The 68,913-nt window shown below is 53.0% G+C and overlaps 3 protein-coding genes across 5 annotated transcripts in view; all 3 read left to right on the forward strand.

Moving 5' to 3' along the window:
• The window catches only part of NELFB (negative elongation factor complex member B), a 10,975-nt gene extending 61 nt beyond the window's left edge, over positions 1–10,914 (forward strand). Inside the window, exons 1-13 of the mRNA XM_041475173.1 lie at positions 1–149; positions 288–451; positions 638–737; positions 1,615–1,845; positions 2,772–2,957; positions 3,954–4,066; positions 4,881–4,983; positions 5,920–6,015; positions 7,263–7,405; positions 8,295–8,401; positions 9,274–9,415; positions 10,146–10,254; positions 10,501–10,914. The exon at positions 1–149 is cut by the window's left edge and continues 61 nt beyond it. Of these exons, the coding sequence (XP_041331107.1) occupies positions 48–149; positions 288–451; positions 638–737; positions 1,615–1,845; positions 2,772–2,957; positions 3,954–4,066; positions 4,881–4,983; positions 5,920–6,015; positions 7,263–7,405; positions 8,295–8,401; positions 9,274–9,415; positions 10,146–10,254; positions 10,501–10,638 (1,734 nt within the window). The 5' untranslated portion in view covers positions 1–47 and the 3' untranslated portion in view covers positions 10,639–10,914. The remainder of the gene's footprint in view (positions 150–287; positions 452–637; positions 738–1,614; positions 1,846–2,771; positions 2,958–3,953; positions 4,067–4,880; positions 4,984–5,919; positions 6,016–7,262; positions 7,406–8,294; positions 8,402–9,273; positions 9,416–10,145; positions 10,255–10,500) is intronic.
• A 19,066-nt stretch (positions 10,915–29,980) lies between these two features.
• On the forward strand, positions 29,981–49,741 carry LOC121357653 (glutamine synthetase). Of its 3 annotated transcripts, none has more exons than XM_041475171.1 (7): positions 29,981–30,234; positions 43,861–44,036; positions 44,617–44,778; positions 46,392–46,538; positions 47,385–47,512; positions 48,527–48,726; positions 48,999–49,741. In XM_041475171.1, the coding sequence occupies exons 2-7, from the start codon at positions 43,871–43,873 to the stop codon at positions 49,318–49,320; spliced, it is 1,125 nt and encodes a 374-aa protein (XP_041331105.1). In that variant the 5' UTR covers positions 29,981–30,234; positions 43,861–43,870; the 3' UTR covers positions 49,321–49,741. The 3 variants fall into 3 exon arrangements, with proteins under 3 accessions (XP_041331105.1, XP_041331106.1, XP_041331104.1); XM_041475172.1 differs by lacking the exon at positions 29,981–30,234 and adding an exon at positions 43,702–43,729; XM_041475170.1 differs by lacking the exon at positions 29,981–30,234 and having other exon boundaries at positions 43,832–44,036.
• Positions 49,742–66,330: 16,589 nt separating this feature from the next.
• Positions 66,331–68,913, forward strand: part of ARRDC1 (arrestin domain containing 1) — a 36,517-nt gene continuing 33,934 nt past the window's right edge. The window contains exon 1 of the mRNA XM_041475067.1: positions 66,331–66,538. Coding sequence (XP_041331001.1) covers positions 66,421–66,538 — 118 coding nt within the window. The 5' untranslated portion in view covers positions 66,331–66,420. The remainder of the gene's footprint in view (positions 66,539–68,913) is intronic.

A 68,913-nucleotide genomic window follows, 5' to 3' on the forward strand; every position in this document is an offset into this window, starting at 1 on the left:
AGCGGGAGCTGAGCTGGGAGCGGCCCCGCGGACCCGGCCAGGCCGACATGTACGCGGGGCTGCAGGAGCTGGGAGTGGCCAACGGCGAGGATCTCAAGGAGACCCTCACGAACTGCACGGAGCCGCTGAAGGCCATCGAGCAGTTCCAGGTGCGTTGGGTGCCGTGTGGGGCCGGGCTGTGCGGGGACAGGGAGCACAGGGACGGCCCCCAGTGCTGTCTGGGCTTTTCCTGGCTTTCTCTGTTATCCTGGGTGCCGTTGTGAGTTCCCTCTGCGGTTGTGTTGCAGACGGAGAACGGGGTGCTGCTGCCCTCGCTGCAGTATGCCCTGCCCTTCCTGGACCTGCACGGCACCCCCCGGCTCGAGTTCCACCAGTCCGTGTTCGATGAGCTGCGGGAGAAGCTGCTGGAGAGAGTCTCTGCCATCGCTTTGGAGGGGAAGGTCGAGGAGAGGTTTGTCAGCAGTGTCCTTGGTTCCTTGGAGTGGGCTGGGAGCTGTGTGTGAAAAAGCAGTGGATGGGTGACTTCTCTAAAGGAGAGTTGGCTTCCTCAGGGACTGAGTTCCAGAGGCTTTGAGGTGGCCACTTTGTTCCTTTGCTGCTGCATGGTACCTAGTCTCGCGTTTTTCCATGATTTCAGATACAAGAAGCTGGAAGATCTCCTAGAGAAGAGCTTTTCCCTGGTCAAGATGCCCTCGATACAGCCCGTGGTCATGTGTGTCATGAAGCACTTGCCCAAGGTGGGACACTGCACTGGTTGGCTGGTGTGACGTGGTGTGTCACTGGTGTGCCATCTCTGGTGTGCCTCTGGCAGGTGGGCTCTGCTCCCTCTGCACCTGCTGCAGGTGTTGCTCAGTGTCAGTGACTGACTGAGGATTCAATACATTCTTGTGTCTGCTAATAGCTCAGTGGACTAATTCAAAAAGCATTTTACCTTTTCATAGTCAGACAAGACTATTTCCCTATTTCCTTCAATCCGTGCAGCTTCCTAAAAAGCCAAGTTTGCTGATAGGTGAATTTTTCCACAGCTGATTTACAAATCTCTGACAAGTGGAAGGTAAGATTTGAAGAGTGCAATTAAAAGTAGTCAGGAGGGAGAATCAGATCTGTGAAACAAAAATCTCTAGGATTGTTCTTATTAAAAGCATCATATTGCATTCAAAGTAATGGACTCAAAACACTGCTGGAACTTCAGTAAATTACTGAGTTTGGAAATATCACCTCAAATCTCAGCACTGGAGATTTAAAGTAGATCTTTTTTCTTCCTTGAAAAAATTAAGGGTGTGTGATTTGGTTGTTGAAGTCTCTTAGGGCTGGTCTACTGCTACACCAGGTGGGTGAATGCCCAGACTGCCTGAGGTGGGGATCAGGGCATGGAGAGGATTGTCCTGCCCTGCTCTGTGCTGGGGCAGCCTCACCTTGAGTTCTGGGGCTGTTTGGGTACAAGATAAAAAACATCTAAAGCTGTTGGAAAATGTTGAAAGGATGGGGAAGGGTCTGGAGGGGCCCGTGAGGAGCAGCAGCTCAAGACATTCTGTGATTCCATGATTTAGATGGTTCCACGGACAGGCAGGCAGTGAGGTGCTGCTCACTGTGTAACTGCTCTGGGCATTGCAGGTCCCTGAGAAGAAGCTGAAGCTGGTGATGGCTGATAAGGACCTGTACAAGGCCTGTGCTGTCGAGGTGAAGAGGCAGATCTGGCAGGACAACCAGGCTCTCTTTGGGGATGAGGTGTCACCCCTGCTGAAGCAATACATCCTGGAGAAGGAGAACATTCTCTTCAGCAATGATATTTCCTTCTTGCAAAATTTCTTCAGTCCATCTCCCAAAACAAGACGTCAAGGAGAGGTAAGGAGAAGGAAACCCTCACAATGCTGGTGAGGGGAATTTATCAGCTTTCAGTCAGCCATCAGAAACCTGGATTGTTTTCTTCTGCCCACCTTCACTGCTGAAGTTTAGCTGAACAAACTCTCTGCAACAAACACCAGGCCATTTTCTCCTACACATCTTGATGAAAACAGCATGAATTATTTTAGTTGTTGTGTAATAAATGATGAATGTTCTAAGCTGTTTATGCACTTCAAAAAAAGAAAGGGCAGATTTTTTTCTCTGTTGTTCAGTCTGGTTTTAATGCACTTCAGCTGTTCTGAAGGCTGAACATCTCTTATCACATCAGTTTGAGTATGCTGATATGTTAAATTTAATTTGCTTTCTTGGGACCTTTTTTAGTGGACATAGCTTAACTGAAGTTGCTTTTTATTTTTTTAAGTATGTAAGTTGTAAGTTAATTAGCATCCAGAAAAGCTGAATTAAATTAAGGCAGTATAAAGCTTTAATTTCAGAGAAGGCAGCACGTCTGTTATGTGAAGGGTTGTTTTAGGCCTGTTTTACTTTCAATATCATTTGGTGTAAGTGCCCTGGTGCAATTTACTCCAGGTTTGCACTGCACAGTTGTGCTTTAACCTCAGCTGGACACTGAGCACCACACCTCCACTTGGTCACTCTCCTTGAGGGGATAGAGGGAGAATCAGAAGGGTAGAAGAAAGAAACTGGTGGGTTGAGACAAAAACAGGTTATGGCTGTTGAAGATTTGGTGAACGTCTCTTGAACAAACGCTCTTGGAAATCTTGGGGTAAACAGTTCCTCTTCAGGACCTCATGTCCCTGCAGATGCTTCAGTCTTGGTAAATCATGTAACATAATTAATTTACATTTGTGTGTGTGTGGAATGAGAGCACCTCTTGGTGCTGAGCCCCGGTTTCCCTCTGAGCCCAGGTGGTGCAGAAGCTGACGCAGATGATCGGCAAGAACGTGAAGCTCTATGACATGGTGCTGCAGTTCCTCAGGACCCTGTTCCTGCGCACCAGGAACGTCCATTACTGCACGCTCAGGGCAGAGCTCCTCATGTCACTGCATGACCTGGAGATCAGTGAGATCTGCACTGTTGATCCCTGCCACAAGGTACCAGTCATGTGGGGCAGGTGGGGTTTCTGTGGAGAATTTTCTGGAAGAAGCCCAGAGAAGATGAGTCCTTTCTGTAAAGAGAGTTCAGATCTTGAACCTGAATGTCATCTTACATTCCTTGGACCTTTGGGTGAAAACTTCATCTTGGTTAACCAGAAGTTTGCTTTCATTTCATAACCCATGCATCATTCAAATTTAGGGTACTTTGGCAGTGTTAAAAGCAATGTCTAATCTGACATCTGTTCTATGTAGATGCTGCAAAAATAATAAAAAACCATCAGCTGGCTCCAGGTTCTTACTCCAGGCTTCCCTCCCATTTGTGTATATGCTCCATCTGTCAGTAAACTGTAACAGTAAATTCTTTGAATATTGAATGAAAACATGAAAATGAAAACATGAAACTGTTCAAATATTGGGAAGTGACAGATGTGGTAATGTCACAGCAGGATCTTGTTACTGGCCCCTTGTTCATGGTAGCATCACTGACCTGGAGCAAGGCCTTTTCTCTGAAGTAGTTGTTAAGTTTTACATGTATTCTGCTTTAAAGATAGTTCAGTAATACAGCTCTAAAGCAGGAACACCTCCACTGTCAATTTTCCTTTATTTAGACAGTGGGAGTGCTATTGAAATGGCCAGAAAAACTACATTTTATTTCTAAGTGATGCTGCTTTCTCAGTCTCCTACTTGTGTAAATCCACAGGTGTGCAGGGCAGTGGTGGATTTAATAAATGCCTAATCCTTAATTGCTAGGGAACGTCTTCCCTGGAAGTGGAGAAAGTGACCTCAGGTTAACTTCCCAGAGCATTCCTAACCTCCTTTTGGGGTGTTGGCCTTTCTGACCTCTGTTTGTCACCAGTGTGGTACTATGCCTAGGTGCACTAATGAAGCATCTCAATTGCAGATATTTCGAGGTCATTCTGAGCCTGTTTTCTGACATCATGAGTTTTATTGCTGGTTTAATGAGTTCATAAAGCTCCCTCCATTTGCTGGCAGTTCACCTGGTGCCTGGACGCCTGCATTCGGGAGAAGTTCGTGGACAACAAGAGAGCTCGGGAATTGCAAGGATTCCTGGATGGAGTGAAGAAAGGACAAGAGCAAGTGTTGGGGTAAGGCACTGGGGCTGTTCATTGGGAAACTGAAAATGGCTTCCTAGCACTCACAACATCTGATAGGTGCTAATTCTTCCCTAAAGCCAGCAGACCTCCAGCAGCCCCTCTGTGCAGTCACATCCCAAACATCCCTCCGTGCACTGGGGCACAGCCAAGCACCCACTCTCCTGGTGGCAGAGCTTGCACTGCTTCACTTGCCACCCTTGAGTCTTACCTGTGGCCTCATAACAAAATTCAGGAGCCTTTCTTAAGGTGTCAGAATAACTTATTACGAATGACTTGTTTGGCTTTAAACCCAGAGAAAATGGACTGGAGATGTTTGTCAGTTAAAGTACTTCATTAGCTTCAAATGACAACCCTGCTGTGATCTGGTACATTTAGGTTTCTGGAAGGTTGCCTTCAGAGTATTTTATTTAGCTGGTACTTTCAGATTTTGTCCATTGGTATTTTAAACTATTTAAGAATTTACTTTTACATGTTGTTTTTCAAAAGCCTCTGGGACCTTTCTGTCCTCAGCACTCTGGAGATGCTTAAAACCTGCCAGATGGAAGAGCTGGGGCCACCAGGGCTCCACTGCCTGTGGGCTGTCTCCCAGCAGACCTTCAGCTGGCTGTGGGGGATTTTGTGCTTGATCTCAGTGCAGAAGATGTTCAGCAATTGTTATTTGTGCTCTTTCACATCAAAACCACCATGAATGTTATTTCTTTACAAGGCAGGACGAGGTTCATCAGGTGCACACAGCTGGGTTTGGAACTGTACAATGGGGTTGTTGGTTATGTATGATAAGTGTTGGGTTTTTACTTCTTCTCAGGGACTTATCAATGATCCTGTGTGATCCCTTTGCCATCAACACCTTAGCCTTGAGCACCATAAGGCACCTGCAAGACCTGGTTGGGCAGGACACCTTACCCAGGGTAAGCATTGTAGCTTTTGTAGCTAAACTGAACTGTGCTCTAGGCTGACTGGCAGCCATCAGGGAAGGAGTGGCACCATCCAAGTCTCATTAAGTTCCCAAATGTGGCAGTTGGAACAAGGGAAACATGATTCCTGTCCATTTGCAGCTCCTGCTGCAGAGCTCTGCAGGAGCTCTTTGGACATGGTGGGCATTTTGGAACTCTCCAAACTGACCATGAATTCTTTGCATGGCTCATTCTGGCTGGCAGCTGTGCAAATACAGAATAATATGTAGAATCTGTGCCTCCCTGCTTTGTCCCTCCATCAGTTTGTCTGACAGCAGCACCTTTCTCCTGCCACCTTGAATGCCATGGGTTTGTTTGCACAGTTCTGGTCTGGTGGCTGAGATGAAACACAGTTCCTGCAAGTGGAGTCTGCAGGAGGAGCTGAAGGGTTAAAGAAGGGCAACCTGACAGGTGTCTGAACAATGGCAGCCACTTGCTGTTTTATCCCTGAGTTGTTAAATGTTCTTGTTGCATGGAGCAACTTCCTTGTGACAGTTTAAGACTGAAAGTCATTTGGGTTTCAGGACACAAACAATCCATTCTTACACACCCTTTCTCCTCCTTTCTTCTGCTGAGATGACTTGGTTTGTCCTCTCACACATTATATTCTAGTGCACTAATTGGGCTGGACACATTTTAAAAATATGTGCTCAGGTGGCTGCAAACTTCCTGGTGCATTATAAATTTACAACTCCCCCCAAACCCTGAGGTGTGGCAGTTACTTGATGCCCATTTGAGGATCAGTTTTCAATTAACTTGAACTGAATGCCTTTAGCAGTCTTGGACAAAGCTGCTAATCCAGAACAGCTTTGAATATAAACCTCTGCTTCCAAATAAATATATCATGTGAAGATCAAAATAGCTGTTTTTCTTCTCCCCTTAACATTGGAGGAAAGCCCGGATCTGCTGCTGCTCCTTAGGATGCTCTCTTTGGGACAGGGGGCCTGGGACATGATTGACAGCCAAGTCTTCAAGGAACCAAAAATGGTGAGCCCTTTTGATGTTAAGAATTTAACACATTTAATCAAATTTAGACTTGTTTATTATTTTATTGCATTCCTGATTAAACATTTGTTCTCCAAATGTCTCATCAGAGCTTTCTTGGGAAAAAACAGTTGTCACAGAGCAGCTGTTTTGGACATGCTGAGAGCTTCCATTACCCACCTTTTTATTTTCATGGGTGCCTGGTCCTTACTGTTTTAAAACCAGCCTGTACCTCTGTTAAATACTCCACTGGTTGCTCATTGCTCTGTCATTTTTCCTGGAATCTTGCACACAACTGATAGGTTTGTAAAACACGTCTTGCATGAGGAAAGCAGGATTTCCAGGAGTGGTCTCAAACTCTGGTAGCAGTTCAGAAGCTTTTCATTGACAAGAAAAATGTTTTTTCCCTCCCAGCTCTCTGTTACAGCAGTTTAATGTGTACATTGAACTGTAATCTTTCCATGCTTTGAAAATCCTTTCTCAGTGTTCCAGGAATCCCTGCTGTAGTTCAGCTGAGGGCAGGAGGGCCAACCCTGGTGTTGCACAGCAGGGCTGTTCCTCAGGAGGAATTTGCTGTTTCTGTTCTCAACTATAAGGCAGTAAATGTTTTATAAATATCTAGGGGCACATTTGAAGTCTCCAAAACACATTCACTCCTGGCTGCTGGTATATTTAAATTCACCCAGTGAGGGTGTGCACAATGCTGGGACTGTAGCAGTGAGAGTGACCAGTAATTCTGAAGGTAGTGCTGTGATTTATGCTCTCTCATGAACCTATAAGGGAAAATGCTCAGTTTTTTTTCCAAAAGTCTCTTTTGGGAGTCTCTGAATCAGTCTTTAAAATCTGTTTTATTTGTGGTTGTGTTACCACAAATAAGCCTGGGTGGTGCTGGGAGTCAGTGATTGTTGATATCAGCAGTTTGAGGTCATCCTGAGCACATCCCATGCCTGGAGCCGTGCTGGGAAGGGCCTCTCAGAAGAAATGCAACACAATCGTCCAAGGAAGGGTTTGAGCAGGAGTGTTCCTATAGTGAGATGAAGTACAGTTTTCCTAATTACCGTGGAATGTGTGGAAGTGAATTATTCAGGAATTTTGACTGGAACTGGATGTCTATAAGCCAGTTTTCCTCAGTGTAGGATGAGGCTCCTCACACTGCCTTGCTTGTGTCACAGCACTTCAGGACCATCGGGTGGCATAATGTGACCGATGATGGCTTTGTTCTGTTCCCTCTGTCCTTCCCTCCCTCCAAGGAAGCCGAGCTGATCACCAGGTTCCTGCCCCTGCTGATGTCCTTTGTGGTGGATGACCACACCTTCACTGTGGATCAGAAGCTGCCCTCGGAGGAGAAGGGACCAATCCCGTACCCCAGCGCCATTCCCGAGGCTTTCACCAAGTAGGTGCCGGGCCCCACCCACTGCAGGGTCTGGCACCAAAGCAGCAGGGAGCCAGCCAGATGTGGCAGGGGAAAGCTGCCTGTGCTAAAGGCAAGGCTTCCTGGGATGAGATTCAGTGCTAATTCATCAAGTTTGATCTTTATTTTTAACAAAACAGGTTTCCCTTGTGCTCTCTCAAATAAAATTTATCTACATAAAGTAATATTTCCTATAATGGATCATTCTCTCATTGAATATGAGAGTATTTGGTGTTTCTGTTCAGCTTCCCAGGCAGTGAATGCTGAGTTTTGGGTGATATTTGGGTGCAGCTGGATGAGTGCCTATGTTGAAGAGCACTATTGTATCATAAAGTTGGCATTTTTGACACCCACCCTCTATCTGTTGACAACCTGTCACTCCAGGGACATCAGAAAGATAATTAGAACCTCTGTGTGCTCTGCTGTGTTCAGCTCTTCCACTGATTTCTAGCACAATTCTTGACTGTGTGCCAGAATCTGGGATATTGGGTCCTGGTAGTTGTACTCTCCTCTCCGGTGTTGATGTTTGACTTTTGGAAGACTAAAACATTATTGGATTTTGTATAATTTTTGAGTATTTGGGCTTCTTCTAAGGCCCATTTTGAACAGCACTGTTGTCAGGAATACATTATAAATGTTGGCAGTTGAATCCAGCTGTTTGCTGAATGTTCAGTTTTTCTGGAGTGTGGTAGTGAAAATAGGGATGATCCATCTGCTCACTCACTGAATAGCTGCTCTTCAGTGGGTTTGAGGTTAGCCACTGCTGTACCTGCTTGATAACTATCCCAAAAGTACTTTAAACCTCTTCAAATTAAAAAAAAAAAAAAAAAGAAGCTTTATTGATGAATAAACTTTGCTTGTGCCATAACAGGTTCCTGCAGGAGAACAGAATAGCTTGTGAGATTGGGCTGTATTACATCCTCCACATCACCAAACAGAGGAACAAGAATGCTTTTCTGAGGCTCCTGCCAGCACTAGGTAAGTTTTTGTCTTATCTTCTGTTTGCCTTGTATTGGACACCCAAGAGGCCACTAAACCTGGAGTGACAGGGATGTCAGACCAGGGACATGATGTTCTGCCTTTGGCTCTTCTGGTGACTTAGTTGTGAGTCCTTGCAGGAGTGTTTGAGTTCTGCAATTTTCTGCTGATGTGAGAGTTTAGGGACAGTGCTGAGGTCAGTGGTTCCTTACATCAAGGCCTCCATTAACAATGAGATCAGTTGAGAACCATTTGGAATGAATCTGAAGGATAACAGAGCAGGTGCCCCAATTCTGCTGCTGCCCACAGTGATTGCAGGTGGTCAGAAGTTGCTGGGACTTGGCTTTGTGTGGTGGAAAAACTGGTAGCAAAATAGGACTGAACACAGCCTTAATTTTTTCATCACTATTATCTTGTTCAATGTCTCCTCTGGGATGAATTGCAGCAGAGCTCTGGAGCAATCTGCTCCTAATCTTTTATGTCTGAAGGATCAAAGCCACCTGCCTGGGCTGCCTGTTACCAAAGGAAATGAGAAAAAAATGACTGAAAGGAAGTAGGCTTACATTAGATATTGGGAAGAAATTCTTCCCTGTGAGAGGGGAGAGGTCCTGGCACAGGGTGCCCAGAGCAGCTGTGGCTGCCCCTGGATCCCTGGCAGTGCCCAAGGCCAGGCTGGGCAGGGCTGGGAGCAGCCTGGGACAGTGGAAGGTGTCCCTGACAGTGCCAGGGGGTAGCACTGGATGAGTTTTAAGGTCCTTTCCAACCCAAACCATTCTATGATGAAACCTCACTGCAGGGTTTTCAGCAGCTCTGTGGACAGGTTTTGACACATCCTTGTCAGTCTCTGTCTCTTCCCTTTCCATGTTTCATAGTTGAGACATTCAGTGACTTGGCCTTCAGTGACATTTTCCTGCACCTGCTCACTGGTAACCTCACCCTGCTCAGTGATGAGTTTGCACTCGAGGAGTTCTGCACCAGTCTCTTTGATGGCTTCTTCCTCACTGCCTGCTCCAGGTAAAGCAGATTTTTCCACTGGAGAGAGGGAGTTTACAGAATGCCTGACTTTTACTGAGCTTTTACTGCTTTGAACAGTAGTTTAGTAGTTCACCAAATTCTTCACAAGCAGTGGAAATATCAGCCTGATGCTGTTTTCCTTTAAGGAAAGGTGTATGTTTTGGGATGAAGTTTTTATCACCAAAATGGTTATGTCTTGACTGTGAATTATTATCTAAACTGCTATTCATTATCCCTAAGGTGGAGTTGCAAAGGAGAATATCCTTCAGGCTTTGCAGTAGCTCTGGCTATGGAGAGTTAACTTCAGGTCTTTGCAGTATCAGCAGTGTGCAAAAATCTGTTGTTACCTCTGGTCACTCACTCTGGCTTAGCTGGTGGCCTGCAGACAAGTTCAGCCTCCAGAAAGCTTCCTGAAACGTGGCTGAAATTACTGCTGGAGCACAGCAGCCTCTGCTGCTGCTTCCTCCACACACTCTGTGCTTAAAAATCTCCCCCTCCCTCCTCACAGTTGTGTAGGTAATTCACTCCTGTTGAATAATTCCTTTAATCCTTGAAGGTCTAAGGCAGTGTTAGTGCTTATATTAAGTTAGCCCCTTACAGAAGCTCCAATTCTCAGGGGTTTTGGATAATTACAACAAAGTCTGTGGTGGGGTGAATTATTCTGTTGCTCTGGCTTCCTTGTTCTCAAGATACTTGTCTTGGTTACTGTGCTTTCAAATGGCTCTTGCAGGAAGGAGAACGTGCACAGACATGTGCTCAGGCTGCTGCTGCATCTGCATCACAAAGTGGCCCCAGCCAAACTGGAGTCTCTCCAGAAAGCTTTGGAGCCCACCAAGCAGGTAGGAAGGGAAGCAGGAGAAGGGGATTACTGGTTGCAAGTGAAAGCAGCTGCCTTTTCAGACATTGTTTAATGGAGCACAAGCTCTGCTTTCCAAGTGTTCCAGGCTGTGGCCATTTTAATTGCCTTGTCGCTTCCTCCTCCTGTGTTGGTTTGTGTTAAACACACAGGGTGAAGCTCACTTGGTGCTCTGGCTAGAATGGAGTGTGACTGTCCTGTTTCCCCATCCCTGATTCTTGTCCTGCAGAGTGGGGAAGCTGTGAAGGAGCTTTACAACCAGCTCAGTGAGAAACTGGAGCTCCGCAAGCCCAGCCCAGCTGAAGTGACTGAGACTCCCTCCATGGAGCTGCCCCTGCCCACCGTGCCCACTCCAGCCTCACGCTGAGCTGGGGCTGCAGGACAGGACTGAGGGGAGAGGAGCTGAGCCTGTGCTGCCTTCTGAGTGTCTCTGCCCACGTGGTGGAAACAAAAACAAAGCCACTGAAGCTCCTTCAGGAAACGCTGCAGTTCCCCCAACTCACTGGCTCTGGCTGGTTAGAAAACTGTATGCAGTGCGTTGCAAGGTTGACTTTTCTTAAAGATAGCTGAGTGTCTTCTTGTAGGTCCACTTGAAATCTGACTGTACATTTTTAAAAGAAAAAAAGAACATGCATATTTTTAAGCTTAGCATCCTATGTTTTTAAACTCTGCTCAGTGAGTGTGGAGCCCTGGTGTGGCTGAGCAGGTGGCGTGGGCTCTTGAGGCTGATCATGGCTTCCTTTGGCCTTGGTCTGCCCCTTGGGGTCTCTGGACAAGGTGCTCAAGAGGAGGAAGAGTCAGAGGAGATGAGCTCCACTGAAACCAGTTCCTGTTTGAGGTTCCAGCTCTTGTGGCACATGGTAAGATGTGCTGCACTGTCAGAGGTGTCCAGTGCTGCCACCAACCCGGGCAGCAGTCAACAGCCTCTTCTCAGATGGACTTTCACAAAGAGAGCCAGAAATTGAACCAGTCTCTCCCCTTTCCTCCCAACTTTTCTTCAAAGGAGTAGCATGAAGTGAGTCGTGGAGCCAGTTACAAAGAGCAAGGCTCTGATGTTCCTCAGTGACAGTAGGTCTTGAGTGTAGGTGGAGTGAGATTCAGTTTGTGAAAAAATAGAATCATAGACATTTCCTGGGTTGGAAGGGACCTTTCATATCATCCAGTCCCACCCCTGCCATGGACACCTCCCACTGTCCCAGGCTGCTCCAAGCCCCAATGTCCAGCCTGGCCTTGGACACTGCCAGGGATCCAGCAGGAACCCTGTGCCAGGGCCTGCCCACCCTGCCAGGGAACAATTCCTGCCCAATATCCCACCCATCCCTGCCCTCTGGCAGTGGAAGCCATTCCCTGTGTCCTCTCACTCCAAGCCCTTGTAAAGAGTCTCTCCACCTTCCCTGAAGGCTCCTTTCAGGCACTGGAAGGTTGCAGTTGGGTCACCCAAAGCTTCTCTTCTCCAGGCTGGCAGGCCTGTTCTTCATGGCTCACTTGTGTCACTGTTTCTGTTCCACTTCTGCTTTTGCTTCTGCCTCAGCTGGAGTGTGCAGGGACCTGTTCAGTGCCCAACCACCCTCTGAGGAAAGAACCTTGTCCTGATACCCAGCCTAAACCTCCTTTTTTTCCCCCATCAGCTTTTGTTTCCTGGGACTTGAGCACTCTGAATGCCAGGTCATGCTCAGGAGACTCTTCTGTTTCCTGAAGCTGTGTCCAAAAAAGCCAAACAAACACAGTAGTTAAATAGAGGGGTGGAACTCCCTCCCCAGTGCTGCTCCCTCCCCCTCTGTGTGGTTTTCTTCCTCCTGAGCTCAGAAATGCTGTGTGAGGGCAGTGACACCCTCCCTTCACCACACTGGTGCTTTTTTTCTCCTTTGGTGAACTCATGATACCCTGGGGGGAACAGGAAAGGTGGGAGATGTTTGTGTTTGACAGGTGCACTGTCCTGTATCCCACATTTCCCATGCTCCTCTTGGAGCTCTCCACTGCAGCTCCCGGGGTTCAGGCTGGCTTTGGGAGCCTCTCAGCACTTCTGATACTGGATTTGTTGGAAACAGGATCTGGGTGTAACAACTGGGTCTTTCCTGCAGAGTTTTGGTTTCAAACCGTTTAAACTGTCCTGGTAACTTAGACCAAAAAACATCCCACACTGCTGCCAAACCTTGGCCATGAACCTGCTCAGGCCCATGCTCTGCTCAGACTTGGAGGTTATTTTAGGATTGTGTTGGGGATTCTCTTGGTCACTTGAGGTTCCTCATATCCCAAGGCTGATGTGGTGGTGCTCTCCTGCAGCAGGAATTTGTCATCCAACATGGTTATTTTTTTACTGCTTGGTACAAAGGTCTGTACCTGCAGAACTGTCACACACAATGGTGATTTTTCCCAGTGTTGTACATCCATGAAGAAACTGAATCCCAGAATATGAACTGGCCATTCCCAGTGCTGGTGGCAAGTTTGGCTGAGAAGGGGAGAGCTGGGCAGCTGAGAGGGAGTGGCTGCCAGTCCATGCTCTCCTGGCCTGCTGCTGCTCAAGAGTGTGAGTAGAGAGACAATTTCCAGAAAACAATTTTAGTAATGAACATCTGCTTGCACATTTTGGTAGTGAAAATCTTCCATGTTTTGAGATTCCTGTGCCAGGAATCACACAGACTCCTGTTGTGTAGGTAAACCCAGCATGGCAGGGTTTACCTACACTGGGCTGCAGGGGCTGGGATTCCAGGGATCCAGGGGTGTGGATGTGCAGGATCTGTGATTCCTGGGATCTGGGCTGCTAGGGATCCAGGGGTGTGGGGTGCAGGGTGCTGGTGTGCCAGGGATCCAGGTTACAGGGATCCCAGGGTTTGGGGTGCAGGTTGCTGGATGTGCAGAGTCTGGAGTTCCAAGGGTACAGGGTATGGGGTGCAAGGTGCTTGATGTGCAGGGTCTGAGATTCCAGGGATCTGAGGGTGTGGGGTCTGGGATTCCAGAGATCTGGGCTGCAGGGATATGGGGTGCAGGGTGCTGCACGTGCACAGTGCTGGGGTGCAGGGCAGTGGCTTTTCCCCGTGCCAAGGCCAGGATACCCTTGGTTCTGCTCTGGGGCTCCCTCTCAGAGGAGTTCTCTCCCTTCTGCCGGCCCAGCTCCGGGGGAGGCTGAGCCGGGCTGGATTAGGGAATTTTCTCCCAGTCTTTCAGCACAGGCACTGCTGTGGGTGTGCACTAGAGGGTGGTGCAGCCTTGCGTGCCCTGAAATCCTCCCGGACTGGCACACGGGAGCTGGAATCCTCCCTGCTCACACTTGGAGGTGACAGTTTGTACAGCACGGCCTGCGGCACGAACAAACCGTGCATTCTCTCTGAACCCACGGAGCCCGACTGCAGAGAGAATTTTTACAAAGAATTCAGGTCTGTGGGTTTTCCTGAGGGATCAGAGGAACTCAGTGAGGCTCTTCAGGTTCAGCTGGGCTGTGATTTACAGGATAACAAGAGGTGGAGAACTGAAGCCATTGTCAGGCATCCTCACGCTCCTGGATGCTCCAGAGCATCTGCTCCTGGGCAGAACACCCTGTTCCTGGTGCTGTGGGCACTGCACCCCCTGGAAAATGGTTGGGAACAATGAATGGGAAATGGTGCAGATGGCTGGAGGGAAGATGAACATTGAAAGGAGTGTCTGAAAAAGGCAGGAGCAGCTGCTGCACAGCAGAAAACTGAGTTCTCTCTCTCTAAGAGACTTTTCTGGCAGAGCTGCTCCAAGATTCAGGCTTTGCAGTCTCCTTTAGGTTAATTCTGGTGAGTTATGTGTAGTGGGGAATTTGGTTTGTAACTTCCCATGTAAAAGAGAAGTTTCCCTTATCCAGCTCTTTGGGGTGAATCTGTCTTCAACTTTGGAAGAGTTGCATCTAGCCCAGAAAATGAAATGACATGAAAAATCTTCTTAACTCCTGTCCTGGTTTCAGCTGGGAGAGAGGTAATTTTTTCTTAGTTATTTAATTACTTTTTCAGTATAATTCAGCCATTTGAGGGTAGAGAACATCCCCAGTTTTGCCTGTAGGTGCATTAAAGGTGTTTCTGTCTGCTCTAAATGCTATTTGAGCTCTCCTCAGGCTGGGGCTGTCTCAGGAGGTGTGTTTGGAGGTGCCCAGCAGCAGGGCTCTGTGGGGCAGGGCTGTGCCACAGCCTGGACCGGGGTGCTCTGAGTCTGGAGGCAGAGGCAGAGCACACAGGGCTCTCCAGGTCTCCAGCCTTTATTCCATTTTGATGGGTGACACACAGGTGCTGCTCTATGTTCCCTTTTGTACAGCAGTGAGAAGCCTGTCCTGGCACACAAGTGCCACTGTTCCTCCAGCTGTGTCCGTGGATGGGAGTCTTGATGGAGCAGCTTTGCAGGAGAAAGAAGTATTCCTGCACTTTCTGTCTTTGCAGCTCTGGTAGATCCTTCTGTGACCTCTCTGCTCTCTCCATTTGCCTTTCTCACCTTAATTTCCCCTCCAGACTGTTTTGTTAACAAGGACCAAGCTCCTTCCCCATGGCTCTGAACCCCATGGGTGTCCTTGCCAGCACTCCCCTTCCACCAGGGCCAGGCTCAGCATTAAAAACAAGGGGCAGATCAGCATCTCAGAGCTTCAGGTGGGTGTAAAACCTGGATTGAGGGCAGCTCCACCCAGGGCCACTCAGTGCTGAGGACACATCAGACAGGGCTGCTGCCACAAGGTTGCTCCAATTCATGGGCATCCTCTGCATTCCCTGCTCTTTGCCAAGTCCCTTCCATATTCTTGCCCTCTGTGGTGCAAAAAGGATCATCAGCAAATTGAGGAGAGTCCAACAGCACGTGGAGCCCACACCAAAGATAACAAGGTCAGTCCAGCTGGAGGGAGAACTTCACCAAAGCAGCTGAACCATCTGTGTGGGTGGATTTCAGCCTGCTGGACCTGCCAGGGGAGTTTGAGGAGAAGGACAAGGCTGAACAACTGGAGGCAGTGAAACCTGCTTCCTTTTCTAGCAAAACAATTGCACAAGGGGCAAAGGTGTCTCAGCTGGGCTGACAGAGCTACCTCGGGGTGAGTCTGTGCTCTGCTTCTCCTCATCAGCAGGGTCTGGGCCCAGGGAAGGGGAAAAACATCCCTGGGAGATCACAGCCTCACATCTGCTGTGGTGGAGAGAGCAGCCCAGGAGCGAGAATCAGAGTCTGTCCTCCTTCAACAGCTTCTGTGAATGTCATTCTATGGCAAGAAATGGAGAAAGAATCAGCAGAGTTTGGGTTGGAAGGGACCTTAAATCCCATCCCACCCCCTGCCATGGCAGGGACACCTCCCACTGTCCCAGACTGCTCCCAGCCCCAATGTCCAACCTGGCCTTGGGCACTGCCAGGGATCCAGGGGCAGCCCCAGCTGCTCTGGGCACCCTGTGCCAGGGCCTGCCCACCCTCAGATATTCCTGTGGTAATTCCTGTAACCAGCCCTCCAGCCTGAGCCAGAATAAACCGTGCTGGTTCTTGTGCCGTTGTCATAAAAAACCAGTCCAGGACTCAGGAGACAATTGTTATTCTAGTTTTAATATTAATGTTTTTCCCTCAGGCCAGCATCAATTTGCTGTTCCAAAGCTGAGTTGCCTGATGAGGGTTAACAGAACAAAGAAGTGGTGAAATGTGTACAAAATCCTGGCAATGAATCATTACCAATCTGATACAAAGCAACCCAGTGATTAGGAATGCAGTTTCATTCAGGCACAGTTGTAGGTAGAAGCAAGTAAATACCCTCAGAAGAAATGTGTCTCGTAGCATCTGTTCTTTCTTCTGTTAATTATCGACTCATGTGAGCCTGTGGAAGGAGCTGACAGATTCTGCAAAGCCCCTTGTTCTTTTTAACTCTGAAACTCCATTTTCATCTCTGCTCTGAAGGCTGAGAGCTGCTCTGGCAGTTTGTGTCCACTATCCTCTCTGCTCCCAGACATGGAAGGGAGGGAGCCCTGGTGTGCTGAGAGAGCAAAGAGAGGGCTGTGGCTGCAGTGCTTTATTCCCCTGAGCTCACACCTTGGTCCAGGTGTCATCAGTGGCTTGTGAAACCAAGCCTGGGTGCCAGCAGCAGCAAATCATCTGCTCCAGTGGGTGCAGGCAGGTTTGTTCCCAGCCCACGTTCTCCAAACCAGCACCGTGGTCTCTGCTCAGTCTGCACTGAATAATCACAGAATTGCAGAGGGATTTTTACAGGTTCCTTGAAGAGCAGCCAAAGGGCAAGGAAGGGAATTTGTTTTCCATCTCTCCTACACCCAGCAGGACAACATTCATGGGCTTTGGCTGTGAGATGCAAACAGCCCTGCAACCAACAGGGCCCTGCCTGGGGGATTTGGGGACCCCAGGACCTCCAGCCCACCTTGGCCAGTGCTGTGTCTAAGCAGAGGAACTTGCACTTGCAGGTGTTTGTGGCCTGACTCTGCCTGGGGGTGTCACTGGACCTTTTGGATGCCACAGGAATTTTGGGCCATGACCTCATGGCCTCTTGCAAGAGCTCCTTGTCCTGATGTTTCAGTTTGACCTGTGTGTGGGAGGTTTGGTGTTTCCAAAACTTGTCTGCCCTGGTAGCTGGAGGGATCCTGCAGCCTTTGGGCCTCAAAAGGGAAATGCAGATCATTGTCTTTGCAGTGAAACTCAGGAATTCCTTCTAAAAAGCCAAAAATTGCAGCAAGGTTTAGGTCAATCCTGATTTAACCGGTTGTTGCTGCCTTTTTGTGATGCACCTTGGGGGTTGTGAGAGTTCTGGGTCAATGGTGAGCCTCACAAAGGAGGGTTTTCCCATTTGTTACTCAGCCACACCACATTCCAGGTGGAAGAATGGGATGATGGATGCTTCCCAGGAGCCTGAAGGAATGTGATTGTTGGTGTTGCAGGGCGCCCTTGGGGCTGCAATGAATATGAATATTAACTGGCACTTACCACCTCTGGCTCTTAAAATCTCTTTAGGAGTAAAGAGGCTTAGACTGACACCCAAACTGAGGGAAAGTGGCCCTGGGGAGCAGAGGGACACAGTCCTGTTCCTCAGGGCCTTTGCTCCAACAATGCACAACCCAAACAGTGGGAATGCTGCAGCAGCTGGGCTTGCAAGGGGTGAAGGGCTGGTGAATTATTCTGGGTTTTAATTTCAGCCCAACCAGCTGGACTGAGCCTTGGACAAAGAAGCTTGATCTCATGTCCACCCCGGTTTTACAAAGGAATTTCAAACCTGCCCTTGCTGCTGTTAGGAATGAGATGTTGTCATTGCTCAGGAGCTCAGCTGCATCCCTTCTGTGTCTGCTTCCAGCTTCTCTGCACGGCTTTGTGCCCCACCAGAACTGGGGCAGACTGCTTTGTCTCCCCAGGTTTGCTTTTCATTCCCTGCTCTCCAAAGCCTGCCTGAGTTCCAGGCTCTCTGACACCACCCCAGGTCCTGCTTCCCTCTCCCTTCAAGCTGGGGAGCTTCTCTCCCTTCCCAGAGCCCCCAGCCAGGAGGTGTCAGTGCTGTGGGGCTGTGTGAAAGCAGCAGCAGCAGCAGGGGCAGGTGAGGAGTGCTGCTCTGCACTGGAGCCCTCTGCAGAGCAGTGCAGAGCTGGGGAGCAGCTCAAGGCTCTGGCCTGCAGGTGAGCTTTGTTTGGTGCCTGTGTTATGTGATAATGCTGTATACACATTTCATTGCCTTATCTCTGAGTACTGATGATTATCAAACAGGGCAAGAGCCCAGCTGTTAATTGCTCCCAACCCTCAGGAATCCCCAGGAGCTTGCAGGTACCTGCTGGGCTCTGCTGGCAGTGGTTGGACACATGAAGGATCTTCACAGGTGCTTCTGCTCCCACCAGATTTCTTCAGGAGAACACCGAGGCTGTGCCCTTGGGCTGAAGTTGTGGAATCACAGAATTCCAAACTGGTTTGGGTTAAAAGGGCCCTTAAAACTCATCCCATCCCGCCCCTGCCAAGGCAGGGACACCTCCCACTGTCCCAGGCTGCTCCCAGCCCTGTCCAGCCTGGCCTTGGGCACTGCCAGGGATCCAGGGGCAGCCACAGCTGCTCTGGGCACCCTGTGCCAGGGCCTGCCCACCCTCACAGGGAACAATTCCTTCCCAATATCTCATCTAAATCTACCTTCAAGCTGAGGGCAGAGAGGAAACACCAACATGCCAGGGCTCCCCACTGCTGTGGGTCCTGTACCCCCTGTACCCCATGGCCACCACAGGGGTCCCTCAGCAGCACCCTGCCCTCCCAAACTGGGCTTTAATCACTCTAAAATCTACAATTTTTTTTTACTCATTTGTCCAAGAACTTACTGCTTGTGGCTAGTCACAGTTTGGGAATCAGCTGTGCTCCCAGCTCACGAATTCTTGGCTTTTCTACCTTATGTAGTATTATTTTTATTCAGATGTTGAAGCTAACACCTCATCTACCATGAGTTGTTAGGAGTTATTCTGCTGCTCCTGCCCTGGTAACGTCCCTCCCTGTGGGAAAAGCTTCTCTTTGCTGGAACAAAGGAGTCACGTTGGGTTTACTCATCAAAAATTGCATATGTATAAAATATCAGTGCTGGCCTTGGTCTCCAGCCCTCCCCACGTCTGACTCGTGCCATACATTAGAACCCATCACCCGCAGCCTGGCAACTCTCTCTGTTGCCATGGGAACAGCTCCACCATCCTTCCACGGAGAACCTCAAATATTCCCATTTTCAGAGCTGCTAGAACACCTCCAGCCCTGGCTGCTTTCATTCACATGCTCACTCCTCTCCCAGTTTAGAGTTACTCAGCACTTCTGGGCTCCTCGTAAGCTGGCTGAGGGAAAGTCCCACAGCACTTGGAGGAGCAGAGGTTTGTCTGGGGCCACGATGCTGCCCTTGGGTTGATTTCATGTGCAGATCTCTCATGGAATTAGCATTCCCTAATGTGTATTAAACTGGTACTTAACAGAAAATTCTCAGAGCCCTGGCTACTGCACACTTGTCTGAACTTACACACCAAGGGTAAAAGTTTCTGAGGAACCTCTGGCCTCAGGTGGGTGAGGTGAGCTGGGCTGGGTGGGCAGCACTCCCCCGTGCTCAGTTTGTGGTGGGAGGGTTGTGATGTGTTTGTCACACCTGAATTGCACTGCCCAGCTCTCCCCGTCTGTGCAGCAGCTGTGGGATGGAGGATCCTGGGGATCCCTGGGTTTGCCCCTCCTCAGGGCCCCCTTTTCTGCAGCTCCACAGCTCCATTGGGCACAGGTTTGGTTCTGGATAACCATAAATAATTACTGAGGGCTTATTATGTCACTTATGGAAATACTGCACTGGAAGAACGTGAATTTTGACTAAGATGGTTTTAAAAACAATTCGGGGGGGGGGGGCTTTTTTGTTTTGGTTCATACAAGTGTCATAGGAAGACACTTTGTGCTTTTATCCTGCTAGAAACTCCAGTCACAAATATTGCATTGTGTCCATGGAGGAAAAAAGGGAGAGGCTGAGGGCATCTCAGGGTGTTCAGATCCTGGCACAGGGTGCCCAGAGCAGCTGTGGCTGCCCCTGGATCCCTGGCAGTGCCCAAGGCCAGGCTGGACAGGGCTTGGAGCCACCTGGGATGGTGGAAGTGTCCCTGCCCATGGCAGGGGTGGAACAAGATGAGTTTCAAGGTCTCTTCCAATCCAAACCAGTCTGGGATTCTGTGATCTGGTGACACAAGCAGATCTCAGCTAGATCCTCCACTCTAAACAGAAGGAGGTCGAGGGGCTGGGAGAGGAGCTGTGCTTTGGGGAGCCTGGATGCTGTGGCCACAGCTTTCCTGCACATCAGGAGCCTGTCAGAGCCTCACACCAGGAAAACAGCATCTGAAGGCTCAGGTAAGGGATAACAGCGAGGAAAAAAAAAATAAGAGAGTGAGAATACAGCAGGAAAAAAAATTCTCAGCTGCAAAATACTCAGCAACACTCCTGAAGATTGGCTCGGTGCAGCCCCAAATCCTGAGGCGCTGGGAAGAGCCAGCTCGGAGGATCCCGGCCGCTGCCCGCGGTTGGATTACTCGCCGGCAGTGCTCGGGCACGGAGGGGCGGCTGCTCCCCGGCGGACACAGCCATGAGCCGGGGGGGCTGCAGGGGCTGCCCGTGACCCAGCCGCGCTCCCTGTGCCGCTCTGCCCGCCACGGCACCGGCCTCGCGTCCCCGCGGATTTCTGCAGCGCTGCCTCGCTCGCACAGAGCCCAGCCCGCTCCCTGCAGCCAGCTTTGATCCCTGCGGCTTCCCGGAGCCCTGCCCGCAGCACGGCTCCCCCCGAGCAAATGTCACCTGCAGCCAATGAAGCAGACCCCGAGGTGCCGCGAATGGATCCCAGGATTCTCATTTTCCTGCTCTACGTGATGATCCTGCACGAGCTGGTGAGTGGCTGGATGGAGTACCAGAAGCAGATGGCCAAGCCAAAGAAGCAGGCGGGTCCGGTGTGGTCCTCCAGGTGAGTCGCTGCCTGTGCTGTTCCCAAAGGGGATATTTTGATGGGAGGATTGTTTTTGTGTGCATCCACCGGTCCTGATAGCTGTGTCTGTGTCTGTCTCATCTGCTGGGCATTATGCACTGAGGGGGGATTAAGGTCTGTTAATCCTCTGAGCTGCATTGTCTGAGCATCCCCTGCATTCGACACACTTGCAGATAAACACGCCTGTCATTTGCCTGGGGTTTTTTTGGGATTTTTTTTTCAGTGGAAATGTGCTGTAACTCAGCATATTTGCTGTGACTCAGGTTCCCAATCACCAGACCTGGAAGAGAAAAATGTGGGTAGCACAAGGAGCTACACTTCATGCATGATATTCATCAATGAGGCACAAACCTCCAGAGACTGCTTGCAATCAGAGTATTTCATGTTAAATCACTACTGTGCATGTCACTAGCTCTCCGTCTCCTCCCACTCCCTGGGCTGTGCCCACTACACCAATCCCTTGTTTTCTGCCCAACAACAAAAATAAGCTGAGAAATAAGGGCAATTAATGAAAAATTCTGCATATCTTTAAGATTCAGATCTGCTCTTGCAAACATTGTTTACGCGTTGTTCACATGTAACAGTGTTTGGGGTTGTAGTCAGCTTGGTTGGGGTCTTATCAGGAAGAATATCTGGATATTAGATATTCCTTATCTTCCATCAGCCCTGGGATTAAGGAATCACACCCCAAAATCCACCTCCTGCCAGATCTCAGGCTATGGCACACCAACCCCTCAGAGCTTTGGACCTAAAAATGTACCCGTGACCCAGTTTGCTCCAGGTCTGGCTGCTGCAGCTCGAGTGCACAGAGCTCTCAGCTCAGTCCTGATCCTAATCCTGTGATGTGCATCATTCCCAGCCCCAATTCCAGCCCTGCTGTGCCTGTGCTGCACAAACACCCCCCAGAGGTGGCTCCATCGATGAAACCCCCAGAGAAGGCAGTGCTGTGAGGATGCACCCAAGGCTCGCTGGAAATCAGCAGCTCCCAGCCCCTTCATCCACAGCTCAGGAATACCATCCCTGGCTGGATTTCCACAGCTCAGGAATACCATCCCTGGCTGGATTTCCACAGCTCAGGAATACCATCCCTGGCTGGATTTCCAGAGTAGCAGAGCTCAGCTGCACCTTGTGCAAGTGAAATGATCAGCACTGGGAACACTGCCATGGGTGGAGACAGCACAGAAATAGCTTGAAAGGGACGGGGCTGGCTGGGTTCTGATCGAGGTCAGAGGCAGATTTCCTCGCCATCTCCAAGGCAGAGTGCAGGGAGGAACTGGGACACAACTTGCACTGAGCTCGGGGGCACCCTGATGCCAGAGAGAAAACCTAATTTATTTGGGTTACTCGAAGCCATCAAACAACTTGCATTAGCAGCCAGAATTACGTGCCAAGACTGGGGGTTTTTAAAGAGAATTAGGTACTCCATCAAAACCAAAAATGCCCAAGAGCTGCCACCTCACCCAGCCTTGTTTTGGGATGTGGGACCATGCTGGATGATCCGGGCAGGGCTCTACATCCTGGAGCCATCCCGGAGCCATCCCAGCCCTCTCCATCCCAGCTGGGTGTGCAGCCCACACTGGTCCTGCTGTCACAGCCCTGCTCCTGCTGCTCCTCCAGCTGCCCCCAGCTTGGAAAGCAGAGCCACCAGGTCTGTGTGGATCACCTGGATAATTCACAGGTTGCACCACAAGCAGGTGAAGCTCTGTGACCCAGAGAACTGCAGAATCACAGGAGGAATTTGGATCCTTTTAGAGGAATTAAGAGTGTCCCGTGTCAGTCTGTCCTTGCTGGTTCTGGTGTAGCCTGGGCTCACACATCCCTGCTGCAATAATGTGAGGTGTTCTTGACTGATGAGCCCACGAGGTTTCCAGTGCCCAGAGAGCACAGCTGGAACCAGATGCTCATCCTTCAGTTTGGTTGGGCTCAGAAAGCGCTCAGAAACTGCCACATCTCTGGCCTGTGCATGGAGTTCAAGCCGTGCCTCAGCAGTGGGGAAAGCTTCCTCACGCCTTGCACTGGGCCAGGACTGGCACAGCACCTGCTGCAGAGCGAGAACAGGGACCTGGGACACCCGGCCAGCCCAGCCCGGCCCAGCCTGCCCAGCCCAGCCCAGCAGAGCCGAGCCCAGCCCGGCCCAGCCTGCCCAGCCCAGCCCAGCCCAGCCCAGCAGAGCCCAGCCCAGCCCAGCCCTGCCCAGCCCTGCCCAGCCCAGCCCAGCCCGGCAGAGCCCAGCCCAGCCTGCCCTGCCCAGCCCAGCCCAGCCCACAGGTGAGCACAGAGTAAGCCCCGTTCCCAGCCCAGCAGAGCCCAGCCCAGCAGAGCCGAGCCCAGCCCAGCCCGGCAGAGCCGAGCCCAGCCCAGCCCAGCCCAGCAGAGCCCAGCCCAGCCCAGCCCAGCCCTGTGGCAGCGGCAGTGAATCGCCGCCCGGGGGTCTGTACAAATCACAAACGGGAGGGGACTGCTGGGGAACGCATCTCGAGCTGTTTATTTTCCAGCATCAGTCTCATGACGTGTAAAGCTGTTTATTTTCCAGCATCAGTCTCATTACATGGGGATGACAATGGGAAGATGCCAGCAGCTCACATCCGCAGCAGCAGACAAAGAACTCAATGTTAACTCAAGTGTTAATACACAAACCATTATTTTATTCGTCCTTACTTTCTACTTTCTCATATAATTTTTTTACTAAAAAATCTTATAGCTACCCCTTAACTCTAATTACAGTTCTACTATTTCTAAAGCCTACCTTTTACAACTTTCCTAAAACCCTCTAATTTTAAAGATTCCCACAGCAGTGCAGCCTCGCAGGGCTGGCGCCATCCCCAGCCAGCAGGAACGACAGCGAGGGGCTCGTCTGCTCTGGGACTCAAGGGTTATAGGATTTTAGGAAGGATTTGCAGACACTGCCATGGCAGCCCTCCAAAACCTTCCTGTAAGAGCCTAACCCTGAGGTGAGAGCAAGGCAGAGCTCCTTGGATGAGCTGGGAGTGAGGGCACTGCTTCCCAGCACAGCCTGGAGCTGGGCCAGCGCTGGGGAGGTGAGCCTCCATCTCCTGCCACTGGTAAAGGTAATTAACATCCAAACCAATTAGGAAATTCAGTTATAAACAGCGAGCTAATTAGGAATTAGGACAGGAGGGTGCTCTGTCTCGACAGTAGCCTCAGCCCAGGCAGATTTCAGGGCTCTTCCTCCTTTCGTGGCTGTTGAGTAGTAACAGGCTCTGTTGTGAGGCAGCTTTTTCTCACATTCACAGCTTTCCCACAGCTCGTCTTCCTCCGCCCCTGGAGTGGCTGGCGGCTCCCCCGCCCCGCTCCATTCATCAGCCTCTCCCGGTGCCCTGCGCTCCCTGCTCCCCTTCCTCCGGGAATCCAGCCCAGAGTCCGGACTGGATCATTTCACTGCCCCCCACAGGGTCACTGTCCCAGGCTGCTCCAAATCCCATCCAGCCTGGCCTTGGGCACTGCCAGGGAATCCAGCCCAGAGTCCGGACTGGAAGGGACCATAAAGGTCATTTCACTGCCCCTCACAGGGTCACTGTCCCAGGTTGCTCCAAATCCCATCCAGCCTGGCCTTGGGCACTGCCAGGGATCCAGGGGCAGCCACAGCTGCTCTGGGCACCCTGTGCCAGGGCCTGCCCACCCTCACAGGGAACAATTCCTAATTCCCAATATCCCATCCATCCCTGCCCTCCGGCAGTGGGAGCCATTCCCTGTGTCCTGTCCCTCCATGCCTTGTCCCCAGTCCCTCTGCAGCTCTCCTGGAGCCCCTTCAGGCCCTGGCAGGGGCTCTGAGCTCTCCCTGGAGCCTTCTCCTCTCCAGGTGAGCACCCCCAGCTCTTCCAGCCTGGCTCCAGCCCTGGAGCAGCTCCATGGCCTCCTCTGGACAATGTTTACTGATGAAGCCACTGGGGATCACAGGACAAGTGACTGAGCAGGATCCAGAAAGAGGAGAGGTCTCTGATCACCAGAGATCACCATGGACAGCCCTCTTGGCAGGAATGGGGAGGGGCTGTGCTTCACCCTGTGGGAATGTCACCCCAAATTCCTGCAGGCACTGCTGTGCCCACATCACCCTCTGCACTGGCAGCACAAGGTGCCTGTCTGCTGTGCCAGTCTGTTGCCAGCTTTGCAAATCTAGATGTGAAAATGGGGCCTGAAGGTGTTAGCCAGGAGGGAGGGGAGAAAAGCCTGGACACAGTGCCCAGGGAGAGGAGAAATGTCCAGGGCAAGTGGGTCTGAGTGTTCAGCTATCCCACAGGAGCTCCAGGTGAACACAACCCCACTGCTCCTGCAGCTGAGCCAGCTCTGTGACACTGTCCCCTCTGCAGGTGGTGCTGAGTCGTGGTGTGCTTGGCCCATGGAATGCTGGTTCACCCCAGGATCACCCCCTGACGGAATCCGGGATGGCAAAAATCCCAAAGAAGTGCCAGGAGTGCACATTGTTTGGTTTAGTGGTTTTAAGGACAACTGCTCAAAGATACTGGGGGTTTTGAAGGGGGTTGGTTTCAGTGGTGCCCAGCCAGAGGGGACAGTCCTGGGGGCTCTGAGTGTTTGTGGGGTTTATGGGGTTCTATTTAAGGGGTTATGGTGTTCTGTTTAGGGGGCTATGGTGTTCTGTTTAGGGGTTTATGGGGTTCTGTTTTGTGGGGTTTACATGGTTCTGTTTTGTAGGGTTTACGGGGTTCTGTTTAGGGGGTTATGGGGTTTTGTTTAGGGGGTTATGGTGTTCTGTTTAGGGGGTTTATGGGGTTCTGTTTAGGGGGTTTACGGGGTTCTGTTTAGGGGATTTACGGGGTTCTGTTTAGGGGGTTTATGGGGTTCTGTTTAGGGGGTTCTGAGCTGCACCTGTAGCTCAGCAGCTCTTTCCAGACCTCCAGTGGCCGGGGCAGGGAAGGTTCCCCTCAGCCAGATGGGGCAGAGCCCTGGGAGAGGCTCAGCCCCGACTCTGCCCACCCTGAGCACCGGGGCAGCACCCAGCACTCCATCCCTTGGCAGCAGCGGCGGTGAACCGAAATTCCCTGTCCTTTCAGGAGCCTTTGCTGGGTGCAGATGTGGCCCAGGCAGTAACCATGTCTTCTTGCTTTGTTCCCCAGCAGCAGCACGCCCAGGGCAGCCCCGTCCAGCTTCTCGCGGCCGCTGGTGCACTCGGCGCGCAGGGAGCGCTGCCGGGACTGGAGGAAGCCGGGCAGGATCATCCGCAAAGCCTGAGCCGCAGCTGCTGCGGAGACAGCCCCCCTCGGCTCTGCAGCACCTCCACACCGAGAGCATCCATCCTCCAGGGATCTGCGTCCTGCGGCTTGCCACGGCGGGGGGAATGAGCCCCTTCTCCCGGGAACCATCCCTGCGGAGCAGCGGGATGGCCCGAGCTGGGACAAGGATTCTGCCACCCAACACCATGAAGTGACTTTTCTTTCTTCTTCCCCAAGGGCTCAGTGGATGGAGAGCAGATTTCCCAGGGAAAAATGGAATTTGCTCCTGCATGGGCAGCCCTGGGAAGACTCCCAGTGGTTTCAGGCTGCTCTTCTTTCACTCCAGGACTGCTTGGACAGTCAGCAGCATTTCCCAAAGTGGCTGGAAAACCGTCAGTGTCCAGTTTGTCACCACTCCCAGGAGGAGCTGCCTCCCCTGGGGCACTCAGAAGTCACAGCACTTTGGGAATGCTGACTCCCTGTTAGTCTCATGCACTAAGAGCCTGCCAATTATTTTCTGCTTTTCCTCACCTTTGTTAAATGAGTTGCTCCAGGGAAGAGGAGGGAAAATGTCCTGAACCAGTGACTCAGAGTTATGTCATCAAATGCAATTTACTGCAATGGCCTTGTAATTAGCATTTTTGGAGCCTTCCCAGCAGCTGAGGCAAATAAATGTAAGAGCCACTTTCTAATGAGCAGATAGGTGGGGAAGGAATACAATCGTGCTCTTTAGACTCTGCTGTTCAGGCATAAAATCAGATTTTAGAGGCAAAAGTCAGTAATGCATCCTGCAGCCCACAGAGCTGCAATCGTGGAGCATGGAAGGATTCTGGGATTCTGACACTGGGCTCTTAACAGCAGCTGCCCATGGCAAAACTGCTCCTTATTTGCTGAACATAATGTTTGGCTCAAACACAGCCTGTTTTCCTCGTTGCCAGCCATTTGTGAGCCTGACTCAGGCTCACAGACACATTATCCAGAAGCAGATAGGAAGGGAATAGGAATAGATTATGCATTCATTATCCAGAAGTAGCCACCAGATACATTTGCACATTTGTCTGCTGCTCAGTTGTTTGCAAATGGTTCCTGGTGGCTGATGCTGTGTTTGTTCAGCCACCCAGGGCTGGAAGTTCCCAATCCTCTCTCCCAGGCAGGCTGCATCAGTGACTTGGATGTAAATCTCTGCTTTCACCTAGAGGAGATGAAGCTTCTACCTAGAAGTTCATGCCTTTTGTTGAGATGGTTTTGAAAAAGGATGCAGAAATAGCTGTGAACAGTTTCTGCACATTTCAAAGCATAAATTCTGTGAAATCATGAAATTGCATTTAAAAAATTATGAAATTCTGCATAAAAACTGAAATTGTGCCTCAGTTCTTGGACTCTGGGGCTGTTCCCCTGTCCTGATCCATGCAGGCACAAGTGACAGCAGCAAATGGAGATGTCGAGTGAAAATGCTCAGGATGTGTTCTGTGTGCTGGGGGAGTTTGCTTCCCTGGAGCTGAGTGTGTTTGGGGGATGTTCTCCCCACTCTTCTGCCATAGCCTGGGTGAGTTTGGGAGCTCTGGCTGTGGAAAAAGGGTTTGAATTAATTCCTGCAGTGGGGCAGGGTAGGGCTGGCCCCAGGACCACGCTGGGCTCCAGCCTCAGCAGGACAGACAGACTGAGCAGGGACAGAGATGCACCTTTAGGAAGGGTGAAGGGCCAGGACTGCCTTGCCCTGATGATCACGTGCTGGATTTATCCCTGTAAATACAAAATTGTTTACTCCCAATAAACTCTTTTACATACACAGGACTCAGCCTGTCTCTGTTCTCATTCAGTGTCTCTGATGGTTTTGCCTTTCCCAGCCTGGGAGCCAGTGGAGGTGTTGGCTGGAATCTGGTGGTGATCCAGTATGGATAAAAGCTCCATTGACAGCACAGATATTCATGTTCTCATCCTTTATCAGAGGAACCCAGGACTGCCATCCAGAGCCTGGTTTTGGGTGGTTGTAGGTTTGGGTTTTTTAATATTCAGGTCACTCTGCAGCTCTGCTGGAGAAAGTTCTGCCCAAGGAATGTACCCTGTGGTGGGAGCTGGTGGTGGTGGAGAGCTCAGGACCCACCAGCCTGCAGTGGTGTGGACCCCAGAGCCCTGAGGAGTGGCGAAACCCAAAGCTGGCTCCAGACCCTGCAGGGACTCACCCTCCCCTTGGCACCTGGGCTGACCAATGGGCCAGGGCGAGGGGGACACAGCCAAGGGTGGCCAGTGGGCACCTGTCTGTACCCCCTGAGGGCTTTGGGTCTGGCTCTGCACCCCTCAGCACCCCTGGACACACATTTCCCCTGTGCAGGAGAGGGGGAGACTCCTCTGCAAAGAGAGGCTGTGCCATGATGTCACAATGCACAAGGAATGCCTCTGGCCAGGAGTTCCCAAAATGCCCCTCACGTGCTGCAACCTGCCAGGGTGCCTGTTGCTGATTCCCTGACTTCTGGAACTCAGGCTGGGCCCTCCCGGGGGCTCCCCTGTCAGGAGAGACCCTCCTGGAGCAGTCTCGAGTCAGGAAAGAGAGATGCACTGGATTTGTTCGATCTTCAGGTTCTGGTTTATTATTATCTTATCTAGAGTTTTGCACGCTGTCCACACCAGGCTCAGCGCCACAAAAATGGCCAACAATCTCTCATTACAATGTCTTTTAAAGCTAAACTATCCAATTAAGCACTGACACCTAGATTACTTCCCCTTTTAACCCAATAACTGATCCCAAAGAACCCACAATGCGGATTTTTCCACCCAATTGCAAGATGCCACCCAAACCCATGAAGAAGAAACCCAGGATGACACCCTGTGCCCTCCAGCTTGCTTTTACCCACAACATACTAAAAATCCCAAAACCTAAATTTCCCACCTAAGTGATATACCTGCACTACTCTCTACCATCTGCTTCACACTTTTGTGGATTCCAGTCTATCTTGAAGTCTAGGAAACTTTCTCCATGGATGAGGGTCAAAGTCAGTGCTCCCCTGTGGGTCAAGGCACCCCGGAGCAGACAGAGAAATATTCTTGGTGCCCTGGCTTTCCACAGTAACCAGCAGTGCCTCTGACCCAAAACCAGCACAGCCACTGCACTGAGCTGGGCTACTTGGTCCAAAAGAAGACACATGCCCCAAAATACCCAAAACCCCCCAAGAACCAGCACTTCATGATGTGCAGCTTCCCCCAAGGGAACGGGGAAGTCACCTCCTGTGCCTTCAGCTGGGGCACGAGGCCGTGGGGGCCGTTGGCTCTGCTCAAAATAGATTCTGTGGGCTGCACCCTAAACCACACTTTTGTCAGAAAAAATAGCTTGAATTTCAGTTTGCAGCCCTTTCACAGTGAGTCAGTGAAAGCCCTCAGGGGGCTTTCAGTGAAAGCCCTCAGGGTCACCCTGGAGCTGCTCACAGGAGAGTTCAGGGAGGCTTTAAATCATCAACTTTGGACCATCCATGGATTAACCTTCCTGCAGGGACTGTTTCCATCAGGTCCCAAAGAGTTCATTGGGATGGAGCACTGGGATTTCACTCTCTGGGCTTTTAACCTCAGCTCTGGACGTGTCCTGCCTTACAGAGCAGAGAGTTGGGGTCAGTGAAGGTGGAGCAGGTTCACAGCTTGGATCTGCTGGAGCCCACACCCTGGAGATCATCTTCTGACCAGCTCAGCAAAGCCCTCTTGGGATTTCCTTTGGCCTAGGAAGGCATTTCCAGAAATTCCCATTTTCTGACCCACCCTGTGGCGCATTTGGTGTGACCTGGAGACGCAACGCTGCATCCACAGCTCACGGTGCCACCACTCTGCAGCCTGTCCCGGGCAAACTGCACCCACAGCTGCTGGCTTCCAGAGCTGCAGCTGAGGTCAAGCCAGGCAGCCCCTGCTGGTGTCAAATTCTGCCCTGGAGGGCACAGCTGCTCACATTTACTGGTGTCTGCAGCAGCTGGCAGCCCTGCCTGCCCAGCCCAGCTGCTGTGAGCACACACCTGCTGCTGCTGCTGCTGCAGTTTGGGAAGTGATGTCACCCCAGCAGTTTGGGAAGTGATGTCACCCCAGCAGTTTGGGAAGTGATGCCACCCCAGCCCTGCTGAGCTCTGCCCCCCTCGATGTTTTCTCTGTGGCCGGACCCTGCTCTCAGAACAACTCCTTCACCTCCATCCTCAACTGTGCTCGGCCCACGGTGTCTCCAGCCCAGAGGCTCCTGCTTTTGGGGCATTTTGAGCAAAACCCAGCTGTTTTGGTAAAGCAGCTGCTGCTTTTGCTGCTGAAATCTCCCACCCAGTGCACAGCCCGGGCCCCAGAGCCGCCTCCTGCCCTTCCCTCCGTGCCTGGGACGCTGCAGGAGCGCAGGGTAAGTGTCCCCTGGGCTCTGTGCCCGCTTTATTCACATTCTGTCTCACCAGGAATCGTTTCTAAAGGCAAAGCTTTCCCTGGGTGTCACCCCAGGCTGCAGCGGGGGAAGGAGTATTTTACATAAAGGGTGGGGAAATCTCTGTCCTGCTCAGAGCTGGAGGGCTGGATGTGGGTCCTGCTTCCTCCCCTTCACATGCAGATCAGCTCTGATTAAAAAAATCACAGAATTCCTGACTGGTTTGAGTTGGAAGGGACCTTAAAGCGCCTGTTCCACCCCTGCCATGGCATGGACACTTCCACTGCCCCAGGCTCTCCAACCCCATCCAGCCTGGCCTTGGCACTGCCAGGGATCCAGGGGCATTTCTGCTGCTGCTCCCCAGGCAAGTTTGTGGCTAATGGTTTGTGTGATTCCCCTCCAAGTTAAACTTGTAACTTTTTTTTTCTGCTTTGCCTTGTTCAATTAAATCCCATTTCTAATTCCTTGATTAATCCCCACCTGCCTGCCTCACTGGGGTTGCTGTGAAGCTTAATTGAATTTGTGTCTCTCATGCACCTGGCAAGCTCAAAGGTGTTGTTCCCCACTGTCAGAACGCTCTTGTTAGATAAATCCTGTCACCAGCAAAATGCACCTTGGGTCTGGGCTCTGATTTAAGTGAGGAAATACTTTTGGATTAGTGATTTGATGAATAAATAAGAGGACATTTGTATATAACTGTGGAGAAAGTTTCTGTCCCTGTGCTCACATTTGCCCAAGTGGCAGCAAACAAACGAATCCTCATATTTCAACATTCAGCTGAGCAAGAGATGGGGAGGAACTGAATCAGGATAATCCCTTTTTATTCCACCAGGGAGCATAACTCTAATGATTTTGGTACTAAACACTTCTGCAGGTCAGCAGTCACTTTTTGAGTCTTAGCTCACTGTTCTTTAGGGAATCCCTCAGGACAGGCAGCTGTGGGACCCAGAATTGTTCCCAGGCATGGCAAATAACAAGGAATTAAAACATATCTACAGTCCTGCAAGCAGTGCTAGCTCAGGCTACATTTAAACCCCAAAACCTAGCCTAAGCACCCTCCAAACCCTATTGAGTTTCCTCAGTTGGAGCAGTAATTCCAGGAAAACCCTTCCATTCCAGACATGTTTGATTTAAAGGAATTTTTGGGAATATGGTCAGTATTAACTTAGAGGAAAATGGTTTTGAGTTTGTAGTATTTTAAGGTGATTTCCTTATGCCTTTCTGAGATGGATTTGTGCTCGTAAGGAGCATGACCACACGATTCCTTGGTTAATCCAGATTATCACTGCTGGTGGGGAATTAGGAGCAGATCCTACAGGCAGGACTCAGGGTTTCAGCAGGAAATTACAGGTGCAAACGCTTCCTTCTGCACATTCCCTGGCTTTCCCACAACCCTTCCTGCCCAGAACCATCAGCTATTTGCATATTGACGCCGATAATGAGCACCGGGAGGCTTTTCCTGATGTCAGAGCCCAGTGGTCACTGTGGGAGGAGGCTCCAGGCTGCTGCCCTGGGCTCAGGGTCGGTCCCAGCCTGGCCGTGGGATGCCAGCGGTGCCAGGCTGGGGTGTGTGGGCAGCCCGGGCTGCCAGAGCCTCCTGCCCAGCAGGAACTGTGGCCATTTGCCCTCGTTTTTAGGTGGTGACTCGCAAAGGAGCTTCCTGCTGCTGAGCTGGCAGAGCCTCAGCAGCGCGGGGACGGAGGTGCCCTGCCAGGGCTCATCCCAGGCTGAGGGAAATGAGTCTCAGAACATCTCTGAGGTTTGAGAGGAGGTTTATGTAGTGGGTATTTGTATGTAAATGTTGAGGTAAGAAATACTGACTTAGAAATGCCCCTCAGTTGCCCCATCTCTAGCTCAGAAAAGAGCACAATGTATATATTATTGTATGCACATCCCACGGGGTGCTGCCCTGCCGGGGGGCTCCTGGGAAAGATTTATTCCTGCTCCAGAGCTGTGGAGGTGGAAGGGACCTCGTGAGGCCACCCAGTGCAAACTCCTGCTCAAGCAGGGTCAGCCAGCGAGGACTGTCACGTCCAGGTGGCTTTTGAGCATCTCCAAGGATGGAACATCAGCTCCCTCAGCCCTCAGGCAGCCCCTGCCAGCTCAGGGTGCCATCATCACCTTTGTTGGTGGCTCATGTTCAAGTCAGAGTGCACCAGGACCTCCAGGTTCTTTCCTGCCTTTCCCTGGTCCCTGTCTGAAGCAGAAATTTTTGTTTCCTCACTGTTAAAATTATAAGATTCCTGCCTCCCCCTTCCCAGCCTGTCCAGGTCCCTCCCAGTTTGGTGCCAAGAGCAAAAATTGTCAAAAGGGAATTCTGCCCCATCACCCAGATCACTAAATGTTAATCAGGACTGGAGCCAGGATTCCCAGGATTGACCCCTGGGGTACAGAATCAGTCCCTGCCTGCCAACCAAACTTTGTGCCACCCATCACCACCCAACCACTCCCCCAGTTCTCAATCCACTCACTCCCTGCTCCTCCAGCCCCAACAGCTCACACCCTAAGAGTCAGGGCTCCAAATCACCAAATCACTTCTGCAGTGTTGGAGGGGATGAGCTGCATCTTGAAGTTTATTTTGCACCTAAAACAGCTGGAAAATTGCCACGGGAAAATCTGCAGGTCAGTCAATCATCAAGGGTGACTTGCAGGGAGCAGAGGCTGGAGACTGGAAGGCCACATCCCCTGTGACCTGCCAAGCAGGACCTCGGTGGCTGTTCCTGCTCTGAGCACAAACAAAAGCAGTTTTTAAAGCTCCTGCCCTGGCAAGAGGCCACTGGAGTCTGCAGCACCTCCAGGCTCCTCACTGATGGAGGCGGGAGCAGGATAAATATTGACAAGATGGATTTGTATGAAAAGGTGCCTTTGGACGTCCCAGGCATGAGTTTTGGTTAAAACCCCTCCATACTCCTTGAAATCTGCCCCACTGGCCTGTGTTCAGCCCCATGCTGAGCTGGCTTGTGGCCCCTGCTGGGGTCAGTCCCCCCAAAACCAGCAAAAACCATTCCAAATCCATTTCTGCTGGAAATGGGGTGATCAGTGGCTGCTTTGCACCTCAGTGTACCCCCAGAAGGTCACAATGTTCATTTGGCCCAGCCCCTCCCTGCCCCAAGGGGGTACCAGCCTTTACAAGCCCAGCTAAAAAATGATGAGCCAAGAAAACCAGTGCCAGCCAGGGCCATGAGACTGTCACCCTGGGGATGTCCAGAGAAGCTCCTGCTTTTACAGAATTCACAGAATGACTGGGCTGGAAGAGACCTTCAAGACCATCGAGTCCAGCCCAGCCCCAACCCCTCAACTAAACCCTGGCACCCAGTGCCACATCCAGCCTTTGTTAAACACACCCAGGGATGGTGACTCCACCACCTCCCTGGGCAGCCATCCCAGAATTTTATCACCCTTTATCTCCTCCTGCACCTCCTCCAGCTGGCTGGCAAGGGCTCCTCCTCGTGCCTCAGTTTCCCTCTGTGCCCTCTGCTGAAGCTCATCCCCCATCCTGAGCAGGGGGAGCTGTGTCAGGCGTTTCTCCCTCTGCCAGGGGCTGGGGGTGCTGATCCCATCCTGCTGCTGGGCTGTGGCACAGAGGGTGACAGAGCTGGAGCTGGGAGGGGCCCTGGGGGGAGCAGCCCTGGCCAGCCCCAGGGAGCTGCTGGAGCCTTGCTGGGACCCGCCTGGTAAGGGCCAAACACGGGGTTATTTTGGCTTTCTGCAGAGGGAGAGATGGGGACAGGGTCCCCACGGGGCCGGGGGCTCAGCCAGCAGTGCCCCTGGGGACGGGCAGTGTCCCAGCAGTGTCCCAGCAGCAGCTCCAGGGGCTTGCTGAGCCCCCCGGGCCCCCAGCACAGACACAACTTTGACTTAATTAACTAAAGAAACAAACCAATCTTCACCGGTGTCCAATAACTAAATCACTTTGAATTAACAATCTCTATAACGCATTCCACAAGTGTAAAACAGCAACAGCAATTAATAGAAACAAGAATTGTTTTCTTTTCTTCTCTTCTCTGAAGTTTCTCACTACCTTTCCCAGGAAAAATCCTAGGAAAGGGAATTATGTTTCTCTGTGTTCAAAGAATGTGAATAGCACAGAGCGGGTGGCACCTGGTGAGGGACCAGGAGGAGGTTCCTGCCCAGGACTCCCCTTCTGCCCTGGCCTCACACACTGGGAGAGCCTGGGAAGGGCTCCCCAAAACCTGCTGTGCCTGGGCGTGGTGGCACCTAGGATGTCCAGGGGTTGTCCCCTCCCCAGCAGGACACCATGGCCAGTGTCACTGGGGCTGATGGAGGGATGCCATTCCTGGATCCCATGGGTGGCACAACACAATTCCCGGGGTTGTGGCCCCTTTTCCTGGCCTCTCCCAGTGGCTGCTCTGGCTCTGTTGCTTCCTTCCCCCCTTCCCCATCCCTCTCCCTCCTGCCCAAAGCTGGCTCAGGTGCGAGCCAGGGGCACTGCCCAGAGCAGGTTCCTGCCCTGCCAGGCTGGGGTGGGTGGCACAAGCCCCAGGGGGGTGTGGGGGGCCATGAACCTCCCCTGGCTCTGGGTGGGGTCCCCAGTGCTGTCCCCTCCCTCCGGGCTGGCTGTGTTTTGGTGTCTGGGGGTTCAGTGGGCCCCCAGGAGCCGGTGACACCTCTCTGTGGGGGTGTTGGCCTCCCTCGAGCTGCCCTGGCTCCTCACCCATGCCCTGGGCAGCCTCCTCTTCCTCCTGCCCGGCCCTGGGAGCCTGAGGAGGGCCCGGGCTGTGCGTGGGGCCGTTCCCTGCACAGGGACCCTCTGTCCCCTTGCTGTCCCCACCCAGCCTGGCACTGCAGCGGGGACAGCCCGAGCACGGCCGTGCTGCTTCACGAGGAGCTGTGTCCTTCTCGTCCCCCTGCCGCGGGCAGCACCGGGCCAGCGATGCTGCAGCCACACAGCTGTCCCCAGGCCAAGAGGGACACGGCTCTGCCAGCTGGGGCTGTCCCCACAGTGCCGCTGGTCCGGGGAGATCCCACATGCCCTGAGGTGACAGTGACATCTGTGTCCATGGGCTGGCCGCTGTGCCAGCGCCATCCTCTCCCTGGCTGCTCCCCAGGAAGTCGGGGCTCCTCCAGGAGCACTCAGGGTGGTCCTGTTCATCAGGAGGGGCTGTCCCAGGCTGGCTGCGGTGGGAGGAGATGTGGCCCTTCGTGCTCCCAGTGTCCCCTGTGCCACAGCCAGAGCAGGGCTGGGCAGCTGCGAGGGTCACTGTGGGCAGGGACGGGGTGGGGCTGCCTCGGGGGGCAGAGAATTCCCCAGGGTTTGCCCTGAGCTGGAGCAGGCTCCTGGTCCCACAGAGCAGTAAATGTGACTTTGCTTTGTGACTTTTCCTGACTTGTCCTGTGGTCACTTGAGCCAAGAGGGCAGCAGAGCCTCTTCCTTCAGCAGCACCTTGGGTGGTGGATCACACTCTTCTCTGAGCCAGAGATGGGGCAGCTGAGAGGTGTTTTAAAAACTTTTATTCTATTTGCAGTCTCATGTGAAGGATGAGACAATACAGATGTTATAATTCACACCATCACAATCAGAAACTATTTCTTAATTACAATACACTATAAATGTTTCTTGACCTATCAGTTTTGGTCACACCATGCTGTAAAAGCCTTAGAATCAATCATCATGTCAGCCCATTTAGTCACACTGTGTGAGCCTTCTGTCACGTTTTGAGAATTTTCTACAAATCCATTTCCCACATTGGGCACGGGGGAAATGACACCTGTAAAGGAGACTGAGCCTATCAGGGATGTCCCGAGCTCTTTGTGTTCATTACTGAGGGGTAATCAGTGACTTTGCACCTGGAGAGGTGGAAAGGGGGTGATTTAAGGTGTGAGAGCCGTGCCCTGGCTGTGTGGGGAGCAGTGCAGGAGCTGGCAGCCGTGGGGATGAGAGGGGAGCAGAGACAGAGCTGCTCCTTGCAAGGGGATTTCACTGCCAGACTTGGGGCAGCTGAAGAGGGAGGTGCTGGAGGGTGCTTTGCTCCATCCCAGGGACTAAAACAGGACAGGGATGGGGCTGCAGAGAGGGCCAGGGCATGGGGCATTGCCTGGGCCAGCTGCACACAGAGGCTCCCAGGGAGCAGCTCTGGCTGTGCTGGGGTGTCCCAGCCTTGCTGGGGTGTGGGACCCCAGTGCCAGGCTGGGGGCTCAGCTCTGGGGGTGCACAGGGGCTGCTGTGCACGGCTGTGCCCCTCGGGGCTCAGCAGCCCCACGCCACCAGTTTGATGTGTTGGGCTTGGCTGCTGAGCCAGGGTAAATCCACAGGATCTGTGATGTCCCTGCTCTTGCTGGGCAGCAAAGGGGGGGCAGGTGAGGATGTGGGGCTGCATCAGCAGCTCACCCCAGTCACGCTGGGAGAGCACCCCACGACTGGGGCAGTGGCAGGAGCTGCGTTTGGGCTCGGAGCTGTCCAGAGGGGATGGTGTTGGGAGCTCAGGATGAGCATCCAGGGACTGAGAACTCTGGAGTGGCTGTGGCTGTGGCAGGAAGACAAACCTGGGTCAGCTTAGTCTCAGCTGGGAAAGGGATGGAACCAGCATGGATGGGGATGCCCTGCTGGAAAGCAAAAAGAATTCCTTTTGGACAAATCCACTCACAAAAGGAATTAAACAAGGCTTAGAGAGCGTTTTCACCCAGGACAAGGGATTTTCTAGGGCTCTCACTTGGTTTAAACTCACATTAAAGCCCCACCAAGGGGAGCTTCTGGTTCTACCTGTGTAGGATCTGGATTGAGTTACAGCCTCTGAAGTTGAAGCCCAGTGCCCAGAGTGCTGAAGCACACCTGGCTGCTTTGCTGTGCAGGAACCTCCCAGAATTTACCTTTCCTTTGGGAAGAGTCCTGCAATAAGCTGGCAGTAAGGTGGTTTTCCCTAGAAAACAAACCTTTTGCCCCAAAATACCCACCCAGCTGCCCCCGAGGCCTCAGGCCTGGCCCCTGTTCAAGGCAGCCTTGTTCTGTGCAGCAAAGGCCAAACCCTGCAAGCTCTGAAGTTGCCTTAAAAGTGCTTAATTCATTTTTTTTTTAACCTTTAAAAGTCCCAGCTCCTGAAATCATGTGATTGCAAGGAGATGACATTGCTGAGGAAAGCACAGGGTTTGGGTAAGCACTGAGAAAACAAAAACCACCAGCGAGGAGTCTCCTCCTGTTTTCTTCGGAAAAATCCCCTCATGACTGGGACAAACACAGCGGTGCTGGCTTGGAGGCAGCAGCCAGGCTCAGTGTGGGCAGGGAGGGAAGTGAAAAAGCTTTGCATGTGTGTAAGGCTGCAGAATGGGGTTGCCAAACAGGATCCAGGCTGGGAAACCAGCTGGGCAAGGAGGCTGTGGCTGCCCGGGTGCATCAGTTGCTGGTGCTGATAATTGTATTTACTTTAAAAGGAGTTGATCTTTTTGGTGGCTCACTGCTTGTTTAGAGTCTGCTCTGAGCACTCTGCTGCTATGGGAGCTGTGGTGCACTGAGATTTTTGATATTCAGTTTTGCTGAAATAAATGCTGCTGGTTAAAATTCCCTGGATTTGCATCCCAGGATTCTGGCTGCAGCCTGGGGAAGGATTGTCACAGCAATCACAGAATTATAGAATCATTAAGTCTGGAAAAGACCTTCAAGGTCATCAAGTCCAGCTGTGAGCCCAGCACCACCACTGTTCACCACTCAGCCATGTCCTGCAGAGCCACATTCTCACATTTCTTTGGGCACTTCCAGGGATGGGTGACTCTATCAGTTCCTTGGGCAGCCTGTGCCAGTGCTTTACAAGCTTTTAAATGAATTTTTTTTTCTTAATATCCAACCTCAATCTTCCCTGGTGCAACTTTCCTTCTGTCACGTGTCCTCTCCCTGAAGCCAAGAGCTGTGGGACAGAGCTCCTGCTCCAGAGTGGGGAGCTCCAGCTCCCGGCTTCTCTCTGAAGAGATGAGAAGGTAGCTCCCCCTGTGAGTCAGAGCCAGCTGGGCCTCCTTGGCAGAGATCCTGGGAAATGGGTTCCTTTTGCTGCCCAAGGAGCCCTGGGGTGCCCTGGCCCCACTGGGGCAGCCCTGCTCCGTGCCCCACAGGCAGCTTTTCCTCCCTGGCTGTGAGTGATCCCAGGGCAGGTTTGGGTGAAATTCAGCCCAGCTGGTCACCTGCCCAGTGGGGTTTGTGCTCCTGGGCTGCTTTTCCTGCCCTGGCAATCGGCTCTTTGGCTGGAGGTTGTCCCCTGGCACTTTGGGTTCCTGGGGTCGGGCATGTGCCACGTGCCCCCTTCTTTTCCCCCAATTTCTTTTCCTGCAGCCTGAAGTGACTGTCACAGGGTTACAAAGAAAATTCAGATGAAAGTCTGTCAGGGGGAAGCTGTTTGGGGTTTATTCTGTCTGTGGGCTGCTCAGGGGCAGCACGAGGATTCTCAGGGCAGCTCTGCTGAGCCCTTTCTGCTGCCTTGAAGCAGAAAAGCCTTACCCTTACAAATGTACACACACCCCTGACGCTCAAAATAACCCCCAAAATGTTGTTCAGCCTGGAGAAAAGGAGGGTCAGAGCCTTTTCCAACCTCACTGGTTCTGAGATTCTGTGTAAATGATCTGGAGGAGCTTTCTGCAGACAGCCCCTAATGCAGCTCTGTGCTGGGAGGGAGCCTGGCCTGCTCTGAGCTCACACAGACCTGTGAGGCTGCAGGGCAATCCCTGCAGGGGAGCAGGGCTCCTGATCCTGCCTGGGGGGAAGGATTTCAGCTTTACAGGGCTGCTGCTGGCTGCTGCTTGCGTTGGGACTGTGGCTTTCCCAGGCATATTCAAGTATGACATAAACAATGATGTGTATGTGCATACATATGTGTACTTATATGTCATATACATATGAATTTATATGCCATATATATGTATTTAAATGTCATATATATGTGTACTTATATGTCATATATATGTATTTATATGCCATATATATATATATGTATTTAAATGTCATATATATGTGTACTTATATGTCATATATGTGTATTTGTATGCTGTATATATGTATTTGTATGCCATATATATGCATTTATATGTCATATATATGTATTTATGTCATATATATATATGTGTACTTGTATATAATATATATACTAAATATATATATAAATATATATACTAAATATATATATTTATATGAATACACATATATGTGTATTCATATAAATACACATATATGTGTGTATTTATATGCCATATACATGTATTTATATGCCATACATATGTATTTAAATGTCATATATATATGTATTTATATCTGTGTGCACAGAAAAAGGTATGGCAGCGGGTGGTCTCTGCTGGACCCCTGAGGGTGGCTCTGGCCCCCCTTGGCCACCTCCTGCCCCACCCCAGCCCGTTCCCCAGCCCTGCTGTGCTCCCACCTTCCCCGGCATCCCCGGGGTTCCCCAGCTGCTGAAGCCCCTCTCCCAGCGCAGTGCAGCAGAATTCCCACCCGCTCTGCCCCAGCCCCTCTAATCCCTTTATGGTGTTTGTGCCGGGCTCCTCCTGCCGATCCTGCTCTTTGCCTTCCCTCTAATCTCCCCACAGAGCTCTTTGGCAGGACAAAAACCAGCCCGGGTTGGTCACACCGATCCTGGGAGAGGGAACGCTCTCCCTGGGGGCTCCGGGGCTCTGGGATGTGCTATGGGAGTTTAACAACCAGGGAGGAATTCCCTCAGTTCTGAGCAGCATCCTGAATCCTGGAGCACGATTTAGAGTAAAACCCGAACTCTCCATCCCAAAATCCCTGCTCTGTGCCCAGGGATCTTCTCGGGCAAGTGTGGGGAGGGATGTGACAGCCAAGGCCCAGCCCCCTGCCCTGCTGGAGCACCAGGAGAAGGTGTAAAAAGTCACCCCAGGAAGTAAATTTAACTCCTTTGTGGTAAACCACATTGTGTTACTGAAGATTTTCAATCTGAAAATTTTCTTAATTATTTATTACTATCCTATCAAAGCAAGAAATATCTTTGGTGTATTTTGGCAAGGCTGGAAAATGCTCAGGCTGATAAAGCCTCAAAGACAAAGAGATAAAAACTGGAAGAAGTATTTAGGGCTTGGCCAGGTCTCCCCAGGACGGGGCTCCAGACTGATCCAAAAAAAGACACCGGGAAAGGGAGCAGCCCTGCTGCATCCTGCATCCCTGTGGGCACGGGGGTGACATCCCAGATGGCATCAGAGGTGATGGTTGGTCCAGGCTGGAGCAGCACAGCAGAATCAGCTTCTCTCCCTGCTGTCCTCATGTGGAGCAGCCCCTCTGCTGCAGCTCTGAATGGCTTCACAAAGTCCTCAGGAGATTTAATCTGTGACCTTTTACTGCTCCAAGGACACCCCTGCTCCCTTTCCTGCCCTGGGCTCCGACCTTGGGCCAGTGACTGATCCTGGGAGCCTGGTGCTGGTTAATATTTACTGTACCTGGCGTGGAGGGGAGCAGGCAGGAGCCCGCTGATTGCAGAGCCCGGCCTTGTTTGGGGGAAATGTTATTCCAGAGCCTCGAGGACCCAGGTGTGAATTGTGCTGGCTGTTGTTGGTGTAACAGGGTTGTTGCTATGGAAATGGCTGGAATTAGGCTGTGGTGAGGTAAGGCTTGATCCCAGGCAAAACTGACTAAGCAGGTGCCCAACCTTGTATGGCAGAAATGCTTTTTTCTGCTTACCAAAATCCTTTTTTGTATTAAATAATTGTGTATATTTGGCGAGCTGCCTCGGGGGTGGTGTTTGGGCATGGTTTTTCACCCTCTTCCACCCTTAGGAATTCTGTGATTCCACACCTGTGCCCTCACAGGCTGCTGCTGTCCCTGCTGTCCCCAAACACCACAAAGTCACCGTGTTTGCCCTCCTGGGGCAGGGGGGCTCTGACCAGGTGAGGGATTATTGGTGTTTGTTCTGTCTTCCTCTCTTGGGTGTTTTGGTGCTCAGTGATTCCAGCTGCTCACAGAGGATCTTCCCAATCCAGGTTACTGGGTTAACTCAGCCTGCATTTTGTCCCATTTCTCCCTGGGTTTGAGCCCATTCAAGCTCCGGGGTGTTTCTGCACAGGTGGGCACATCCAGGAGGGGAGCCAGAGCTTTCACTGGGAGTAAAATGAGCCTTTCCCCCACCCAGCTGAGTCAGGAAGCTGCAGGGTCTCGGCAGAACCCTCCTACACACTGGTGCTGGTCCTGCTGCCTCTGGAGGATGCAGCTCCCCTCTCCTCGGTGCGGTTTGCCATCCTTCCCAAGGGATGCAGATCCCCCTCTGTGCTTTCTGCTCAGCATCAGCCGCTGCTTCTCTAGCCCTGAGGCTGGTCCCGCGGGCTCCAGCTCCCCAGGCGGGATGGAGATGGAGATGATGGAGATGGAGATGGGATGGAGATGGAGATGGGACAGGGAGCCGAGGACCCGGCGGAGCCGCTGATGCCTCCCCGGCACGGCGCCGGCTCGGTGTTGCAACGCCTCCGGGAAAGGGCTGCGCAGCCGGGGGTGCATTTCCTCCTGCCCTGGGACGATTTCCAAACAAGAATGAGGAAATGCTGAGCTTTGCAGCCACATTCGTGGATGTGTCCCTAAATACCCCGCAGAGGGAGGTGGCTGCTTTCGAGCTGCACCCCAGCTTCAGTTGCAGGAGACCCTGAATGTCACCGGGCAGCGTCAAGGACACGGGGGAGACCTGCGTGTCCCTGCCACCGCTGCTCCGGGCACCTTGGGCACATGCCCGTGTGCCAGCCTCCTTGCCAGGCGCTGTGCTCGGGGCAGCACCCACGGGTTGTGGGGTGGGTGACGTCTGGCCCGCCCGCAGCCCGCTGCCACTGATGTCACCGCCCGGTCACCGAAATTGCTAATTAAGTTTTGCTTCTGTCGCTGCCAATCTCATTTCCTGGTTCTTGTGCAATCCCAAGTGCTTTCAGGTTTCTTCCCGGTTCTTTATCTGCCTGCGGGACCAAAACACCTTCAGAAGAAAAACAGAGCTGATGTCTTGGGTCAGTGCCCGGGGAGGAGATGTCCTGTGGGGGGGGCAATCAACCGTGAAGCAGGGTTTTTTTAGCTGCCTTGGTGTTTTGCAGAAAAACATTCCTGGGGGTGAGTCAGGCAGCCACAAACATGAGGCTGTTTTAAGAATCGGGGGAATTAGCAAAAACCCAACTGCTTTAGAGCCCAGTCATGCCTTAAAGCCTTTTCTCCTTTTTGTAACATCGGAAAACTGCTTGAAACCCGAGGCTGGAGAGTCGAGGCGCGCTCACCCCGCCGGGTTTGCTTGGGGGGGTTGTTTGGAATCCTGCCCTCCTCCGAGAAAAAAGTCCGGGAGTATTTGAGATAAGCCCCGGAGGCGCCGGCACGGGCTGTGCCCGTGCTGGTTGTGCCCTGGCACCTTTGGGGTCTGTCTGCTCCGACACGTGGGAGCCTCTCACGCAGGATCTATGGAAAACTGGGAAGGCAGCGATGCGTTTAATTCACCTAATTGGATCTGCGTTCGGCTCAATAGCTGGAAATTGCTGCTATATTGAAATAATCGACTCAAATTCACATCTGTTGGCTGCGGATTTTTAGATGACTGTAAATCACAGCAGAGCCTGTGCTAAGCGTGGATAGTTTGCGGGGGTTTAAAGAAACTCTACTACGCTATGGTGCTTAAAAATTGTGCTTTAACTCAGCGGTTTATAGATGGGTAGGGCTGAAGTAGGAGATTGCGGTGTTTTCCCAGCAGCTCTCCCTGCAGCTCTCAGCCTTTCCTCCCTTCCTTTCCAAGGAAAGCCCTGGGGGCAAACCCAGCCCTGCAGCCCCGGGGGGCTGAAGCCGGGTGGGAAGGGGTCGTTGCTGGGGTGGCCAGGGCAGGACCGGGGAAGAGAGGTAGCGGTAGGGCTGCCTGGCATCTGGCTGCCCCTGTCCTCGGGAATTTGGCTGTCCCTGTCCCCAGGGATTGGGTTGTCACTGTCCCGGGAATCTGGCTGCCCCTGTCTCAGGGATCTCGTTGCCCCGATGTCCTCAGGACCACCCAGGTACCCAGATCCATTCCATCACATATCCACCTGGTCCCAGACAGGTTTTGGGGTGCTGGAGGAGCACAACCCAGCAACCTCCCCAGCTTCTCCCCGGCAGCAACTTAGCAGCGCTGGGAGAGAAACACCTGCACGAGGGCAACCCTGCACAAACAAGGGGCCAAAAGGGATTACACACTCAGAGAAGGGACCGGAGGTGGTGAATAAAATTTTCAATGAGTAATACCTGTTTATTTAAACAAACAATAAGTTATTTAGCCAGTAACTCACTACTTTAAATAAATAAAGCGATGCTTTAAAGCGATGCCCGTGAGATAGCTGTCGTTTTTAATACGTAATATTTTAATAAGAAAAGAAAACAATACTAAACGTCCTCAAAGGGTGTTCCGGAGCCGGGGCCCGGCGCTGCCGCCCCGGGGCGGAGCCGCCTCCGCGCCGCCCCCCGACCGCGGGCGCCTTTAAAGCGCGGGCGGAGCGGGCGCGGGCAGCGCGGGGCCGGTGAGAGCGGGGGTGGCAGGTTCGAGTCCCGCTGGGGACAGCAGCCGGGGGGAGTTGGGGTGGCTCGTTTTGGGCTGGGAGGTTGGTTTGTGACGTACCCGTGGGGAGATGGGCCGGGGTGATGTGGCACTCACCTGTGCGCCCCCGCAGGGCCGTCGCCATGTCGGTGTCGCACAGCTCCAGGCTGAACAAGCTGGTGCGGGAGCAGTACATGAGGCTGCCCCAGGATGGGAGGGTTCAGGTCACCTACGTCTGGATCGACGGCAGCGGCGAGGGCGTGCGCTGCAAGAGCAGGACCCTCGATAAGGAGCCCAAGAGCATCGAAGGTAACGCGGCTGCTTGTCCCTCGGGTGATGGGTGGTGTGGAGGAGGGCCAGGGCCCTGAGCATCGCCTGGGAAAAGTTCTGGGGTGTTTCAGGCGGTGGGAGGTGGGACGGGCTCTCCCTGGTTGTGTGGCACCAGTGGTACCTGTTGCAGCTGTCTGGTGGGGTTGTACCAAGCAGCAGGGTGAATGTCCAACCTGCGTCCCTGCGGTTTGCTTAATCCGCTAATCTCTGCTATTAGTGATGGGTGGGAAGGGGAGGATGAGTTCCTCGCCCCTTTCCCCCAGGCAAACAGGCATGGAGACGTGTCGGTATCTGGATGGGCTTTGGCAGAGGGAGGTGGAGTGGCTGGGACTGATCCTGCCCGTGCCTGATGGTGCTGGGGTGGGGTGAACACGCTGATGCTCAGGGAGCACCGATGGGCTCCGGGGATGTGCAAGAAAACCCTTGTGGCTGACATCCCATGGAACTCGGCACCCTTTGGGTGCTCCATCCTGGATCTGAGCCACCACCACTTGGCACAATCCGTATGTGGGTCTTTTCCCAGCCTCATTCCTAAATCCGTCCCCCTCCTTCCTCGCAGATGTCCCCGAGTGGAATTTCGATGGCTCCAGCACGGCACAGGCAGAGGGCTCCAACAGTGACATGTTCCTGGTGCCCGTCTGCATGTTCAGGGACCCTTTTTGCCTGGACCCCAACAAGCTGGTGCTCTGCGAGGTGCTGAAGTACAACAGGAAACCCGCAGGTGAGCACCCCCAGCTCCCCAGGGTCACCCCCTTATTATTTAGGGGGTCACCTCCCCCAGGGGCCGCCTGCTCGGGACCGCTGGCCCTGGGGCGCAGCTGAGCGCCGAGCACTTGGCCCGAGGCTCCGAAATCCCAGCGCTGGTGGCGGTGGTTGTTTGCAGGAACCTGTTTTAGTGGCACGGGGCGAGGAGAGGAGCAGCGAGACGCGGAGTTCGCTCCCGGCCCTCGCCAAAGGCGTCTCCGGCTCGTGAGGCCGAGCTCGCCCAGCCCCGGGGCAGCGGCAGCTGGAAGTGCGGGGTTCTGACATGCCGGGGTTGTGGTTGCTCTTCTCGCTGGTGGGAGGCTGCAGAAAAGGAAGGAGAAGATGCTGAGGCGGCGTGTGCTCGCTCAGAGTGACCTTTTGCAAACTGCCCCAGAACGCGGCTCGGTCTTATCGCCGGGGCTGCAGTGGCAGGAGGCTGCGGTCCGTCTTGTCCCTGCGATAAAGCCCCAGACACAGGAAAAGGAGCCTGTTTGCAGGGACGCGCTGAGGGGCTCCCGGAGGGGTTATTTGCCGGCAAATAACCGGATATTTGCTGCTCAAGCAGGGCTGAGCCCCGCTGGGTGTGCGGGGGAGGGAGAGGGCATCTGCGGGTGATGCAGCTCTGCCGGGAGGGCAGCGGGCAGGGATGGTGAAAGACGGGGCTGATTCCTCCTTCAGCAGCGTCCAGACACGGGTGGGGGAAGTGTTTTGATAGAGATTCCTGCCCGGCAGCTCCTCCCTGCAGGAGTTTGTGAAGAGAGCCCCTGATCCAGGGGCAGAGAGAGCTCAGCCCAGAGCCCTGATGGTGAGAGGGGTGCACCCTGCAGCCCTTCCCTTGGTGGGTTTCCGTGGACCTTAAGGGCTCTGTGGGCTCAGGGGAAGAAATTGTCTTAGCCTTGCCCTCCATCTGCCACTGCTTCCCTCCAGCCCCATGTTCCGTTGTAGCAGCTCTGGGGTTTTATTGCAAGTTAGGGCAGAATGTGCAGCCTGGAGCCTGCCTGTCCCTGTTACAGCAGTTTTTCAGCCTTTTTCGCTGGTGTCTTGGTCCAAGCTCTCATTCCCCTTGCCTGGCTCGTTCATGTCTGGACAGTTCTCTGCTATCTGTGTTTTCCTGGCAAAGCCCCAGTTGCCTTGAGCACCTCAAAAGGCCAAGGCAGGGCCAGCCAGTCTGGATGCTAACCAAAACCATGGAGCTGCAGAAAGATAAGGATAATTAAGATGAAGCTGGTAGAAGGAGGATGGGGGTGAAGCAGTGATGGAAGCCCCTGTTCCCAGGTCTGCTGAATGCCTGTAGGATGGGGTGGGGTAAGGATCCTCATCTCTCAGTGAGTAAGAGGAGGATGGATCCTCAGGAGTGGTTTGGGGGACAGGGTAATTAAACCCTCTTGACCTGTGGCCTGATGATCTGGTGATGGAGTAATTGTGAGGAGGAATTTGGTGAGCAGGAAGGGGGATTCACTCATTATTTCCTTAAGGCTTCTGTGGGAAGCCCTTGGCAATGGTGGAGCCTTGGTCTCAGGGTGGGATGGAGCAGAGTGTGGTGGGTGCTGGCTCACAGCACGGCTCTAACCCAGACCTCTCTGCCCCCAGAGACCAACCTGAGACACACGTGCAAGAAAGTCATGGACCTGGTGAAGGACAGCCACCCCTGGTTCGGGATGGAGCAGGAGTACACCCTGCTGGGCATCAATGGCCACCCCTACGGCTGGCCTGACAACGGCTTCCCCGGCCCGCAGGGTAAGAGCTCCCTCCCTGCCCCAGCCCAAATCCCCCCTCAGCTCCCACCCTGCTGCTTGTGGGGTGCTGGGAGGTGGCAGTGAGCCCATCCCCAGCCTCGGTGCAGCTTTGCTGTCAGGGATGGCCCCAGGTAGGGGCTGTTTGCCGAGAGCACCTGGTGCCCTGTGGCTCACGTGAGCCGCTCCCGCCGGACCCTGCTTGCACAAACAGCTCAGCTGCACGACTTGTTTGGCAAGGGCTGGATAACTGGGCTGGAAAAACCTCCTCCCCCTGGCTGTTGGAGAAAGGGCTTGGCATGGCGAGTTGTGCCCTCCTGCTGCAGCGAGGCAGCTCCTCAGCTATCTCCAGGGAGAGAGCCAGAGGTTTCCCAACCTGATTTTTGTGTGGACCGGCTGCTTGCAATATCTCCCTTCCCCCAGGCGAGGAGAAGATCTTTGCCTTACCTGCTTGAGTGAGGAAGATATCAAACCCCAGCAAATTGGATTTTCTAGCTGTGAACAATGCCAGCTGTTGTCAGAACAATCTCGGAAGCTTGATGTGCTCAGAGGGTGAGGGAGGTGCCCAGGGCGGACCAAACTTTCCTTATCTCGAGGCCACCTCCCAGCTGATGTGTTACAAGTATTATTGAACTGCCCAGATAAGGCTGAGGTTGCACAGATGAACTGCTCACACTGCTAGTCCTGGAGCTGGGGTCAGTGGCTTGATGTCCTGTGGAGAGAAACATCATTTTAATTCCTGTAAATTCTCTGCCCGTGGCATCAGGTACCTGGGAGTGTGGGATTATGTTACAGTGCTGTTGTAGCTCCCTGAAGTTTTCCTTGGTTGGTGACTCCTTGTTCTTTCCAGGCCCCTATTACTGTGGGGTCGGAGCAGATAAGGTGTATGGTCGTGATATCGTGGAGTCCCACTACAAGGCTTGTCTCTATGCGGGGGTGAAGATCTGTGGCACCAATGCTGAGGTGATGCCCTCCCAGGTACGTGGGGATTGCCCCAGGCAGCCCATTCCCAGTGATGGATATTGTGAGGCTGGAATAACCCAGCAACTCCCAACTCCTCTGGAGCTCCAAATCCAGGGACTCCTCACATTGGTTTTGCTTAGGTGGGAGCAGTTGCACTGCTGGAATGGAAATGTGCATTTGATTTTCTCCTAACTCACCCCAAGCTCCTTGCACAGCTCAGCCTGAGCTCTGGCTGCCGGAGCAGAGCTGGGAGCTCCTCCATGGGGGCAGGGATGTGGGGGACAGCAGGAGCACCATGTGGAGTGGTGGGGTCTGAGCCCTGTTCTGGAACTGGGAAGCTTGGGTGGGACATGGCCTTGGGGAGCAGTTGGGAGGATTTGGGTTTATCTAGGAGCGAGCAGCAGGGAGCCCCTGATTGCATTAGGCAGGTGGCCAGACTGACCGACTGCGGGTCCTGCTGCTGACTGTCCTGCTGCTGATGTGGCAGTGATAAGTGGGGGCTTATCAGCAGTGGAGCTGAGGCAGGACTTTTACCCACCCTGCTGTTTGCCCCAAATTCTTAAGGGTCCTTCTTGGCTGCCTTCCACATCCTGGGCTCAGGCTCTGCCATGCCAGCAGCCACAAAGACGTCACCCCGTGCTTAGTAACTGTGGGTGGTGCAACCCTGGCTCCAGCCAGGCAGGGAGCAGCCCTGGGAAGGACTAACAGACTCCTCATTAATCCTCTGCCCTGTTTGCAGTGTGGGCTGGGGGTCCTGCTCACAGCAGCTCCAGCCTCAGTCAGATGTGTTTATTTACCTCTGTTTTGATTAAAATCCCCTCTGATTTGCTCTACATAGCGATGAGCAGTTTCTTCCCAGTTTTTTGCGTGCCAAAGTTGTCCTGTTGCTTGCCTCAATGCTCCCCATCCTTGTTGCTGATTCCCAAGGGTAACATTCAGCCACAGCCTGGGCTGGGGGTGGCAGGGATGTGGTGGCTGGGGAGGCACCCACCTGCCCATCCTTACCTGTGTGTCTGCTTGGCCTTCCAGTGGGAATTCCAGGTGGGCCCGTGTGAAGGCATTGAGATGGGGGATCACCTCTGGATGGCTCGGTTCATCCTGCACCGTGTCTGCGAGGACTTTGGGGTTGTGGCCACTCTGGACCCCAAACCGATGACCGGCAACTGGAACGGCGCCGGGTGTCACACCAACTACAGCACCGAGGAGATGCGCAGAGAGGGGGGTCTCAAGTGAGTCCTGGGGGGTCTCAAGGGGAATCTCAGGACTCAAGTGAGTCCTCAGGGGTTCCCTGGGATGTAGCTGGGAGCTTGGAGGTGTCCTGGGCCATATGAAAGTGTCTCCCTACCTTTGTGGCTGCACCAGGAAGGGTTGGGGCTATCCCAGCTCATTATTTTAAGAGCAGCTGATCATGAGGAGTCCCTGGGCCGTCCTTGTCCCTGCACAGGAGGAGGGGGTGGCACCCCCCAAATGGACCTGCTGAGCCCCCTCTGCTCTCCCGCAGGCACATCGAAGCTGCCATCGAGAAGCTGAGCAAGCGGCACGATTACCACATCTGCGTGTACGACCCGCGGGGCGGCAGGGACAACTCCCGGCGCCTCACCGGCCACCACGAGACTTCCAACATCTTCGAGTTCTCTGCCGGCGTGGCCAACCGAGGCGCCAGCATCCGCATCCCGCGCCAGGTCGGCCAGGATGGCTACGGCTACTTCGAGGACCGGCGGCCGGCGGCCAACTGCGACCCCTACGCGGTGACCGAGGCCATCATGAGGACGACGGTGCTCAACGAGACCGGGGTGGAGACCAAGGACTACGCTGACCACTGAGGCACCAGGGTGGGTGGAGGTTCTCGTGCCTACAGTAGCTTCTCACGTGGGATTTGTGCCTGTGCGGTGTCTTCAGCTGCAAGCTCAGACTCTTTAGGAACCTCGCTTCTGGTCTTGTGAAACTTCGCCTTAGAAATACGTATTTTATAGCAAGAGGGAGGGGCCCAACCTATTTTCTCAACCACTTTGTTTTTTTCTGGTTCCTGGTTTTAGGTCATGAGGTTGTTTTTTTTAAAAAAAAAACCTTGGATTGAATTTTTTTTCCCCGATGGACTTTACACTGTGATGTACATAGATTCCAACGTGGATGCTGCAGCTGCTGCTGTTTGCACCTGTGGAGGGTGGGTGCTTTTTTTTTCCATATCTCTGTTGCAAGGAAATGATAATAAATAATTTTCCTGGCTGCGTGGCAGCTGGGTTATGCTGTGGTGAGTGCATTTTCCTGTAACTCCTAGAGCTCCGTGGAGCTTTTCATTTGGGTGATGCTGGTGGGTTGCAGCTGCTGGGCAGGAGCTGGAGGAGTGGAGATGCTGGAGGATCCTTGAGGCAGGTGCCTGGAACTGCCTTGCCTCATTTTCTGGACCAAAGGCCATCTCCTTCCATCGTGATCCCAAAGGCAAACAGAGCAGTGCGGGCTGAGCAAACAGCGGCCGGAGCAGCAGCTGGCGGGCGTTTACACAGGGTGTGTGCTGCTGAGTCAGCACAGCCAGCCCAGCCCCGGGAACAGGCAGCACAGCCCTCCCCTCTGGGGACACCTTTGGGTGCAGCAGGGGACCCTGGGGACTTCCCCCCTGCTGCCTTGGTGAACCACACGGTCACAATGCAGCTCCTTGGGGTGGAGTCTCTTCACAAGGTGGAGGCCATGTATTTATTGATAGAATCACAGAAGGGTTTGGGTTAGAAGGAACCAAAGGCTCATCCAGCTCCACTCCCTGCCCTGGGCAGGGACACTTTCCACTACCCCAGGCTGCTCCAAGCCCTGTTCAGTCTGGCCTTGGACACTTCCAGGGATCTGGGAGCAGTCACAGCTTCTCTGGGCACCCCGTGCCGGGGCATGCCCACCCTCACGGGGAAGGATTTCTTCCTAATATGTAATCTAAACCTCCTCTCTTTCAGTTTGAAGCCATTCACCCACACCTTATCAAATTCATGTAGTAAAACCCCCAGGAAGGTCATTTCCATGTAGATGGGATGTTACCAGCACCTCCAGTCCCTGACCCTTGGGTCCCTCTGCAATGCAGCTGTGGGGTGATGGATACAAGCACAGGGGACATTCCTCTAATCCCAGGAATATCTCAGACAGGTCAGGCCTCTGGTACTGACCTGCAGGATGTGACCCAGCTGCAGTCACCAGCAGGGAGTCACTGTAGGTGAGAGGAAGCAGCAGTGTGGACAGAGGACACCCAGTGCAGTCATGTGGATTTTGAAACTGGATTTGTGTTTATTCTTGAAGCTGACACAGTTGAGCTGGGCTGGAGGGAGGCCCCTGAGTCCCTCCTGCAGGCCATGGTGCTGCCAGTGGCACAGGGAATAAGGGCCATGGGAGATGGTCAAGCTCCAGACCACAAGCAGCCAGGAGCCCTCAGTGCCTCTGAGCTGTTCAAGAATAAATGTAACGCAGTCCCCATCCTAAAAAGGAAGGATTTTCCTTCCAGAAGTTGTTGTTTGGGATGTTTAGCGTTTTTCATCAAAACCACAAGCCTGTCTTGTTTTCCTCTCATTTCTATGGTATCTCTAATGGGTAATTTGAGCACTGGGACAGTGACTGATGGATGCAGCTGGAAAATCAATGAAGAGCTAAATCTGGAGTGGGGAGACTCCTCTTTGCTTCCCTGGCTGTACCAGTGGCTGAAGTACTTCAGCTTTCATCACACTGTGCTCTACAGGCTGTCAAATTTGGGAATCATGTGAGTTCACATTCCCAACATGGGAATGTCTGTGGCTGGACACAGCACTGTGGGACATCCAGACATTTGTGTCTCTGGCTCTCACCCTGGGCTTCCCCTGCAAGCAAGCACCATCCTCTCCAGGGTGGGCTAGTGAGGCTCCAGGGGCTAGCCAGGAGCTCTCCCAAAGCCACTTCTGGGGCTTCTCTCTGAGCTGAGATCAGTCCTGTCCCCACATGCCAGGAGCCACTGTGTGCTTGGAGGCATTCATGCTATCCTCTGCCAAAACACAGATCTTCTCACGGCTGCTTTTTTGAGGTCAGACTGGGCCAGAAAACACATGTCAGGGTTTTGGTTTTTTCCTAAAGCAGAAGTGATTCCCACCCACAGGGCCCATTGCACAGGGGAAACAAGGACAACAACATATTCCCACAATAATTTTCCCAATAATTTTGCTGTGTATGCCACTGTTGGAGGTAGATTTTTGGGTTCATTGAGGTGCTGGGGACGGAGCTAGCCATGGGGCTGTAACTTGAGGTCATGGCAGGGGTTACAGTGGCCCCATCCCCATCCAAGGGTTGGACAGTGCTGGAGGAGACACAGCTAACATCACCTGGTGCTCTGTGCTGGACTGCAATGGTGGGAACAGTGCTGGGATCCACTCTGGACTGGGGCTGCTGAGGCTGGCTCGCTGTTATCCAGGGCTCTCCTGAGGGGCTGTCCTGGATGGTTGGGTCGCTGTTATCCAGGGCTCTCCTGAAGCAGCGTCCCAAGGTGAATGGGTTGGTGTCACCTGGAGCGTTCCTCAGGATCATTCCTGAATGGATGGGTCAGTGTCACCCGGAGCATTCCCCAGGAGCATCCCGAGGTAGCTGGGTCAGCGTGACCCGGAGCATTCCCCAGGAGCATCCCGGGATGGCTGGGTCGGTGTCACCCGGAGCATTCCCCGGGAACATCCCCTGTGTCCCGGCCGTGTCACCTGGAGCATTGCCCAGGAGCATCCCGGGATGGCTGGGGCAGTGTCACCCGGAGCATTCCCCGGGAACATCCCGGGATGGCTGGGTCGGTGTCACCCTCAGCATTCCCCGGGAACATCCCCCGTGTTCCGGCGGTGTCACCCGGAGCATTCCCCAGGAGCATCCCGGGATGGCTGGGGCAGTGTCACCCGGAGCATTCCCCGGGAACATCCCGGGATGGCTGGGTCGGTGTCACCCGGAGCATTCCCCGGGAACATCCCGGGATGGCTGGGTCTGTGTCACCCGGAGCATTGCCCAGAGCATGCCGGCTGTCCCGGCGGTGTCGCCGCCCGGCCCGGGGGTGACAGGGACATTTGGGGGGCTGGTGCCCTCTGCAGACGCGAACAGGGATCGCAGGGAGCAGCGCCCGGTTCGTGCTGGGGAAATCCGCCTGGATCACCGAGTCCCAGCGCTGCCAAGGCCACCACCGACCCATGTGCCAGGTCCCCATGGCCCCACAGGGCTTTTGACACCCTCCAGGGACGGTGACTCCACCGCTGTCCTGGGCAGGGCTGGACAATCCTTTTGGCGAGGGAATTTCCCCTAATATCCAATCTAAACCTCTCCTGTCGTGACTTGAGGCTGTTTCCTGTCATCCTTGTTACCTGGGAGAAGAGCCCGACCCCTGCGTGGCTCCACCTTCCCTTCAGGTGGCTGTATATAAAACATGGATCCCTGCCTCACATATCTTTAATAAAGTAATTGATAGCCAGAAATCCAGCAGCTGCCACAATGCCAAGAGAAGTGACTATGACTAAAAGACAATCTGATCCCAGATCTTTCTTACAATCTTTCTTACACCTTACAGAAGTACAACAAAATACTAGGAGGGGAAGGAAAATAAATCTGCTTAACACACTCCAAATAATTTCTGGCTACTGTAAAGCAAAATTCAAATTAGTTAGATGGGAGGAGATTGCAACAGAACCTTTGCCTGCACCAACCAGAACTATCAGCAGTACTTTTAGGGAGAAAAGCACCACAGCAAACCAAAACATCAAGCTCCTTTGGTTTAGGCTTTGACAGTGCCCACCTGCCCCCAGGACCACCCTCACCCACGGGGCAAATACAGATCTTCTATTTCCACACAGACAGTGGCAAATGAAGACCCCATGGAGCTGTATCCATTCCCCATGCCAGCCCTGCGCTGCAGGAACCGAGCTGGGTGCTGCTGAGGGACACGTCACCCTCAGGAAGGGTTGTCCCCAGGGCTGTGACCCCGCAGAGGACAAGAGACTCCGAGATGTGGCTCCAGTGGGTGACCAAGCTGGGACACAGCCTCATATCCTCATCCAGGCATCTCCTGGGGGCCCTTCCTTCACCAAGCACCCCAGGAAGGTGCTGCAGAGAGGCTGCCCAGGGTGGGTGAGCACCGTGGTCACCCCATGACAGGAGCAACAGCACGGGGGTTTGCATGTTTCTCCCTTTTCAAGTCCCTCTTTACCACTATAAATTCCATTACTTCGAATTTAGTGAAAGCCTTCAGGATTTTTTTTCCAAGCCAGTTATAAAAAGGACATTGGAATTACAGTTCCAGTGCTAACAATAGCATTACTCAAAGCTGCTGCTGAGAAATAGGGAGCTCTGGATAGAATAAAGACCTAAACTGAAATGTCAATAATAACTCTTTTTTTTCTCTCCCTGTCTTCCAGCCCACACAATCTGCTTGGGTCCCTCTATCTTAATGAGCATTAAAATGGTTTCAAATTAGATCTACAGAAAATTGAATTTTTTTCCCCTCAGAAGCTTAGTCTGGCCTTTAAAGGCCACTGATGATATTTTGGTTTTGTGTAAGAGCATCTTTGATCTCCAAGGCTCTCAGCTCACAGAGAGACACGGCTCATTACCAGCAATTTGTTGCTGTTGAAAGGCAAGTGGAGGGGGACAAACATGGAGAGAGGGCCGGGGAGAGGTTTGGCCGGGGGCTCCTTGGCTCCAGACCCCACTAGCCCCGTGTGGCTCTCCTGGCCCGAGCCTGGCCCCCAGGCTGGCAGGTGGATGGTCACCAGGCTGCTGCTGGGTTTGCAGCCAGCTGCTCTCAGCTTGGTTTTATCCCCAAAAATGTGGGATTAAAGAGCCCCTGAGCCTGACCTGAGCTCCAGGTGGGCTGTCTGGGGAGTCCTTGGGGACACCCCGGGTGACAGCAGTGTCTTGCTGACATGCAGCAGTGACCTGGCAATGCACACTGGCTTTTCTTGTATTGCTTGTGCTGAATCCCTCTCCACATTCTCGGTCCCAGGGGCTCTGGGGAAGGGGTCAGGCTGCCTGAGACCTGCTGCTTCCTCACTGCTGGGAAGATGCAGCAATCAGACCTTCCAGGAAAGCCCGTTACCATGGCAGGGCCTGGCTGCTGCTGCTGCTGCAAAAAGAATAAATCTAGATGGTGCAAAGCTGAGCAATCCTGAGCACTGCAGTGCCCTGGGGCAGCACTCACTCTCCTGGGGGATGTTTGTATGGCACAAATGGCCTCAGGGTGAGCAGCCTGGGTTAAGTTGGGGCTTGTACCTGGGTGTAAGAGCAGCCACCAGGCCTGTCCTCCTGCTCCTGGGAGAGAAGGCAGCAGAGGCTGTGACACTGCAGAGCAGACCAGGCCCTGTCCCTGCTTGGTTCTGTCACACTGGGATGAGCAGAGTCCCCATGAGGTCACAGCAGCACTTGGTCACTGGCTTGAGAAAGTTCTGCAAAGAACTCAGCTGCCCCAGGTGTTCCTAGAGCAGCCTCATCAAAGGAGCCTTTAATGACCTGCAGCAGATCCCTCTGCTCACCCCAGCACCCTCCTGAGCCCTCAGTCCTGCTGCTGGGAGAACAGGGCCAGGAAAGCCAGCACAAGCACCCACCAGCTGCAGGCTGGGAGCTGCACGGGGCGTCAGGCCACCAGCAGGCATTGATGGCTGTGAGCAGCCTCACTTGGACCCAGCCCATGGGCCCTGAGATGTTTGAGCTCTGCCTGAGCCATCACTCCCTGCTCCAGCTGAACTGGGGAGTGTGGGTCTCCTGTGTTGGCACCCAGACCTTCACCCACGGACTGCAGAGATCCAGGAGATCCCCAGGCTGTGTCTCACCCTGGCTGCTCTCACCAAGCCTCACCCTGACGTGGCTTCATCCTCCTGGCTTCATTTCAGATCTGCCTTATTGCAGGGAACTTTCCTGATGATCTGGACTCCTGGATGAACAATTCTACCCTCCTGGGTGGGTTCCCTCCTTGGGAACAGAGGGATAGGCCTTTGCTGGTGAGACTGTCCTGCAGCTGAGGGGCTGTTCCAGATGGCAAGGCAAGACATATTCTATTTGCCATCTGTGTGGCAGTTGTCTTTTGTCAAGTGGGCAGTTTTCCTTATCTCTTCCACAATCTTCCCTTTGGGGGGACATCTGCTGATAACAGGCTATTGAATGTCATTGCATGGCTGATAAGAACTATGGCATCCCACTGGGAGATGTGAGCCCAGAGGGAGGAGCCAAGCATTCCTACCTGGATATAATCTGGAGTTTCTGGAAATACCACGCAGTGTCTCCACTGGATTTCCCAGAGGAGCAGCAGCTGCCTCTTTTTCCACTGGATCTCAGGGGAAGACTACACCCTTCTACAGTATCCCTCCTCCAGCAGAACCAGACCTGACACTCCAGGAGGGCTGCAGCCACAATTCCACCTGGACTGCTACCAACACCCTGACCAACAGGGTGTCAGGTTGTGTTCTGACTCTGTCAGTGTTGTGTTAGTTTACTGAATTGTTTACTTTATCCTTTTATTTTCTTCCCTATTAAAGAACTGTTATTTTCTGCTCCTGTATTTGTTGCCTGAGAGGCTCTTAATTTGAATTTTATAGCAATTCGGAGGGAGGGGGTTTACATTTTCCATTTCAGGGAGGCTCCTGCCTTCCTTAGCAGGCACCTGTCTTTCCAAACCAAGACAGGGGTCTCTTCTCGGGTTTCCTGGACCTCTGGGAGCCCCTGGCCCTTGCTGTGCCCTGATCGTAGGAGAGGGGGATGTACAAAGGCCTACAGGAGACAATCACGTGTTGGGTGTGGAGAATTAAGTTTCTTCCTCAATCTGTACTTCCTGCAGCTGCTGAGGAGCAATGCCAGTGATGGGATGTGCAGAGGATGATGAGATGCAATTGCCATAATGCCTTTCTCTTTTTCCTTTAAGCTCTTCGCAGCTTCTGCAGGTGCTTGGGTTGCAGCAAGGGAGGCCAGCAGTGAAATTATACCAGCAGAGCTGCCCAAGAGAAGGGGGGAGAGGCTCCACGCCAGCTGGGCTGTAGCTGCAGCCAGGCAAGTGTCTAGTGGAGCGATGATCCAAACCCAAATGAAGCTTTCTCCTGGTATTTGTAGATGAAGCTATTTCTCCTGGTGCTGCTCAAGCCTGGTAACTGTAATAACACAAATTGATTGTATTTGTTGGCCTTGACTCCCATCAGGGCAGGTGTTTTCAGTGGCTGAAATGTCAATGCAAGGCAGGTTTTAGAAGGACTCTGTAAAAATAGCTGTAAGAGGGCTGGGATTGTGATAAGCAGGAGTGTGCAAAGGTGGTGGGTGCTGTTGGGAAACAGCTGCTAGTAGAACTGGTTTAATTTCAAACTATCTTCAGCTCCCAGCATAAAGGGAGGGTGGGGAATAGAACTGTGACATTGTAGTTTAGGAAAAATAAAAGTTTGACAGATTTGGCAGCAGCTGATCTATAAGGAAACTCCAACCCTGAGGGATAAAATCAGTCTGGGGAGATGTAGCTGGGGTGATGGTCTTGTCCTGGAGTGAGCTCCATGAAGATAGACCCACGCTGTGCCTGGGATGTTTTCACCTCACCCACATGTTCTCAGGGAGCTGAGGCATGCTGTTAACAGTGATCCTGGCTGTATTAATTCAGGTATACCAAGTTCTTTCCCCTCCTTGTCCTCAGACCAAGGTCCCAAGGTTTATTAACCAGCTTTTCAGTGCTCAGCATGTATTTTCTCACTGCCACAAAATTTGGGGAAGGGAGAGGCTGTTTGGGTCTTGTACATCCCTCACTGCTGCTCTGTCCTCCTTTGCTTTCTGACTCATGCTGTTGGAACAAGCTGACTTGTTCGTGGCTTTCAGTTTAATGGATGAACCTCTCGGATGTCTGGATATGGTCTCCAAGGCTCTGACCTCCTGGCTGCACCCACGGGGTGTTTCCCTGCCAGGCTGCACCCTCATACCTGCCTTGGCTGCTGGAGGCTCTCAGTGCTGCCCCTGATGTGCTCCCTTGGGATCTTGTGTCAGGACAGGTTCCTGGGGTGGCAGAGTGACTTCAGCAACCACTGTCTCAGTGGGAAAACTGGGTGGTGGTGCCTTGGCAGGTTTCCCCAGAGAGGCAGAGCTGGGGGAGTGGACAGGGATGTGTAGAAGCTCATCCTGCTCTGCTCCCAGTGTGGGAGGAGTGGAGGCTGGCAGAGAACTGAGGATGCTCTGGTGGCTCTTTCCATCGCTGTCCCCGTGTGACAGGTGCTGGCTGCCTCCCCAGGGCCAGCCCTGGGCCGCACCGAAATCACCGGTACTTCAATTGTCACCACCCTGCAGCCTCAATGGACCTGTGCAGGTGGGATCAGCAGTTTTCCTCCATGCAGAGAGCTGGGGCTTGCTGGCAGGGGTGGTGTCCCAGGGGCTGCTGATAGAGCCTGTCACAAACTGTTCCATCCTGTGGGGACAGTGGGTTTGATTTTTGGCAATTGGCCCAGTACGAGGGCTACAAAGCAAGTGGCTGCATAGGTGTCATTGCTGCCTGGTCACTGGGTAGGAGCACGTTGTAGAGCTCCCCTCAGCTGCCTTACCTGCCACCAGCTCAGCTGGCGGTCGCATGGGCCGGGGGTTCTGGCATGGGCAGGGACTCCCCTCATGTGAGCAGCACTGTGCCAGGCTGTGGGTGGGGGAGGCATCACTCCTGTCCTGGCAGTGGAGGACTTTTCAGTGCTGCCTCCTGCTCTGGCAGGGCGGATTTGCCAGGTGTGACTCACCTGCCTCGTGACCGCTCCGGCTGGCCTGGAGCTGTGACCTTTGAATCTGGAGTATTAGCTCATGGAAACCCAAATAATGGCTTGGGAAACAGAAATATCTGGTGAGGAACAATCCCTGGGCAGCTCCGATGATCGGGGATAGGAGCAGCAGGGTGTGGTGGGGGGAACACCTCTGCTCTTCCAGCGTTTTCACCCAGCATCCCTCCCTGATGCAGCCAGCCAGCAAACTCCTTTGGAAAGCATTACTTCACAAAGAGAAATGTGCTGTGGCTGATGGTGCCCTCGGGCAGAGCCAGAGCGCTGCTTCAGCAGCCCAAGCTGCTGAGGTATTAACTCCTTCCCCTGCATGCCTGGCTTGGGGTGGTTTTCTGGTCCTCATGTCAGCACAGCTGGGGTGCCATCCTGTCCCCTACCCAGGCCCTGGGTGATGGGGAGGGGTCCGCATGTAGCCTAATGCCTCAAAGGGGTGGTTTTGTTTGGAAGGGGACCCTTAGTTGTGTCACCAGATGTTGGTTGGGCTGTTCAGTCCACTGGAGCCACTCTCATCAGCAGGTGGAGGGGGATCAGTGTCACCCTGAGCCTTGCTCCTCTGGGTGCATCTGCTCCTGCACCAAGCCATGGTTTGGCTCAGACCAAACCATCTGCTCCAGGATGTGCCAAGAGGGCTGCTCTCTGCATTCCTGCAGGAGCAGCTGCTGGGGTGTGTTTCTCCATGCTGGGGATTGCTGTATTTTGCTCTGGACACACAAAGTAACTGGTGAGGAGTAGGAAAATGAAGTGTTTTTCTCAGCAGTGGAGTGAGGAGATGTGAGCTGAGAGAGGGAGTGGGATTGTCTATGAGCTGTAACAGGCAATGAGGTGTGGGAGAGGAGGAGGGGTGTTTGTAGGGACCCTGCACCCCAGGGGTCTCCAGCTGTGTCACTGATGTGACCCTTGGTGCACCATCTCCCATCCCAACACCTCCTGCTGGGTTGTGTGGAGAGTTGAGGGATTTCTGAGGGATTTCTTGGTGACTTTTGTCATTGGCATGTGGGTCAGGGGCCATGCCACAGCTTTTTATCAGCTGGAATTGGGACAGCTGGTCTGCTTGAGTGAATTAATCCTAGCAGGGGGCTGCTGAGCCACACTGAGATCCAATCCTCTGACTGGCAGCAGTGGTGGTCTCATGTCACCACTGTTGTTGCTGGCTCTCTGTCACAGGCTTCTCCCCTACAGCCAGCAATGTTCCTTGGCCATTTCTGGGAAGAATTCAGTGGATTTAGGTGAAAGTGCTGCAGGAAGTGTGATTGTGGACCTTGCCTGGGAGCGGCTATTGAGATGTCCCTTCCCTGATTAAGAGTCTGTGGTGGAGAAGTGAGCTCCCCACTGGGAGGGATGGGATCAAACATCAGGAGTGTGGGAAGAGCTGTTGGCTGGGGCTGTAGTGGATCACTGTCCTGGGCAGCCATGCTGAGATATTGTTACTGGAGAAAAGGGAAGTAAAAAACTGGGCAGTGAAGGGGAGGAAGGCATGAGAGCCAGGTCAAATACAGCACCCAAATGTCTTGCACCTCAGGTGGTGTCAGTGATCTCGTGCTGCTGGACCCTCTGCCTGCCCAGGACATCTCTTGGGATGTCAGACAACTAGGGATGGGGCTGCCCTGCTCCCACAGCACGGTATTTCCCTGGAGAAAACCCCATGATCCTTTGACCTTAGTCTGCTCCTACGTGTGGAAAAGCAACTGCTGCTTTCCTTGGCCCTCATAAACATGGTGTCATTCTTGGTGTGGTTCTGTGCAGGGCCAGGAGTTGGACTTTGATAGTCCTTGTGGGTCCCTTCCAATTCAGGATATTCCATGAGTCTATGAAATGTCATTTTGCAGTGAGGGAGAAATGCAAAATCCTGAGTGGTGTTGGAGTATGAGAGTTCAGCCTGTGGTTTCAGTTTTTTCTCAGACAAGGTCCCACTGGGATCACTGAGGTTGAGTGAATCCTCGTATTCCCACACCCTGTAAGTTGTGCAAACAATCTGCCATCCCTGCAGATTCTGAATCCTACAGGGAAGGGAGGACAAGCATCCCACCACCCAATCCTTCTCCCCAGGCTCACGCTGAGCAACGGGAACTCTTCCAGCAAAGGAGAGTAGAAATCCAGGCAGTGCAATTAGAATTATAATAATAGTAATTAATGCCTTGTCTCTCTCTAAGGATTTGCTAGTGAGACTTGCCAGGTGCTGGCTGGGCATTAACTGATCAAAGCCACAGCACCCACGTGAAGGGGATGGGTGCCAGCTGGGCCACGGGACCTCAGTGCCTCAGCTGGGGACTCACTCTCTGTGCCCTCACCTTTCTGCATGATTTAGAGAGGAAGACTAGGAGGAGCTGCTTTAAGAATCCCAAAAATAAGGGTTAATGGATGGGGGAGAAGACCAGGTCAGGAGCACCCTGTGTGTTAGCCAGGGGTGCTCATCTGGCCCCAGTGATGTGAGCTGAAGGGCCTGTGTATGTCTCTGTGTGCAGGGGCATAAACGAGCTCTAATGCATTGACTCCTGTCTGTGCACGTGTCTGTATGTGGGAGGCTGCTCCTGCACACATGTTTCAGTCGACACACAAATGCCAGTCCGTGGGCTTGCACAGACACAAGCCAGCAAATAACATGGGGGTTGGAGAAAATGCTTTACAGGAAGAGGCTTGAAGAGCTCAAATTGCTCAAATTGTTTACCACAGACATTGAGAGGTATGTTTATTCCGGTGTGTAAACACTGTCACAAGGAGAAAGGATGTGGCACCAAAGGACTCTTTAACAGAGAGCAGCAGAACAAGAAGCAAGGGCTGAAGGTGACAAAGTTGGCCTGAAGAGCAGGTGTGCATGCTGGGACAAAGGGGATGAGCAGTGGAAACAAACTGCTGGAGGGGGGGCATGGCAGGGTTTCTGTTGCCTGGGAAGGGCAGTCCCTCTGGTGATGTCTCAGCCAAGTTACTCCATCAGGTACCCAGTGTGAGGGTAAACCAATGGTATTTGTTGTGCTGTTAGAGCCGCTCACATTTCAGTCTCTTTCTTACTCTTGGGTGAGGCCTGGGACACGATCTTGGGGTACAGGTTGGTGAGGCATCTGTGGGATGGAGTCCAAAGCAGCTGCCTGGCCTCCCTGCAGAGCCCCTGAGCAGTGCTGCCTCCTGGCTCTGTGCTGAGTGTGGTTCCTGGTTGCTTCCTGCTCTCCTCTCATCCTCCCAGGAGTTGGGCTGTGTTGGGTTGGTGGCCCTTGTGTCTGGGAGGCTCGGTGAGATGAATAGGCTGGTGGAGTTCTTGCAGCAGTGGAGAGCTGCTGCAGAGTCCCAGGACATTGTGCTGGAGTTGCCCAAAGAAGCTGTGGCTGCCTCTGCATCCCTGGGAATATCCAAGGCCATGTTGAACAGGGCTTGGAGCAGCCTGGTCTGGAGGAAGGTGTGTCCCTGCCTGTGGCAGGGGGAGGAATGAGATGAGCTTTAAGGTCCCTCCCAACCCAAACCAGTCTATAATTCTATCACATGTTGATCCCAGAGATTTGTACACCACTGGTGGGACATCCAACTCCAACCTTGGGGAAGCTGCCTAGGAGTTGCCTTGTAGATGAACCCACATGTTACAGACAATAATCGATCGAGCCAAATTATTTTGCGACCGAGATACGGTCTCTGATAGCCACAATCAAAAGGGACAGCATCGAGCCCAGGTTCTGCTCTGGGTGAACACTGGTCCGACCTCTATCTCATCGGATCGCCCTCTGTTCAGGACAGTGTGTGTGTGTCCCCGGCAGTTTTTATACACTTTAATTAGCCCGAGGCAGAGTCTCTTTTGTTCTTTTCCTGGTTACACATATTCATGTTGTCTCCTTTCTCTGCTTTGGGCTGGACAATGTAGTTCCCAGCAAGCGATGAATGCTGATGTCTGTTAGGGGAACCTGGCATTGGGATGCAAGTTCCCGATGGTTCCTGCTATCTTGATCTTCGGTACTTGTCGAGTATTCATCGCCCAGGTTGTTCTTGAGTAAGGACTCATCTTCTCCAGAGCCAGGCTCTTTCGATTGTAAATCAGGCTTCTCCTCTGCCATCTATGGTTTCGCAATAGCATGAGGCAGTCTCTCGGTAGGTATGAGGTAATCCCTTGGCTCCCGCGTGTGGATTTGTAATCTTTCCAAATATTTCTTACAAACATTATAACTTATATAATGTATATTTCTATCATATTCTACATAAGCATGAATCATCTAAATTACACATTACACCACAGAAAGGGGACAGGGGACTTTGGCTGTGGCCTCCTGCGAAGAGAGAGATGGTGTGCAGGGAGGTGTGGCTGAACGGTACCACCTCTGCCTGAACTGCTGGAAGGTGTCAACCTGAAACAAATGAGTAATTGTTGTTGCTGTTGGTATCAGATGACGTAGTTTACCCGCCAGCAAATCAGCTGAGAAGTGGAGAGGCACTGAGTGAAGCAGGGAAATTATTTAGAAAGGTTAATAAACCTAAGTGTAATATAAATATATTAGGGTAATGGATTCTATGTACAGAGGAACACAGAAGGGCTGTCAGTGGTGTAGGTAGCACAGAGAGCCCACCACGGCAGTTCACATCTGTGTATTTTAGTTCAAGGGAAAGAACTAAGAAACCTAAAGGTCAACTTCCACAAAGCTCTGCTGCTCTACTTCCCCCTCCATCACAGCCGCTCCGGTGCCTGCCCTTATGGGGTGTGGTGGGCTCCCGCAAGTCACGCCCTCGCCAAACCCAGTAGGAGCGGGGGGAGAGGTTGGAAAGGCAAAAGCAAGAGAATTTGAGGGCGGAGAGAGAGACTGATCTTGTAACGAGAGCAGGAGAGGCTCTGGGTGTCCCCGCGGTGCCGGGCAGCACCTGCCAGGCTCGGCCCTCCGCCCTGCAGCCACCGCGGAGCGTCGGGCAGGTGGAAATGACCTGGAGACACGAACTGCCCCCGGGGCACCGTGCTGCTGCCCCGCCCGGCCGCGCTCCCGTCCTTAACGCGGCGTCCGTCACGGCCCAGGCATGCCCAGGCATTTCCGCGCTGCCTCTCCCCGAGCAGCCCCAGCGCAGGGGAAACTGAGGCACGGTCAGGTGGGGCTGTGCCTCCTCCGTGTCAGCATGCACAGCTGGAAAATCCTGGAAGGACAAGAGAGGAACAAATTCAAGTCACAAGCAATGTCTGTGACTTAATGATGGAGGCTTGTGTGTCTCGCAGCCACAGCTGAGCCCTCCGTAGGCACATTTTTCCCACATGTGACACCATCACAGCTGCTCTCACAGCTCCTGTGCTTGAAGCTCATCTCTGCTGCTGGCAAAGCATGGCTCAGGTGCTCCTGAAGGGGGGTTTATTGATAATTTTTTCCTTTTAATAACTACTATGTTCTTTGTCAGAAAATTTCATGTTCCTTGAAGTTAGGGGAATGTGGTGACATCTGAAAGGAAAATTTTATTCTAAAACTTGTCTTGACATTTTTCTTCTCTCTTTTTAAATTTCCCTTTTAATAAGGGAAAAAGGAGGAAGGGAGAGCACACAGGATGCAGAGGAAGTGAGATTTCCCACCACAACAACAAAACTCTTCAAAACACTTCTTTTTTTTAACCAAAACAATAGTCAAAAATATCAGAAAGCAAACCGTGGCCGTTTACCAAACATCCTTAGCTTACTTTTTTTTATAAACTGCTCTGAGTTTTAACTCCAATGACTCCTCACACAAGTAGATAAGAGGAATGACTCTGGGGTGAGCAGGGAGGCAGGAATGTAAATACACTATTTGACTGCAGTGAGTAAAATCCTCCTGAATCTGGCATCACCAGGGGAATGATGGATGCCCTGGCACTGCAGGCATTGAATATATTGAATTATAGAATCACAGATTGGTTTGAGAACTTAAAGATCATCTCATTCCTCCCCCTGCCATGGGCAGGGACACCTTCCACTATACCCTAGGATGCTCCAAGCCCTGTCCAGCCTGGCCTTGGACACTTCCAGGGATGCAGAGGCAGCCACAGCCCCTCTGTGCCAGGGCATCACTTCCCTCTAACCAAAGATTTTTCTTCCTAACATCCAATCTAACCCTGCTCTCTATCAGTTTAAAACCACCGCCCCTTGTCACTATCTACCCATTTAAAAAGTCCCTCTCCTTCCATTTTTGAAGCCTCCTTAAGACACTAGAAGGCTGTAATGGGGTCTTTCTGAAGTCTTCTTTTCTCCATGCTTCAATTATATCCATTATAATGGATACGGTTACATTTTATAGACTGCTCTACCCAGTAGCTGTGGTCCAGGGGATGGATCGGTGCTGTGGCATCGCTGATGGCCATGACATGACAAGGGACCCTGTGTGTCTTAGCACAAACCCTTGCAGTACTGTAGCTGTGCCTGGCTGCTTTTGTTCAGCTCCTGGTGCAGGAATCCTTTTTACTCACGTTGTGACCTTGGGCAAGCAACTTTGCTGTGCTTAAAATTAACTTCTCTGCAAACAAGGTGCATAAATCTCCATGTCAGGAGAAGCTGCGGCATGGACTCCGGTTTGGAGAATGGTTTTTCCACCCTGAGTTGTCACATGTGTGGTGTGACCCTCTGGGGCAAGGGTGCCAGTGCAGCCCCAGAGACGGGGTGGTCCTGATTGTGCCTCAAATCATGAGCCTTTGGCCACTTTCCATGGAGGAAGAGGGTTCAGTAAAATCTGCTATAGCTCAGGGTGTTTCCACACAACCCCCCCCCTTCTCCTAATTTGTGTGGTTTTGCTGGCAGAGCTAAATAGGGGCTGCAGAGACTGATGAAAGAGGCTGCAGGCTCGTCTTACAAAATAAAAAGGCTGGAGCAAATTGGCGTGCCTAGCCTGGGAAAACAGAAGCTAAGGGCAGCACAAGGAGAGCGGTGTGCGGATCCCAGGGTACGCCCTGCGGGAGGAGATGAGCTGCAGAAAGCCTTGGCACAAGACTGGTGTGTGTCTGTAGCCAGTGACTACACGCAGCCTGGAAACGAGAGGTAGCTCTTAAGCACCGGAGGAGGGAGGGCCTGGAAAGACTTCCCAGCAGGAGCCCTGTGTGCCCGGAGCACAGAAACTCCTTTGGTACCCTGTCAGGGGTTTCGGGTTGCCACAGCCACCATAAGGGAGCACGATGGGTCCCACAGCCCCACACACCCAGGCTGGTGTCACTGCAGGGCCGTGGGAGGACGTCTGTCTGTCCAGCCCGGTCCAGGCTGGGTGTGCTCTGCAGATAAACAGCTCCTTTTACACTTATTCATTCTGCCTGTGTACACAGCCTGCTCGCCAGCGGCCGGGAGGTGCCTTTTCCCGGCGCTGCCTTTGGTGTGGGTTTTACAGATGGTTTATATTCAATCAGGCAGAGATGAGGGAGGAACATGGCAAATGTATGAAGTGTGCTGGTCATCGCTGGCTTCCTGGGACACCCTGACCTTCACCCACTGATCCATAGAGAGCATGCGGTCATCACTGACTCCTCAGTCTCTGGTTGCTGTCAGGTCCCTTGTATTTGCCTCTTACTGGACACTTAAAGCAACTGGGGTTATAAAAACAGGAGCAGGGAGAGGTGACAGCTGGGCCTGGAGAATTACAGGGAGGAAATGAGATTAGAGGGAGCAAGGATCACCAGGAGGCAAGACTGGCCCCATGCTGGGCAGTCAGCTCCTCCCCTCACAGCCCGACCCCACACCCAGTCCTGTCCCTCACAGCCTGACCCCACAAGTGGTTCCTTCCCTCACAGCAGTCAGGGATCCATCAGTTTCTCATTCCCTCACAGCTCAGCCCCACAGTCTGCTCCTTCCCTCCCAGCCTGACCCCACAAGCAATCCCTTCCCTCCCAGCACAGTCCAACCCCTGAAGCTGCCCTTTCCTCCACAGCTCCTTCCCTTATAGTAGTCAGGGATCCATCAGCTACCCCTTACTTCATCGCCTGACCCTATAGCAGTGAGGGATCCACCAGCTACCCCTTCCCTCACAGCCCAGCCCCACAGCCTGCTCCTTTCCCTCAGCCTGGCCGCACAACTGGCCCCTTCTCTCGGCACTCAGGGACCCACCAGCAGCACCCTGCTCGCGGCCCGGCCGCTGCCCCTGCCGCGGGCCCGCCCCGCTCCCTCAGCGCGGCCGGGGCGGGGCGGGGCGGGCGCGGGGCGGGTCCCGCCCGCCGGGGCAGGCACAGCGCGGGCCGCAGGTACGAGCGGAGCCGGCGAGCGGAGCGGAGGAGAGCGGCCGGGCCGGCGCGGCCATGGGGAAGGTGCAGCTCTTCGAGATCCGCCTGGGCGATAGCCGCGTCGTCTACAGCCCCGGCGAGCCGCTGGCGGGCACCGTCACCGTGCGGCTCTCGGGCTCGCTGCAGTACCGAGGTGAGCCCGCGGCCTGCCGTGCCCTGCCGTGCCCGCCGCCCGCGGGGCCACACGGCGGGGCGGATATCCCGGGGAGGGTTCACGGGCTGCCCGCGGGGCGCCCCGGGGATGGTGCCGGGGAGCGGCCGGGCTCCCTTCCCCGGCTCTGGGGACCGGCGGCTCCGGGGCTGCCCCATCGCTGCTGCCCCCGCTGCCATGCGGCGGCCGGGAGAGGCCGATGGGAGCAACCTGCTGGATTATTTCCTCCCCCGCTTCCTCCTCTTACTTTTTGCTCCTATCCCATAAATAAGGAAACATCCTCCCAACCCCCTTCCCAAAGCAGCCCAGCGCGCGGCTGTGCCACAGCAGCCTCCGGAGCTGGCGGGTGCCCAGGGTGGCAGCGGGTGCTGGTGGAGGGGCTCGCCCGTCTCGTTCTGCTTTCCCGGAGTCCTGCGGCTTCCCAGGGCTGCCGGCATCGCCCCGGCACGGCCCCCGAACCCCGAGCCTGGTGCCCCTGGGTCGGACGGAGCCCGAATGTGTCCGGGCAGGGCGATGGCAGGAGGTGGGCAGCAGCCCTGCCTCGGCAGGAGGGAGGAGACGGGCGATGCTGTGTCCTGCAGGAGCGGCACCCACCCCCCGGCTCGCAGGCACCGTCCGCAGCCAGCAGCCGTGTTGTAACATCTCGAATGAACTCGGGCGTTTGAGTTGTGGCTCTGCTAGTGTGGGAGATGTCCGCGGTGTGTACGAGGTGCTGTGAGTGGAGGGCAGAGAGTGCCCGCTGGGCAGCAGTGGTCTGGAGCAGCAGGTGCTGGGCTACGGGGTTGTTGTTGCTCCACGCGAGGCTCTGGCCATGCTCGTGGCTGGTGCAGTCCGTCAGGGCAGAGGGATGGGGCTGGACGGCAGGGAGATGAGCTGCTGGGCTCGGATCATCCAAACTGGGAGCTTCCTCCCCCTCCTGAGAGAAGTCATTCGCATTTGCAAGTCAGCTTTGTGCTCAGTGCTGTGGAAATGTGAACCAATTTGCTGTTTTCCCTGAGGTCTTGCTTGCTTCTCGTGTGTGCATGCTGCTTCCTTTGTAACAAATTATTGGAGGGGGAAAAAAAGACCAAGTAATGTAAAATGCGAAGTCTCTGTTCAAGAGCTGTCAGCCTGGATGATGGTGCCTATGCTTGCCTGAGCCTTGCTTTTGCGAGCACCTCTCCCAGTTGTCTGCAATAGCTTTTGGAAGCTTCTTGTGGAAAAAAAGTATCTAGGACAAGCATAAACTTGTAGCCTGTTTAACTCCTGTCAGAGCAAAACTGTTGCAGATCCAGCGTTTATCTCAGTGGAGAGCACTTCCAGATGCACTTCCAGCAAAGACGTTCCTAATGAAGTCTGGCTGACTTCCCTCCTCGGCCCATCCCGTTGACTTCCATCCATTCCTGAGGGTGCTTCAAGGACAAGAGTTTGGTCTTGGAGGGTTGGGTGTGCTGGCCCCTTGTGCTGCCAGCTGGCCAAAGCTACTTGCTGCTCCCTCTACAATTCCCATTTGGAGAGGACCTGCCAGGTTCTGCTCTACACCAGCTCTGCTCTGCTTCCTGGTGTTGTTGTAGGGAAGGAGAAAGGTGTCTCTTTGTTCTAGACCTTCTTTCTGCTTTGATTCTGAGAAGCATCAGGGTCTGGTGTTAAGTGCAGGTCCTGAACTCAGGAGGGGTTTTGCTGTGGGATCTAGTGTTTGGGGCTAGTGCAGGGATTTTGGTAAGAGCTGGGGCAGCTGAGCTCTAGGAAAGCTGTCAGAAACATCGAGCCAAAATCTGAGGTGGGCTCCATGTGGTCGATGCTTCTTTTGTGCTTGGGTCACTGAGCAGCTCTTCTAGGCTGTTTCCTGTATAGTGGCTTCATGAGCTGGGGTAGAAACTTTCCATTACTGTGTCAGAACTCACCCAGTTAAGTCACACTTGGATGTGAAACCAACTTCTGCCAAACACAATGTGATTCTTTGTTGTGTGTTCTCCCTCCTGCTGTGTATCTCATGGTCTCTGGTGCTTAAACCCTCTGCACTTGATCTCTTGGGCACCTTCTCCTTATTTCTGGATGAAGGAAATGTCTCACCCTCAGAGGAAGAGGTTCATGTAGCTGCTGAAACATCTTTTTGGTGTTAGAGCAGGTGACTACCTGCTGAAAGAGATCTTAAAGGGACTTGTGAGCCCTGTTGAGCTCTGTGGGCTCAGCACTGGAGGGATCAGACCGCCTGACATGCTCTGGCTTCCTGCTGGGCTGTGGGGAGAGCTGGGTGGCATCAACTCATCTTAGGTTGTAATACCCCCCCACACCTTCTGTGGCCAACTGTGACTTCCCAGGTTAATAAACTAATTCTCGGAGAAGACACAAAGTCCTCACTCCTGTCAGGTCGGGCC

This window comes from Pyrgilauda ruficollis, unplaced genomic scaffold (genome assembly GCF_017590135.1).
Source record: "Pyrgilauda ruficollis isolate IOZ18807 unplaced genomic scaffold, ASM1759013v1 scaffold34, whole genome shotgun sequence".
Lineage (NCBI taxonomy): Eukaryota > Metazoa > Chordata > Aves > Passeriformes > Passeridae > Pyrgilauda > Pyrgilauda ruficollis.

Coding starts and splice junctions, on each gene's coding strand:
- LOC121357653 (XM_041475170.1), top strand. CDS start 43,832: ATGTGGCACTCACCTGTGCGCCCCCGCAGGGCCGTCGCCATGTCGGTG. Junction 44,037..44,616: donor GGAGCCCAAGAGCATCGAAG/GTAACGCGGCTG, acceptor CCTTCCTCGCAG/ATGTCCCCGAGTGGAATTTC. Junction 46,539..47,384: donor CGGCTTCCCCGGCCCGCAGG/GTAAGAGCTCCC, acceptor TGTTCTTTCCAG/GCCCCTATTACTGTGGGGTC.